The sequence below is a fragment of the Cynocephalus volans genome, chromosome 6, assembly GCF_027409185.1.
Source record: "Cynocephalus volans isolate mCynVol1 chromosome 6, mCynVol1.pri, whole genome shotgun sequence".
NCBI classification, from domain to species: domain Eukaryota; kingdom Metazoa; phylum Chordata; class Mammalia; order Dermoptera; family Cynocephalidae; genus Cynocephalus; species Cynocephalus volans.
The window spans coordinates 103,586,633-103,658,721 of NC_084465.1; the positions used below are offsets into that span (position 1 = coordinate 103,586,633).

General features: G+C 42.1%; 1 protein-coding gene across 3 annotated transcripts; it reads left to right on the forward strand.

Moving 5' to 3' along the window:
* Positions 1–19,200: 19,200 nt before the first annotated feature.
* On the forward strand, positions 19,201–44,683 carry HAPSTR1 (HUWE1 associated protein modifying stress responses). 3 transcript variants are annotated; one of them, XM_063101219.1, is made up of 5 exons: positions 19,201–19,881; positions 20,479–20,559; positions 29,674–29,949; positions 33,131–33,281; positions 42,296–42,375. In XM_063101219.1, the coding sequence occupies exons 1-5, from the start codon at positions 19,656–19,658 to the stop codon at positions 42,300–42,302; spliced, it is 741 nt and encodes a 246-aa protein (XP_062957289.1). In that variant the 5' UTR covers positions 19,201–19,655; the 3' UTR covers positions 42,303–42,375. The 3 variants fall into 3 exon arrangements, with proteins under 3 accessions (XP_062957289.1, XP_062957287.1, XP_062957288.1); XM_063101217.1 differs by lacking the exon at positions 33,131–33,281 and having other exon boundaries at positions 42,296–44,683; XM_063101218.1 differs by lacking the exon at positions 42,296–42,375 and having other exon boundaries at positions 33,131–38,025.
* Positions 44,684–72,089: the final 27,406 nt, after the last annotated feature.

Consider the following 72,089-nt stretch of genomic DNA (forward strand, 5'->3'; position numbering starts at 1 on the left):
CAAAAAAAAAAAAAAGGCAGATTAACTAGTTTATTTAATATAAGTTTTATGTGAAAAAGGAGACCTCAGAAATGAATACCCAAAGAAACAGGGAAACCTGGGGATTTTTCTGCTTGGGTTTCATGAAGAGTGGGCAGTCGTGGGGAGGTGTGACTGGACGAAGGGGCTATGATCTAATGGTAATAATCTGGGAGGAATTCAGCAAGGCCTGTTTGCTCAGATTTTTCTGTGTCCCTGTGTCTTCAGAGATAAGGACATTCCTTTCCTCCAGGTGCAGAGTGGGCACCTCTCACATGAGGGTCTTATGACCTGCTTTTGAGGAAGTTCAGAGAATTCTTTTTAGCTTTTATGACTTGCTTTAGGGGAGAAGGTGAGGGAAGGTGTGAGAGACCTTCCTGCTTTCTGCTGTTTTTTCAAATGCCAAGGTGCCATAGTTGGGGGATAATGTGTTGTGAGCCCATTAGGGAAAATTTGTGAACCCCTGTTCTGAACTGACTCCATGGTAACCCATTTCAGAAGATGGTAACAAGAGCAAGCTGTAGCTATTAGTGGCAGGTCTTGGATTGGCCTTGCTTTTTGTGGTTCTTCACTTCTGCAAGGGCCAAAATGCTCTTTATTTATTTGTTTGTTTGTTTGTTTTTTAAAAGATGACCGGTAAGGGGATCTTAACCCTTGGTTTGGTGTTGTCAGCACCATGCCCACCCAGTGAGCTAACCGGCCATCCCTATATGGGATCCGAACCCGTGGCCTTGGTGTTATCAGCACCGCACTCTCCCGAGTGAGCCAGGGGCTGGCCCCCAAATGCTCTTTATTTAAAGAACCAAGGCTTACAGGTGGTGGTGAGTGACAAGGTGGTGGTTAGAGTCAAGAGTCAGATGACCCATTTGCTTTCTATTCTTAACTTTCTCTCTGGCCCCGGAGCCTCCCAAAGCCTCTCTAGGGTAAAAATAAGTGCTGTTTGGTAATCCTGAACTGAAAGGTGGCACTTAAGTCAAGAGTACACCTGAACTCAGCTAATTTGCACTAATCATCCATGCCTGCCATGGATTAGCCAGCAGGAAAAACATCATGATGATGCAACCACAATCACAGTTGCGGGACCTAACCAATCTCAAACACTACTTTGATTTCTAGAACCTTCTTCCCCGCCCCCTGAATGCAGTGATTGTCACAGCGGAACATGCGTCAGAATCCCCTGGAGGGCTTGTTAAAACACTGATTGCCTGGGCTCATCCCTGGAGATTCTGATTCCGTACACCTGGAGAGGTGCCTGAGAATTTTCATTTCTAACAAGTTCTCAGATGGTGCTGCTGCTGGTCTGGGGGCCACACTCTGAGACCCATTTCTCTATAGGAACCTCATATTTGCCAATTTAAAGTCATGTATGTTTAAATGGAGCAGTGATCCTCAACTGGGGTGATTTTTTTTTTTTCTTTCAAAAGATGACTGGTAATGGGATCTTAACCCTTTACTTTGTGTTGTTAGCACCATGCTCTCCCACGTGAACCACGGGCTGGCCCTTCAGCTGGGGTGATTTTGCCCTCCCCAGAAGATAGTTTTGGCTGTCATAACTGGCAGGTTCAGGGCTGGGGAGTGCTAGTGACATGTAATGGGTAGAAGCCAGGGATCTGCTAAACATCCTATTATGCATAGGTCAGCCCCCCACAACAAATAATTATTTGGCCAAAAATGTCAATAGTGCTGAGGTTGAGAAACCCTAAACTATAGAGGCTTATTTAAATAAGTTAGAAGGCTGGCTGGTTAGCTTTCTTGGTTAGAGCATGGTGCTTATAATACTAAGGTCAAGGGTTCAGATCCCATACTGGCCAGCTGCCAAAAAAATAAATAGATTAGAAGAACACAAGGAATGAATATTATGCAGTCATTAAGAAGAATGCTCCTTAAGATCTTTTTAAAACTTGGGGAAATGTTTATGAGATGATCTGGGGGATAAAAAGGATAAAGGAGTATATTCAACATATCACCTGTCTCATTTAATATTTTCCATACTTTACGGCCCACCTGTGGCTCTCTCGGGAGAGTGTGGTGATGATAACACCAAGGCTATGGGTTCGGATCCTATATAGGGATGGCCGGTTTGCTCACTGGCTGAGCGTGGTGCTGACAACACCAAGCCAAGGGTAAAGTTCCCCTTACCAGTCATCTTTAAAGAAAAAATATATATATTTTCCATACTTTATCACTACCTATCAATGATCTTGTCTGTTTATATGTCTACTTACATATCATCTGTATCTATTTACTTGGATGGAGCTCTTGGTATACTGTAGGGGAGCATTAAATAGTTGGAAGACACATAAATGGGTAAACCTGATGTCTTGTAAGTAAAATCAGTTGTGTGCAAGTAAATGTTTAACAACTAACTCTCTGAAAAGAAAATCTCTGATTCATAGCATTTGCAGATTCCAATGGTGTAAATACTCCCACTGTGTCTGATTTTAAGCTATTTCATGATGTTACCGAAGGAAGAGTTGAGTAGAGATGTGGCCAACTGGCTGTCTAAGCCCATAGGAGCTGACTCCAGCACACTCCTGGAAATAATTATGTTGATATAAAAGACTGGAAGGAAAACTGCTAAAATGATAATGGTGGAGCAGCAGGATCATGCATATATTGGAAACTATTAAACTCTAGCTTAACAAGAAATAAATTTCAGAAGATGGCTCCTGGGCTAGTTTATGCTCTTCAAGGAAGAATAGGGTAGTCTGGCCATTAATATAACACAGCTCCCAATTTCTGATATCAATCCAAATTCCAAATTCATGGCTGAGAGAATCAGTTAAAATGATCATACGTTAGTTGGGGCTGGAGTGGGGGGAATGATGCATATAAATATTCTGAGAATGGGTGTATTATTAGTCCATTTCTGTTGTTGATAATGGAATACCTGAAATTGGGTAATTTATAAAGAAATAAAATTTATTTCTTACAGTTTTGGAGGCTGGGAAGTCCAAGGTCCAGGGAACATACCTGGTGAGGGCCTTCTTCTGGGTGGTGACTCTCTATAGCTAGGCAGGGTGTCACATGGCAAGAATGAGCTGAGCAAGAGAGAGCTAACCTTCTCACTCAATCTCCTCATAAAGCCATCAGAACCACGCCTATTACTCCATGAATGGACGAATCCATTCACAAGGGCACAGTCCTCACAATCTAATCATCTCTTAAAGGACCAACCTTTCAAATACCATAATCAGATTTCCCACTCTCTTACCATTGTTACAGTGGGGATCAAGCTTCAGTGAATTGTGGAGGGACATTTAATACACAGCACTGGGGGACCCAGGTTTCAGGCTGTGGGCTGCATGGAGGTGGCATATCTGGTGGTACCATTTACATCATAGACACATATGGATGGCCACATAGGTGGCTGGCCATCCCCTGAGCTCCCTGTTTCTCAGAAGCCCAATTCTGCACCCCACAGTCTGACCCCAACTCCGAACCTGACAAGGTAGCTTCACCTGGGGGAGTATGCCTATTGCTGATGGCATCTGAGTCCTGGGATACCTTCAAGTGGGTGAAAGTTTTTTTTTTTCTTTCTTTCTTTCTTTTTTTATTTTTTTAGAAAGATGACCGGTGAGGGGATCTCAACCCCTGGCTTGGTGTTGTGAGCACCACGCTCAGCCAGTGAGCCAACTGGCCATCCCTATGTAGGATCCGAACCCATGGCCTTGGTGTTATCAGCACCGCACTCTCCCAAGTGAGCCACGGGCTGGCCCAAGTGGGTGAAAGTTAATGGTACATTTGAACCCTCTGCCAAGGTTGCTACCCACATAGCCACAGGAATGTACTAACTTAAAACAGATTTAAAAAATCATTTGAGATACTCAAGAGATTGCAAACATGTTCACACACAAAAACGTGTATAAAAATATTCATAGCAGCCTATTTATAATAGACAAAAAGTGGAAACAACTCAAATGTTCATCAGTGGATGAATGGATCTATGAATGAAGGTGGTCTATCCATATGCTATGGGTTGAATGTGTCCCTGAAAAGTTCATGTGTTGGAAACTTGATTTCCATTGTACCAGTGTTAGGAGGATGGGAAATCTGATTATGGCATTTGAAAGGTGGGACCTACAAGAGGTGATTAGATCATGAGAAAAATGTGAATGGAAGTGAAGGGATTAATTCATTCATAGAGTAATGAGTTAATGGTTTAATGGGTTATCATGGGTGTAGACTGGTGGCTTCAAAAGGAGAGCACATGAAAGTCCTCTCGCCTCTTCCTTGACATGTGACAACCTGCATCACCACACGACTCTGGAGTCCCCACCAAGAAGAAGGCCCTCACCAGATGTGTTCCCAGAACCCTAGACATCCTGGCCTCCAAAACTGTAAGAAATAAATTTCATTTCTTTTTAAATTACCCAGTTTCAGGTATTATGTTATAAGCAACAGAAAACGGACTAATCCACCATTCAATGGAATATTACTCAGCCAGAGAATGGAATAAAGTACTGATGCATATTTCAACATGGATAAACCTAAAAACATTATGGTAAGGGAAAGCAGCCAGACCCAAAAGGCCACAAACTGTATGCGTCTCTTTATGTGAAATATCAATAATAGGCAAATCTATAGACAGAAAGTAGATTAGTGGTTGCCAGGACTGGGGGGTGGGGAAATGGGTAGTGGCTGCTACTAGGTATGGGGTTTCTTTTAAGGGTCATGAAAATGTTCTGAAATTAGGTAGTGGTGATGATCGTACAACATAGTGAATTTATTAAAACCACCACTGAAGTATATACTTCACTTGTTTGTTCGGCTGCCGACCGGCACTGGGATCTGAACCGTTGACCTCGAGGTTACAAAACCACTCTAACCAACTGAGCTAACCGGCCAGCCTGAATTATGCATTTTAAAATGGTGATTGTAGTGGATTGAATTATGCACCCCCGAAACTCACTGAAGCTTGAATTGTTTCTCCCAAGTTTTATGTATTAGAAACTTGGCCCCCACTGTGACTGTTAAGAGGGTGGGAAATCCTAGTGTAGTAATTGAAAGGTGGAGCCTTGAAGAGGTGATTGGATTGCAGGACTGTGCAGTAGTGAATGGATTAAAAATGGTAGTCAGGATGTGGTTCTGAGGGCTTTAAAAGAAGAGGAGAGTCTGCTCTCTCTGCTTCCACCATCTTACAACATAAGACCCCTGGGTCACTCTCACCACCACCAGATGGACTTTGGACTTCCCAGCCTCAGAAACTATAAACAATAAATTTTGTTTTCTTACGAAGTACCCAGTTCCAGGTATTTTGTTATAAGCGACAGAAGCAGACTAAAATAGTGATTTTATGGTATGTGAATTAGATCTCAATAAACAGTAATTTGAAGCAGGTGCACTTTGTGCTAGTATGCGCACAGCTAGATATGTATAGGCTAAAGTGGCCAGTTCACTCACTTAGGAGAGGGTGGTTCTGATAATACCAAGGTCTGGGGTTCTATCCCTGCACCGACCAGCAACCAAAAAAAAATAAGGGCCGGCCCGTGGCTCACTCGGGAGAGTGCGGTGCTGATAACACCAAGGCCTCGGGTTTGGATCCCATATAGGGATGGCCGGTTCGCTCAGTGACTGAGCATGGTGCTGACAACACCAAGCCAAGGGTTAAGATCCCCTTACCGGTCATCTTTAAGAAAAAAAAAAAGAAAAAAAAAGAAAAAAAGAAAAAAGAAAATAAAGGAAATGTATGGCCTACAGTTGCCCTAAACACATGGTTTCTAGGGGCTCATCCTGGTGACCCTAGGGATGGGATGGTGGGCAGGCAGTTTCCAGAAGAGAGGGTCAGATTCTACACTGGATAGGCACTTTGCATGGCAGACCCTGTAGGCACCTGACCATCTCTCATTGATGTTCACCATACCCACGACATTATCTGTCCATCAGCATCAGGAATTGTTTGGCTTAGGCCTTGCTCTGGCCACAGAAGTGGGTTCCACCTACTGATGGGGTGGCTGGAAATGCTGGGCAGTTACCGCCACCCCCTCACTGAGCACCAATAATGGAAGCATGCCAGCTTCCTCACTCCTTGGATGGGGTAATGTTCTGCATGAGGCACATTCTGCATGATCCCTAGAAGTCCCCAGCGGGGCTGAGTCCCAGTTGCCCACAGCAGTAACCTGCTCACTAACGTACCCTGAATCGATACCTTTCCTTTCTGCCTGACTTTCCATCACCTCCTGAATAAACTGCTTGTGCTCACACCCTTGTCTCGGTTTTGCTTCGGGGGAACCCGACCTAGGTTATTGCTCTCTTCTTGCTATTTTCTGAGTTTTTTTGGTGGGGGGTGGCTAGTGACTAGGGGGATCGAACCCTTGACCTTGATGTTATAACACTGTGCTCTGAGTGAGCTAACCGGCCAATACTGAAATTATTTTTTTCATAGTAGACAAACAGTGCTCTCCTTATAAGAAAATAAACATGTTTTCTAAAGTCTTGGGATATCTGAATACTACCAGATTGTTTCTGTAAGGACGTTCTGGCTGAGGGAGAGGTCGAAGATAATTATCAAGCTCCTGCTGTGTGCAGGGCACAGTTCTATGCACTGGAAATGCAACAATAAGCCACACAGTAGGCAGACACGGTCTCTGCCCTCATAGAACATTCTAGTAGGGGTGAGGAGAGATGAGCAAGAAGCAACCAAGAGAATGAAGATGACTCATTCATCCCAAGACCAAAAAGTGCCACGAAGAGAAATTGGGGTGAAGTCATAGGAAGTGACGAGCATCTGGTGAAGGGACATTTGAACTGAGACCTGAATGACAGGAGGGATCTGGACAGAGACTGAGACCTGTGTTAGAAGAACAGTCAGAAAGTGCTTTCCTATTCAAGACGCAGTCTGTGGACCAACGGTATGGGCATCCTCGACTCCTCGTTAACAATGCAGATTCAGGCTGGCTGGTTAGCTCAGTTGGTTAGAGCGTGGTGCTGATAACACCAACCGCAAGGGTTTGGATTCCTGTACCAGCCAGTCCATGTTACTGATATTTTAAGACATAGGTTGTGGTCTCTATTATGTAGACGTCTTGTCTGATCAGCTAGAGAAGGTGATCCTCTTGTGATACCCACATTGGCCAGTGGACCTGAGCCCTTGTTTTTGTTTTCAGAGCTGTGCCAATTTTAGAACATAGAGTTTTCAGGAAAATCAAGGAATTGTTTAGTCATTAGAAACAGGAGACCTGAGAAACAGTCTGTCAAGAGGTTCCACCATTGTGCTGAAGTGTACCTCCAATTCAGGCTCTGGGAACCACCCACGAAGGGCTGCAACTCGGGAAGGCCACAGGCAGTCTTTCTGAAAAGTCATTTAATTACCTGTGATTCATTGGATGAGTGATCACATTGTTATCCGGAGTACCATCTGATAACTGGCAGCAACTTGAAGCTGTATTTGTAATCTGAAGACCAGCCATGGAAGGAACACAGTGGAGAAATGCTGCATAAATACAGTGGGCAAAAACACAGCAAAAGTAAAAGCAAACAACAACCTCATATCTCTCCAAACTACGAAACTCACATTTATTTAACAATGTGCATTCACATTTATTTAACAATGTGCAAATTACCATAAGCGTTACTATAATGAGTAATGAATTGCATTTAGTTGGTACAGATACCTGACCACAGTTGCTTAGATAAAGCAGTTTATTTTTCTCTACTTAAAAAAAAAAAAAGCCTAGAGGTAGGCAGCCCAGGGATGTCCACAAACATATCAGGGACTTCCTCCTTTCTTCTCCACCACTCTTAGCACATGGTTTCCTTCCTTAAAGTTACCTCATGGTGAAAGATGGCTGCTGCAGCCCTTCATATTTTGTTTGTGCTCTAGGCAACAGGAAGGAGGAAGTGGCAAGTCAGGAGGTCAACCTAAGTCAGTTCCCTTTACATAGCTTTCCTGGAAGCCCTAGCCAGTGACTTCCTCTTATGATTGCATCATCCTCCTGTAGCTGCAAGGGAGGCTGGGAAATGTAGTCCTTAAGCTGGGCACATTGCTCACTTGAATAACATTTAGGCTCTGTTAGCAAAGAATGGTGGAATGAATACTGGGAAGGGAGCCAGCAGACTCCATTATGTATACACTATTCCATTATATGCTCAGCTTTGAGACACCCTTGGGAAAAAAATTAACCATTTCTCCCATAAGATCTGAGATGTTTTTTTTTTTTTTTTGGTGGCTGGTTGGTATGGGGATCTGAAGATCTGAGATTCTTTGACATGTCCAAGTCAAAGTTTTTCTGTTTCATAGATAAGAGACTAACAGTATTTTCCTTTTTCATAGCTGGCCATTAAGGGGAACCAAACCCTTGACCTTGGTGTTATCAACACCATGCTGTAACTGACTGAGCTAACTGGCCAGCCCTCCATTGTTTTTTAAGGCTGGTAGAATTTACTTGATCAAGGTAAGCTTCATTTCATTATAAGGAGAGGAGAACACAAAAGCCTGCCAACTTCTGTTAAAGATTTCTTTCTTTAAAATTTAACTTTGTTTGCTATCTGTGTTTCTGTGTAAAACAAGAACTTAGGGAGAAACATATCCCTTCAGTTGACCAAATGAGGTGAGCTGTGAATGTACTTAATTTTGAGCTTGCCATTTCTTCCCCAAGGAAGGTATTAGAAAAGGGGTCAGAACATATCAGTCCCCCTCCTCTTCCCCCTCCCTCACTTGCCTGGTCAGTCATCTAGTTGTCCCTATATGAGATGGCCAGATGGCTGTGGAATGTGAGCTGTGTGCCTTCTGGGTCCACCCTCACCTCCAGGCAAGCCACACCACCTTTGGAATCTGGGACTGTATGAACAATCAAACAATCCCACCTTCAGTAGGAAGCTGAGCATAGCATAGGTAAGATCTAGATGTGGTTGTTTTAAAATATGTCCCCCAATTCTATGACACTCCTCCCTTCAAAAGGTGGAGCCTGATTCCCCTCCCTTCAGTGTGGGCTGGACTTTGTGTCTTGCTTCTAAGGGATAGAATGTGGCAGATGTGATGCTATGTGACCTCTGAGGCAGGGTCATAAAAAGCATCACTTCTGTCTGGTGTTGTCTCTCAGCTCACTCATTCTGGGTGAATCCAGCTGCCATGTCTTAAGGATACCCAAGTAGCCTGTGGAGAGCCTGAGCCCTCTCACCAACAGCCAGCATCAACTTACCAGCCATGGGAGGGAGCCATCTTGGAAGCAGTTCCACCGGCCCCAGTCCAGCCTTCAGATGACTACAGACCAGGTTGCATGTCGACTGCAACTTCATGAGAGACTCCCATGCTAGAACCACCTAGCTAAGCTTCTCCTGAATGCCTGCTTATTGTTGTTTTGTACCACTTAGTTTGGGTTATTTGTTACACAGCAATAGATAACTAATACAATAGGATATTGCTAAATATTATCTGAGAGGAAATAAATGGAGAAAAATAGTCCTTAGTTGGTTTTTGTCTCTAGATTTCTGGAAGCTTCTCATTTGTGATTAAAATAATCAAGAGGATGGTCCAGGCTAGAGGAAAAAGTCATGCTTGATTCCAGTACATCTGGAAACAGTCTTAGCAACCCCATGATGTGTTTATTACATGATTACTGTACTTGACTAAACAGATTACTTTTGAAAATACAGATGCCAGGGCCCCATGCCTGGGAATTATATTCTACAGCTTTGATTAGGGCCCAGGAAACTGTATTTCTTAAAAGCCTCATATAATCCTGAGAGCAGTTTTTATCTCCTGGAGCCACTTCTAGATCATTTTGGAGCCCAACCCCCTGTCTTTGGGAGAGTTTTCTAGAGGAGAGTATCCTGCTCAGCTTCAGGTTGGCTAGGCCTGATTGTTCATGCCACTCTCCTGGCCTGCTGAAAGATCAGACTGTTGACTAGGAATAGGAGGCTTCTCAGTAATAATGTTTTAGATTTGTTCCTCTCCAAGAGACCCTCTCCCAAAGTCCTCCCCTTCCTTCTTTCCTTGCCTTCTGGAGACAGACAACCTGAGCTTCAATCCTGGTTCTCTTGCCTACAAGCTGTGTGATCTTACATGAATTATTTAACCTCCCTAAGCCTCAGTCTCATCATCTGTTAAAGGAGCCAATTGATGGTAACTGTGTCACTAGGTAGGTTGTGAAGAAAAATGAGATAATGCATGTAGATCAGGGTTTCTCAACTTTAGCACTACTGACATTTTTGGACCAGACAATTCTTTGTTGTGGGGAGCCTGTTCCGTACATTACTGAATGTTTAGCAATAGATGCCAGTAGCAACCCCACTGACTAGTTATGACAACCAAATGTCTCCAGACATTCATTACCAAAGTCTGAGGATGGGGCAAAATCACCCCTAGTTGAGAACCAGTGATATAGGCTAGTTAGTTCTGTGCATGGTGCCTAGTTAGCATTCAATAAATGATAATTGTGATCATTTTTCTCTCTTCAGATTGTAGCAATACAAGGATACTTCATTTTTTTTTTTTTTTTTTTTTTTTTTTTAAAGATGACCGGTAAGGGGATCTCAACCCTTGGCTTGGTGTTGTCAGCACCACGCTCAGCCAGTGAGCAAACCGGCCATCCCTATATAGGATCCGAACCCGTGGCCTTGGTGTTATCAGCACCACACTCTCCCAAGTGAGCCACGGGCCGGCCTAATACAAGGATACTTCAAAAAGTTCATGGAAAAATAGAATTTAAAGATAATATGAATCTTTTCATGAACTGTTTGAAGTATCCTTGTATTAGATTTCAACAATGTTTTTCTGGGTATTCTTTGCTTTTGATAAAATGCTATTTGCATTTTTAAGACAAAATTACTTTTTGAAATGTATGAGAAATTGTTAATTTCATGTTATGTGAATTTCATCTCACTTAAAAAAAGAGCATGTTTAGCTCACTTGGTAGAGTGGTACATACAACATGCTGCTGATAACACCAAGGCCTAGGGTTTGGATCCCTGTACCAGCTCTCAGCAAAAAAATAAAAGTAAATAAATAAAAAGAGCATGTGATGATAAGTAGCAAAATAAAAAAATAGATAAATTGCACTACATCAAAATTTAACACTGTTGTACTTCAAAGGATACCATCAATAAAGTGAAAAGGGCTGGCCAGTTAGCTCAGTTGGTTAGAGCACAACCTTGTAACACCAAGGTCAAGGGTTCAGATCCCCACACCGGCCAGCCGCCAAAAAGAAAAAAATAGATCAATAAAGTGAAAAGACAATATAGAGTAGGAGAAAATATTTGCAAATCATATATTTGATAAGAGACTAGTATCTAGAATATGTAAAGAATCCTGACAACTCAATAATGAAAAGACAAACAACCCAATTTAAGAACGGGCAAAGGACTTGAATAGCCATTTCATTTCTCCAAAGAAGGTAAACAAATGGCCAACAAGCACATGAAAAGATGCTCAACAATATTTGTCAATAGGGAAATGCAAATCAAAACCACAGTGAGATACCACATCACACCTACTAGGATGGCTATAATAAAAAGACAAGATGTTAATAACAAGTGTTGGTTAGGATGTGCCAAAATTGGAACCCTGTATACTGCTAGCGAATATGAAATAGTGCAGCCACTTTGGATAACAGTTTGGCTGTTCCTTAAAAAGGAACTGTATATTTGTTAAATACTGTGTAGAGTTACCATGTGACCCAGCAATTCCATTCCTAGGTATACAGCTGTGATGTGTTTCTTGGACTTTGGACTTCCCAGCCTCTGAAACCATAAGAAATAAATTTCATTATTTTATAAATTACCCAGTTTCAGGTATAAACAATAGAAATGGACTAATATAATAGCCAAGAGAAGTGGAAACATATGTCCACACAAAACTTGTATGTGAATGTACACAGCAGCATTATACATAATAGCCTCAAACTGGAAAGAACCTAAAGTCCATCAGCTGCTGATTGGATAAACAAATCATGGTATATCTATAGAATTCAATATTTTGAATATTATTTGGCCATAGAAAGGAATACAGTACTGATACATGGTACAACATAGATGAACCCTGGAAACATATACTAAGGGAAAGAAGCCAGACGCAAAAGGCCATATATTACATGCTTCCATGTATATGAAATGTTCACAGTAGGCATATCTATAGAGACAGAAAGTAGATTAGTGCTTGCCAGGGACTGGGGAAAAAAAAGGTGTACTCTGATTTTGTTTCAGACAGAAAAAACAAAAACAAAAACAGAAACAAAAGAAAGAAATATTAATGGGGAGTGACTGGTAATGGGTGAGGGGGTTCTTATAAGAGTGGTGAGAATGTTCTGGAACTGATAGTGGTGATGGCTGTACAACTCTGTGAATATACTAAAAACTATTGAATTGTGTACTTTAATGAGTGAATTATACATCAATAAAGGTATGTGAGGAGAATCTGATTCAGGGTGGGAGGATCAGAATTCCCACAGTTCCTTTACTGTTATATTCTTTATTTTTAATTTTGTTTACATATGTCATAGTACCTTCATAATTTGATGAATGATTAGGAAAATGGAAACATGTACAAGGGAGAATGAAACACATAAATATGATTATATAAACAAATATATATATGATTATACATATAATTGTTTTATGATTATATAAAAACTGCTCTTTGAAATATGGATCATTCTAAGAACAACATTAAGGGCAGGAGAGATCAGCTGATTTAGAATCTCATGAGGTTTAGGGCCGGCCCGTGGCTCACTCAGGAGAGTGTGGTGCTGATAACACCAAGGCCGCAGGTTCGGATCCTATATAGGGATGGCTGGTTTGCTCCCCGGCTGAGCATGGTGCTGACAACACCAAGCCAAGGGTTAAGATCCCCTTACCAGTCATCTTAAAAAAAAAAAAATAGAATTTCATGAGGTTTGATCTTAAAACCGAGGATCTTTAAACTGAGCATTCAACAGAAGCCTCCATATTGACAATGTCTTCTATTTGTTGACTGCTGGTCATAACATGTATCTTACATTGTCATTTAACATTCTTCCATTCCAAGTGCCATTAATCATAAGGTACACATGGATAGCAAGATAATAAGCTATTGAGCAATAGCTTAAGGACTGTATGACCATCAAAATTCAGAATTCATAAAGTCTGAGAGATGAAAATAAAGATGTGTAGTTTGAGGTCATGAAAATCAAGCAGACAGGCAATATTTTTAAGTGTTTATTGTAGATCCAGCATTTATGCAATTTAACTTCATTCTTTCTTGGATCTATGGCTGAAAATATGGACTTACAAGAAAAAGTCCAAGTCAACTGCCAGCACCATGGGGTCCATCCAGGGTCCTGAGGCTTGGAGTTGGGGACTGGATCCCCTTCCACAACCAGGCACACTGCCAACATCATGGGTCCTGCCCGGGTCCTGAGGCATAGAGGGGGACTGGACCCCCCACTCCCACAACCAGGCACACCACCAGCACCATGGGGCCTGCCTGGGGGCCTGAGGCTTGGAGCCAGGGATTGGACCCCCTCCCACAACCAGGCACACTGCCTTCACCACCAACAACTAGGTAAGGAGCATGCCAAAAATATCACCTCCATGTGGGTGGCCCACCACAGCCACCACATAATCACAGTTGCTGTGACAGTGGCTAGAAGCCACAACCACCACGCAGATGGTCCACCAGCCACTGGAGTGCATTGACGCAAGGAGAGTCACCAGGAGAGACCAAAGAAGAGGATGTCTTTCTCCACAAAGCTCATTCCAGAGTGACAGAAGAAGCATCTGCTCTACGATAATATTGGGGGATGTATTAGTCCATTTTGTGTTGCTATAACAGAATTACCTGAGACTGGGTAATTTATAAAGAAGAGACGTTTATTTGGCTTACAATTCTGGGACAGCTGCGTCTGGCACGGGCCTCAGGCTGCTTCTACTCATGGCGGAAAGTGGCAGGCAGCTGGCGGGTACAAGCAGATCACATAGCAACAGGAAGCAAGAGAGAGAAGCGAGAGAGGAGGTGCCAGGGTCTTTTAAACAACAAGCTCTTGCAGGAACTAATAGAGCGAGAACTCACTCATTTATCTCCCCTCCCCCAGGGAGAGCATTGATCCATTCATGAGAGATCTGCCCCCATGACTCAATCAGTTTCCAACACTGCCACATTGGGGATCAAAATTCCACATGAGCTTTGGAGGGGACAACACATCCAAACACCATTAGGGGACACGAACACACCTCTCAGTATCGGACAGATCATCTAGGCAGCAAATCAACAGAGTAACCATTACTTTTTCAGAGGGAGAGAAGAAATCTAGGGTAATTAGAGGGGGGAGGGGGGAGGGAGAAGGGGAGGGGGAGAGATTGGACAATGGGCATAAAGAATAATTATGATTTGTAACAATGTGTATGCTAGGAATATTGATTTGACCAACATATGTCAATGTTGAACCCCCAAAATATGTATAATCAATTATGATTCAATAAAAACTAAAAAAAAAGAAAGAAATAGTACGAGTCAGAGGCTTCTCAAACTGTGTTGAGAATGAGCAGCCTTCATTCCTTAAAAACTCCAAACCTGAGCTGGGCTGTCAAAGATGAAGTGACATGGGACGTTTGAAGCAGTGCCTGAAATTGGCAAAATAAGTGCTGCCTTATTCCCTTTGTAAAACCTACACGTGCAGAACTGGACTTCTCATCTTCCACTGCAACAGAAGGGAAATGCAGGACTGGACCAACAACATTGATCCTAAACTTGAGCAAGTAATGTATTAAAAGACACAAAAACACTCTTATTTAAACATGTTTGCTTCGGATCACCATACCAGCCAGCTGCAAAAACAAAACAAAACAAAACAAAACAAAACAAAACAAAACAAAACAAAACAAAACAAAACAAAACAAAACAAAAAACAAAACAAAACAAAACAAAACACGTTTGCTGACTTCCATGTTGTTAAATGTTAAGTAAAAGACATTTTGTATTATCTTGTTATTTGTATTTACTTTTTGTGCTTAGGCTATTATTTGACTTTTCTCATATCTTTTTACTTGTGCCCTTGAATCTAACTTTGCCCTTTTCTGGCAGAATTTAGTCTGCGAGACCACTTTTGCTGCCTACTGTGATTAAGGCACACGTTATATATTTCCTATTAACATTTCTGTTTGGTAGTCAAAAAGGAAAAAGGTAGAGCGTACCCTCATAACGCCAGGGTTGTGGGTTCAGATCCCCATACTGGTCAGCTGCCAAAAATAAAGCAAAGCAAAACAAAACAAAAAAGGAAAAAGGTATACTATCATTTCAATTTGAATTTGATCTCACTAAAAAAATAATTTGGAGTGTGGAAAGCCTTTCTAAGTCTGTTGCAAAACTCAGAAGGTATAAAGGAAAAGATTTGCTTGTTTAAAAAAACTTTGCAACTCAAGAAAAATGGAAAAACATAAACAAAAAGACCAATAACATATTAGAAAACTGGATTAAACAAAGTACAACCACAAGGGAACAACCTTTTTTCAGTTACTTGATCAACAGAGGGCGAAAGTTTTTATACTATTGACAAGACTGTGGGGAAACAGCACACTTATGTACTACTGGGAGTAGTGTCTATTACTCTACCTCATTTTCAAAGTCTCTTCTAAAATATTTAATTTATATCCCTTTTGTCCCCAAAATACTATTTCTGAAGATATATATTTGCACACATATATGTATAGATACATGCATGGATGTTTATTGCAGCATGTATATACAAGGACGTTCATTACAGCATTGTTAATAAGAGCCAAGGATTAGTCACAGCCTAAATTTGTATCAATAGGGGACCTGTTAAATTCTTTATAATCAAACCATACAATGAAACACTTGGCAATATTATAAAACAATGAGTGAGTCTTTATGTTCTAACATGGAAGATGTCCAAATTATGTTGAGAAAAAGGTTTGTAAAATAGTACACATAAAGTGATCACTTTTTTCCCTTAAAGGGGGGCATCCATGTATATAGGTACACACATGTACACAAACACACATGACATACACATGTGACTCAGTTTTCAATAGCTACAAGTCATTTCTTGGGAATAGGATTGGGGAGGATCTGGAATGAGGCAGGTAGAATGACTTTTACTTTTCACTGTATATTTTCCCATACAATTGGAATTCTTAAAATTGAAACAGAGGACTTCTGTAGTAACAATAACGGAAACAGTGATTACAGAAAAATACAGTGCTTTCACCAAGCAATTCCACTTTATGGAATTCATCCAAAGAAAGTAATTGAACAAGTGTGCAGAGATGAATGCACGAAGATGCTCAGTATTCGTTGTTGTATGAAAACACTGGAAACAACCTAAATGCTCATTAGTAGGAAACTGTTAAATACCTTATGATATGCCCATACAGCAGGATGCTATGTGACTGTAAATAAGAAGGTATGAGGCAGCTATGCTGTTGACATGGAAAAAATGCCCAAGATATATTATAAAATGGAAAAAAGGTAGGTTTCACAACAAGCTGCATAACATACCTTTTATGTTAAAAAGTGTATGTACATATTTAAAAGTCTTGAAGGATGTTAAAAATGAAAGTATATATTAACCCACATTTTCTTAAGCCATCAAGCTCTGGTTTCTTTAAATGGATGTGAAATTTCCAGATGTTAGCTGAGAGATGTCATATTCATCGTGGCTCATACAAGCCTCCCAATTCCAAGGCTGAAGACTTATCCAGTAGTTTGCAGGCCCCTGGAGTGCTCCTCTCTATTGAGTGATTTTGAGGCTAAGTAACTTGCCCAGGGTTACTTAGGAAGTGCCTGTGTGATTATTCAGAAAGCCATACTTGATGGCACTGTATTATCACCAGAAAGAAAATATGGTTCAAGTCAAGCCAGATCATTCCTGGTCTCTTTAGCTTTTCCCATGCCTGTGCCTTTAAATCTACCTGTTTCTCTGCTCTGAGGGGCCTGTCCTTTCTGGGAGTCTTGCTTGTGCTTTGTGGCCTAGCTGAGATGCTTCCTCTTCCAGGAAGCCCTCCCTAATTCTCACTACTGGGAAGTACCCTTTTATCCCCCTCACAAATCTGACTTTATGCCCTCCTGGCATTTGGTACATCCTTTACGCTGCTTTCACAGTTCTTGGCGGTATTGATGTGTAATAATGTCGCTTAGGTTTTATTATAGGCAGTTTAGGTTTAAAAAAAAACAATCTGGCAGTGGCCTGGTCTTGAGTTGTCTCGTGTGTGTGTGTGTGTGTGTGTGTGTGTGTGTGTGTGTGTGTGTGTGTGTGTGTGTGTGTGTGTGTGTGTGTGTGTGTGTGTGTGTGTGTGTGTGTGTGTGTGTGTGTGTGTGTGTGTGTGTGTGTGTGTGTGTGTGTAGCGGGGAGAGACAGAGATTCATCTAAGACCTTGGTAAGCCCCAGAAAAATTTGACATCACAGAAAACATAGTAAAATGCACTCACATTATTATTATTATTATTATTATTATTATTTGCTGTAAAATAACTGAAGATTTTCAGATTTTTTTCTATTGCAATCATTGAAAAAACATTGTTTTCATATTACAGAATTAATAAATTGCGTTTTTGTAGGGCCTGTACAAAATAGGCGCTGTGCTGCTAATGATGCATGAACAAAGTTCCTGCTGCTCACCTCCCCCTCTTCTCCCCCCAAGAACTAGGGCTTTCCCTAACAACCTCCACTCCCTACCTTCCCGTCCCTTCTTTTGCTTAGTATGTCCTTCGCACCATGGCCTCCACCCTCCTTTCTTCCGAAACCCTACTTATCTTTCAGGATTCAACCAGGAACAAGGCTGACAAGATTCCTGCCCTCCTAGAACTTACTTTTTGGTTAGAGAAGACACATAATAACTAAGCACATTGATAATAGATCATTTCAGATAGGGATAGAAGCTGTGAAAACATATGAACAGGCAATAGGAGAGTGTGGAGGGGGCTGCTTTAACTAGGCTGGTCTGACTAGGGCTCCCTGTGCAGGGGCCATTTGAGCCGAGCCTTGACGAACGACAAGGAGGAGCGTCCAGAGAGAGGCGACGAATATAGAAAAGAGCTTGGTGTCGTGGACAAACCAGAGGCAGGCCAGTGTGGGTGGGAAGCATTGTGTCAGATAAAAATACAGGGGGCACGGCCAGATCCCGCAGGGACTCGGAGGCCACGTGCGGAGGTCAGATTTTACTCCAGAGGCGATGGTTTTAAAGCTGGGGTTCAAAGCTGCATCGCTTTGTCCCAGCGCCGCGGGCGACGGTGCCCCTGGCAGACTTCCTCCAAGGCCCCAGGCCGGCTGATGCCCCGGCCGTCAGCGTGTAAGTCTGGAGGGTCACTTTTGCCTCTGTGCGGTCATCGCTCCTCTACGTGTCCGCCCCGTCCCCAGCCCCGGGTCCTGGAAACGCCCCCGGTCGGGTAACCAGCGCTGCCCCCCGGGCGCCGCCACGCTGCTTCCGGTTGGGGAAGGCAGAGGCCGGCGCGTGACGCAGGCGGCCGCACGTGGCCCCGGAGTGTGCTTCTAGGGACAGGTGCGGGGGCCGCCGCGACCTGGCCACCGGCACTCGCGCTCCCGCTCGAGTTTATTCTCGGCTTCCCGGGCCGGCTGGACGCCGTTGCGTTCTCCTCCACTGGCCTCACAACTCCCTAGTTTTTCTTGGGGCTCTGACGCTCCTTCATTTGCCCATCTAAGAAACAAGACTCTAATAAAAGACGGGACAGCGCTTTGCGAACTTGGACTCCTGTTGGGCGTTAAATTCACTTTCTCCACACCCCTTGTCTCTGGAAGCCCAAGCTGCTGGAGCGAGCATGCTGCCAACCAGCACACCGCTCCACGCCCGCCTGACTCGATTTTACGTCCCCTGTATCTGGAAGCGCTGGAAAAGCCCCTGCGGGGTGCGGTCTCTGGGCCGGTCACGTGACCCTCGCTCAGCGCCCCAAGGCTCGGGCAGCAACCAAGTGCGCACGCGCAGCCACTTTCTATCCTCCTAACCCCGCCTTGGTTGGTTCGGATGCAACCACTGTGAGTTCCTCCCCCTCCTCCTCCCTCTTCCTCCTTCCCGACATTCGCTCCCTTCCCCCCGCCCATTGGTTACGTCAGACAGACAGTCCGATTTACCAATCAGGACCCTGTGTTCAGAGGCCGGCACGCGGAACCGGCCAGGTCGGACCAATGAAAGCCTTTACAGCGAGCGCGCCCCAACCGGGCAGGGGAGCCCAGGCCGAGTGGGCGGTGCTTCTCCAGTCAGCATGTGGGCGGGGGAGGGCGGGGAACAGCAGCCGCAGAAGCGTCGACGGCGGCGGCGACGTTGCTCAGTCTTCGGGGTGGGCTCCGTGGCGCAGGCGGGGGTGCGCGGAGAGCTCAGCGGTCATCGGCTGTGGCCCTAAAGAGGCCGCGGCGCCATGGCGGGGCGGTAGACGGGCTCCGGCGGGCGACTTGAGGGGCGGCGGCGGTCATCCGGTCCGCGGCGACCATCCGGTCCGCGGCGACCATCCGGTCCGCGGCGACCTTCGGTGGGGCCTGGGGGTGGGGAGGCCCGGGGCGGGGGTCGTCCCGGGCTGCGCGGGGCCGCGGGGCGGGGCTCGCCGGTCGTCGGGGAACAGGAGGCCTGGGCCGCCGCGAGTAGCCGCCGCCGGTCGCCGGGCCCTGCCGCCGGGCCGCTCGACGACGACGCTCCCGCGGGGGCCCCGCCTGAGGAGGACGCGGCGGCGGCGAGGCCGCGGGAGGCCGCGGAGGATGGAGGAGCGGAAGGAGGAGGGCGAGGCCGAGATCCAGGAGCACGGGCCGGAACACTGGTTCTCCAAGTGGGAGCGGCAGTGCCTGGCCGAGGCCGAGCAGGACGAGCAGCTGTCCCCCGAGCTGCAGGAGGAGGCGGCGGCCGCCGCACAGCCCGAGCACAAGCAGCAAAAGCTGTGGCACCTCTTCCAGAACTCGGCCACCGCCGTGGCCCAGCTTTACAAAGGTGAGGCCGCCGCCGCCATCTTGACGCCGCCCGGCCGCCCCGGCCTGGCCTGCAACCTGGGCGGCCAGCCCGGGGGTGGCGGCCTCGGGGGACCCAGCCGGCTGTTAGGTCGCGCCGCCGCCCCCTCCCCACAAGATGGCGACGCGGGAGGTGGAAGCCCTTCGGGTGGTGGCTCGGGGGCATCCCCGATGTGGGGCCGCCTCGGGGAGCCTCCCCTCTCCGTGCTCGACCGCCCGCCGCCCCCCACTCCCCGGCCAGGGAGCGAGGGGAGGAGCCCCCAGTCACAAAATGGCGAAGGGAGCCGGCGGGGCGGCCCTATTGTGCCCCGAAGCCGGCCTCGGGGCGGGGACTGCGACGTGGGCGCCTCCCTGCGCCGCGGCCCGGCTCCGGGCTGCGCCTCTGAGCCCCGCCGCTCCCCCTTCCGCCAGGTCGCGACCCCCCTTTCTCCCGTCCTTTCACTCAGTTTGGGATCCCGAAACCCTTGAACAAAATGGCGAAAACTAATATGGCGTTCCGGAGTGATTGACACCCAAATAACATTCTCTTTTTCTTTCTTTCTCTTTCTCCCCCCCCACCCTCCCTTTTTTTCCTTTTCAGACCGAGTGTGTCAGCAGCCAGGACTTTCTCTCTGGGTGCCCTTCCAGAACGCAGCCACCGCCGTCACCAATCTCTACAAAGGTAAAGATAACCTTGCTGCATTGTCGATAAGGGGAAGGTTGGCCTGCGTCAGGGTGGACGTCCTGCGTTCCGAGTGTGTTTTCTGCTAAGTCCAGCCTCTAGCTTGCATACCTTGCAACTTGAGAATCTCTTGGTGTTCTAGTTAGATCCATCGGAGGCGGTTTTGACGCCCCCCCTCCGTCTCCCCGGGGATATATGGTAATGTCTGCGGACATTTTTGGTTGTTATCACTGAGAGGGCTGCTTGTTGGCGTCTAGTGGGTAGAGACTGCCGAATAATCTGTGGTGCTCAAGACAGCCTTCATCCCCACTCCTCAGCGAAGAATTGACTCCTCCCAGAAGTGCCGAGGTTGAGAAGCTCTGAGTTGGGAGACTAGTGAGACGTGCTTCTCATTGGAAAAGGCATCAAGGAAGAAAAGAGCTTATGTTTTTATGCCAGAGACAGGTGGGACGGACGTCAAGGAAAAGTTCGTTGAGTTAAGCAACCTAGAGTTTGGCAGTTCGAGAGCATTTAGTGCTTGGAAAACTTGTTAATTGAAATCATCTGTGCGCATATTAACACGCTGCTTTTCTCTAGCAATTTCAGCAAATATTTTCATTAGAAACGACCTTGTATCTGATTGTAAATGGTTGGCAGGAAATCTGTGATCAAGAGTTTTGAATCGATAGGTTTGTGTTTTATGATGTTGCCTTTCTGGATTTAATTTTTCCCCTCTGTGATGACATGAAGATATGTAAGTAAACGTTTTTGCCCATTGTGCTCTCTTGGTGACAATGGGTTTAGTTTTTGTGCCTTACTGATTTTGATGATTTGGAAATTTGGGTTTAATTTTTGGCAGGGTTTCTATGGAAAAAGGATTTGAATCTGACTGTAAATCTTACAAATCTAATTAAGTCAAATGCTTTTGAACTTTCAGGACTGCTGATAAACAGTAATGGAATTTTGTGTGTTTCAAAAAATGTCAAAATGGAAACAGACTGTGGAGGAGCATCTTCTTGATTCTCAAGTTTTTGTTTTTGTGTAAGAATGTGCAAATAATGGCAGGATTCTGTAATAGAAATATCTCATTGTGAGATTTTTTTTAGTAGACTTTGCAGATTTTTAGGACAGTAGTTTGAGAACTGTTAACCAAAACTGGTGGATACGGATGTTAATTTTAGGGAATGAGGAACTAATAGTCTAGCTTTACTGAGAAAAGGGAAACATGATTTAATGGTACCTAGTAGTTTAACTTTGATATTTAGCTGAGTTTCTTAAATTTGACTACTGAGTTTTAACCATCCATCAGTGCTTGAGGGTCTTGAATATTCTCTTTGGAATGGCTCTTGGTTTCTTTCAGGTAGGGAATTTTGAAATAATAACTTAAGAAACTCAATTTTTTAAAAACTCAGATTTCATGGAGTGTAACACAGTAAAACCACCTTTGTTAGCTGTGTAGTTTGATTTTGACAAACATGTACCATTAATACCTTTATCCCCCCACCGTAGCCCCTGGCAACTACTGGTCTGATTTTGCTGTATGTGTAGTCTTCCCTTCTCCATAATGTCATAAATAGAACCATAGAGTATGTAACCGTTGGTGTTTGTCTTCTTCCATTTAGCATTAGGTTTTTGAGGTTGATCCATTGAGTTCACATTGCAGGTATTAATAGGTCAGTGCCTTTTTCTTGCTGAGTAGTATTCTGTTGTGTGGAGGTACCACGGTTTATCCTTTTTGCTTTTGTTGTAGTTTTTGCTTGAAGGGGAAGGCAACACATTTTTGGTGTTTTTAATGTACTAGGCTCTTAGTTTAGGCCATATACAAATATGAATGTCTGTTGGCTTTGGTGTTGATGTGTACTCGAGAATGTATCCCTTTAGGACTAAAGCTAGCAGTTTTCTTTAGTGCTAGCTCTTCAAATAAGACGGGCCCAGAAGTTGAACTTTGAAATAATCCTTAATTTGATTACTTTATTTGAAGATGCTTCTCAATGTTTACTAGCTTTCTTTGTTCAGACAACTTAAGGAAGAACATTAATTGTATTTCAGATAAACATCACATGTGGTTCTTGGATTATTGTAAATGCTGGATTGTTAGTCTGAGCTGGTTTTGTTTAAAATGAAACATCCCTTTTTATCTGATAGGAATGGTAAATTGTGTTCTGTGCAATTCAGTAGCATAGCAGCATTTTCATATTTGATTTAAGGAGAGTGTAGATAGTATTCTGCAGATCCTCAAGCTCTTCTTCCTCTTCAGGGTGTGGTCTTCAGAGAACAGGCATACAGCTGTGGGAATAATTGGTTACCTTAAATAGAACCCATGAAATTAGCAGGGTAGTATCAAAACAAAAGTGCACGCAGCATTAAGGTAGTGGTAAATTTAAATCAGATTGTTCACAGTTCTGATTAAGTATTTAAATGTAATTTCTGGGGGGAAGATTTTTGGGGGATCCTTTTCAGTGGGCAGTACTCCTGTATTTTGTATAATTAAGCACTTATATGGCAAGCTAAAAATGCAGCCTGGGGAGAGTTTGGCACTCCTACCAGCTTCTTGCTAACTCCTAAAATGAACACATAGGAACGTCAAGATTGAGGTAAAAGCCTAGGAGAGAACCCTTTTTAACTGCTAGTGGGCTTTTGAAAAGTTGAACATTCACGTGGTGGGTTTGGTTAGAATGTGGTTGGAAGGATTTGGAAGTAAATGTGAGTTAGGATTATCTTTTCAGTGAGAACAAAATTTGGTAAAACAGAGTGTATGGTTCCTTTTCCAGAGAGTGTGGGATCAGACTTTGTTTTCCTTCTTTTTGGAAATGAGAAGAAAATTCCTGATTGCTGGTTCTTTATTTGATAATCCAAAGAGGATGGTGTTTCTTCAGTGTTCACTTGTGTCCCTGGCTTGGAATATTTTTTGGTTTCTGCAGTTAATGAAGGGAGTGAAAAGTTGCAGAGGTTGTTTCAAGTTAGCCAGGGTTGGTGCTTACCTGGGAAATACTTGGCCAAGCCTCTCTGTGTTTCCAAGTTGCCTACCATTTCCTTGAATGACTGGCTCCAATCTCAGTCTCCTGATTCTTCATTAGGAAAGTATTCTCCTTATTTAATTCTAAATTTCTTGTGCTGCTTGCTCAGTAGAGGTTGGGCTGGTTGTTGTCCTCTGGGCAAGGTGGTACTAGGTAGCCTGAGGTGGGTGCTGGTGCCCTAGCTCTTCAGCAGACTCTGTGAGCCAGTGCTTGGTCACACCCTGCAGAGCCCCTTCTTATTACTTCTCTAGTTCTTTCTCAGCTTTTAGTGATTCTTGTTTTCTTTGACTCCACACTTAAAAAAATTGCATTTTAAGCATTAGTTGTGTAGAGTTTCACCACATGTGTTGGGAGCTTTCTTGATACTGCTTATACTAACAATGTTTCTCAAAAAAGATGTTTCTGGTAATCTTTTTGAAAGCATTTGCTGCTAGGTGTCTGTACTCTAGCAGTGCTTGCAGCTAATGTCATGGAGTCTGTCAGATTTTGAGTTCACATCTTGGCTCTGTTTCTTCTTAACTGTATGGTCCTGGAGAAAGATATTGGAGCCAGGTATTTCACCATTGTGCTCCTTGATTTTTTTAACTGTAAGTGGGAATAAGTACCCACAAATTACAGTACAAGCTCTTAGTTTTCTGCCTGGTGTATAGCAAGTGCCCATGTGTTGACTGACTGGTGGTCAGGTTTTAAATATCTTTCAGGTGTTTCTCAACGTGGACAGCGCTTAAGATGAAGGGAAGTAATTCTAGTTTATCTTTTGTCTTCAATTTTTTTTCTTGTTTGGAATAAGCTTTGTGTTGTGTGTACTTTCCTTCTTCCTCATCTTTTTCTAGAGGGGGAAAATGTAAGTAAAATTGACAGGTAAGAAAAATGGTGTCATGTCCTTTACGTCCTTATTTTTGATACATCTTGATACCAAATCCTTTATAATAAGTCATCTCACTTTAGGGTGGCCTTTTGGACTTGTAAGCTGAAAGTGAACTGAACATACTGAGAATTTGTGGGCAAAGTGGCAGGTAACTGGTTTATAAACAAATGACCAGAGAAAGCATATTCTACCTGGAGACAGGTGGAGGTGGTTTGTGACTCTCTTAGCTGCAGAAAATTATTACTGATCTTTGAGACTTTGTTCAAAATACCTTAGTGTGGATTACAGTTAGAAATCCTAAGCCTTAAATCTTAGTGTTCAGCTTGAATTAAAAGGAACAGTAGCCTCCATCATTTGAAATAATGCAGTTTGTAGATTGTAAGTTTTTATAGAAGACAACCATTTTCTTATGTATAACTTTTCTGGAAAAGGATATTTTGACTGCAAGTATAAGAAAACACAAGTCAAGCTGGCTTCAGTGGTATGGACACATATTAGCTCCTCTCCAGCTTGGAGGTTGCGGGTAGGATTGACTTAATTCAGTGGGTCAGGCTTCCCTGCTCTATAGTTCTCTCCCCTCTGTGCACATGTGTGTGTGTATGCATGCATGTGTATGCACACACTTGTACCAAAGCTGTCTTTATTATGTTGGCAGAATGGCTTTTAGCTCACTTCTTAGGGCCTTCAACACAGTGAAGTTTAGAAGAGCTGGAAATGATTTCTGTAGTCCCTTGGCCAGAACTGGGTCACTTGTCCAGAACCACTACCGTAGCCAGAGTATGGGGTTATGCAGATTAGTTTAGGACTTAGCACACGTTCCCACTGCTTGAACAAATGTGCAGGGGAGCTTCTCTCCCAGAGCATGGTTGGCTGTCCAAACAAAAACTTTACATTTAGGAAGGGGAGGACAAGGATTGGATGCCAGGCAGGCAACAAACACTGGTTGCTATTATTCTCCCCTGGTTCCTGTCCTTTTTTCTGTGTCCTAGTAAGTGAAGATTAACTAAATGTGTAAGTAGCTAGAAGGTAGTGCTTATTTTTGGGTACTACCTTAGGGAATACATAGAAGTTATTTTCTCACAACAATTGAAAAACAGTTTTTTTTTTTTTTTTTGGCTGTGACTTGGATCTTTATGTTCCTAATGACATACTAAATTCTTTTTTCCTGGGGCTGGCTGGTTAGCTCAGTTGGTTGGAGCATAGTGCTGATAACACCAATGTCCAGGGTTTGATCTCTGTACCGGACAGCCGCCAAAAAAAAAAAAAAAAAAAAAAACAAAAATTTTTTTCCTGAAGTTCAAATATTTTGTAGTCAGTACTATTCATTAAAACTGTTGATTTGGGGCCGAGCCCGTGGTGCACTCGGTAGAGTGCTGCGCTTGGGAGCGTGGCGACGCTCCCGCCGCGGGTTCGGATCCTACATGGGAATGGCCGGTGCACTCACTGGCTGAGTGCCGGTCCCGAAAAAGACAAAAAAATAAAAATAAAAATAAACTATGTTGTTAAAAAAAAAAAAAAAAAAAAAAAAAAAAACTGTTGATTTGATCTACCAGTATGCTCTTGTGGCTTGTAGATCTTCTAAGGAGGATGATGAGAGATGGTTTCTCTCTTGTTGAGGAAAAAATAGGTTGTAGAAAGAACTCTGCCACTTACCCAGCTTTAGTTCTTAACTCTTGACTTGGTGTTGTCAGCACCATGCTCTACCAAGTTAGCTAACTGGCCATCCCTATATAGGGATCCAAACCCATGGCCTTGGTGTTAATCAGCAACACAGTCTCCCAAGTGAGCCATGGGCCGGCCCAGCTTTAGTTCTTTTATGAAACTAGAATACCTGCTGTGCTTAACTTTATATGTAAAGTTTTATGAGTATCAACTGGAAATAGTACAGTCTGATTAATTTTGTTTGTGTCTATCACGTAAGAAAGTTCTGTATTTTGGTCTTTAGCTCAGAATCCATATGATTCTGTGCCCTCCTCCTTCCCCATACCACCCCCTGCAGTGGTAGGAGGGTTAGACTTCTAAAACTCTTGATTTAAATTCAGTTGCTTATATGAAAACATTTTGTAAAAGAAATACGAAACATGGGAAGTCTCCTGTACCTGTAGGATCAGTTTGTTTTTCGAATAAGGAAACGAATGTGTTATGGTTCAAGGTTAGATTGACATTTTGATGCCCTTGGGGTTCACCTAACTTTCAGGTTTATGGCCCTTTTCCACGTGGCTTTGGTTTCAGTAAAATAATGTTGGACACAAGACTGTCCAACAGTTTCTGTGCTTTGCTTTTCTACACTTTTATAATTTGGGTGTCTAGTTGTCAGGGTTCAGAAGTGTTCAGATCATTGTTTGGGTGTAAGCCTTCAGGAGTCAATCTGTGTGTGTGTGTGTGTGTGTGTGAGAGAGAGAGAGAGAGAGAGAGAGAGAGAGAGAGAGAATATTACCCACTGGACACTAAATTGTCCTGGGATTATGTGAAAATGTAGTCTTCTCATGCCTAAGATTCTTCAGTAAGCATGCAGCTCTCTGCTGCTTAAAGTATGAGAAGGGTTTTATTTTCAACCAAGTAACTTTTAAACTCCTAAACATATCAACATGAGACTTTTCTGTTTAGGGAAATAACAGGTTGGATTAATTTAGATGGTAAAGTTATTGGACTTGGTTTTGAGAATACGCTGTTAATGGTACAAAACTAAGTTATGCCTAGGTACTGCAAAAGCACGTGCCTGAAGACCGTAAATGTTTTATCTGCTTTTCTTCTCCTGTTCCTTCTAGTCTGTAAATCGTTGTCTACAAAAAGCCTGAGTTTTAGTTTGCTCCTAGTTGATTCTCATGTTGAGAGGTAGTCAGAATTTTTGAGGTGAAATGATTGGTCAAGTTGCATAATTTTTTAAAAGAGGTTTACAATTTGTTACATAACTCTTATATCTAAACCAGGCCACTAGTGAATATTGAGTTTTCCAATGTTATTCAATCTGTGAGGAAAAGCTTCAGACTCTTGTATCTTCAATCAGAAGAAACCAGAACTTAGCCAAGCTCTTTCTTCCCAGGATTGTCAGTTTTAAAAAAACCACCTCACATGGCTCTCCCTGTCTTTAGCTCTTGAGTTTTGTATCAAATTTAGCTTATTTTGCTGTCTAGTTTGCCAGGTGTAAGTTTACATGCCTGCTTCATCTTTCTTTGCACTATCCAGGCCTGCTTCGGACTTGTATTCTTGTATCCCTTTCATGCCTCTAACTTTTTCCCCTCTATTTTTCCAGTTCTGGGCTTATCTCCATTTGGTTCTTGAAAAATAAGGTTTCCTCATTCTCTTTGGAAAGAGAAACTTCTCCAGTTATGAGCTTGATTAAAAACAGTTGTTTTAGGTAGGGCAGGTTTGTAAAAATTTGGTTGCTTCTAGATTCATATTTTACGTTTATCCTTTCTGCGATCCCATGGGAGATAGGCTTAGTTTGCTCAATGATTAGATTTTCCTTAAAATGTCTCCTGCTCTTTCAGAATCATGTGAGATCGATACAGCTTTACAAGGTCATTTTAGGTTTATCCACCTTTTTAAGGTTGGCTTCATGACCTAATGAATACTATTTACCTTTAAAATGGAGTTCATGTTTGCTTTGTTTATGATGAAATGAGAAATCAGCAAGATACTGGGTTTTACAGTGTGACTTGGCCATTACTCTAGTAGTGAGACAGTGGAGAAATCACTTCACTCCTGAGCAGCTTTTTATGAATTATTAGAAAAATTAGAATAATTACTTTATCAAGGTTATAATGGAGTTTAAATGACAAGATTCACATGAATGTACTCTTTGGCATATCACAAGTTCTCAAATGGATGTTGAATTCTAGTTCTGGTCCTTTTTATTTTCAAGTTATTTTTGATAGAAAAGACTTCCCGTGGGGATTCTCTCCATGACCAGTCTTTATTGCTATAAAAATCTTTAGCAATAAAGACTGGTCATCTGCTAAGGAATAGGCCTCATAAAGTTCTGCTTTGCTGCAGACCCTCTTGCCATCTTCCTTTTTTAATAATGCAAATTCATTCAGCTTGGGGTCCTCTGAGATGTCTGTATTATTGTTTTTCTTTCTGGGACAAAGTTCTTCATTCATTGTTGGACTATTGCTTGTTCTTTCTGAGTCTATTCCAGGTGTAGCAGACAAGGAATTACAATAATCAAAGCCAGGAAAAGTAATAGAGAAATATATCTCTGTGTTAAACAAGGATCGTTGCTTTTACAGAAGGTCCCAGGGATCGAGGAACCATCTTCATTAGTGTCATTAAGGACACACTGGTGATTTTCTGCTAGCATAGCAGCTCAACTAAAAATAAATTGCAGTGATTTAGATTTTCAAAAACTTTTTTGATTAGATAAAACCATTAAAGGGTAGGGATCCTTTTACTGAAAACACAGGTTCAGTATATACAGGGTGTCTAGTCCACCTCGTGTTTTGGTTTTGGTGTTGAATAGTCAATCAGGATTGATTTTCCTTATTTCTAAAACGTTTGCTGCTGCCTTCAGTGTGTTCCTAATTCTCGCTGCTGCATTTGTCAGTAGGAGTGCATCTCCAAAATGACATGGGTAAATGCAGGTGAGTGTGGCCTGAGTCATGTACAGTATTTAGACATCTATTGAATGATGTGATGTTCCTGCTTTGAATTAATAAGAATTCATTCTTCTGAAGGAGAGCAATATGTAGCTTAGTGGTTAAGGGCTACAGGCTGTGGAGCAAAATTCCAGCTGTTCCATATGTTCTGTGACCTTCATAGAGTTACTCAATACCTCAGTTTCCTCATTTGCAGTAAGGGGACAGTAGTATCGGTCTCGGGGTAGACATATTACCTCTTTTCTCCTGTGAAACATTGTATAGTACTAATAAATCCACATTTGATAATTTAGCTATTGTCAGTACTATTAAACTAAATTAGAGATTAAGTATAACGAGTTACTTTTGGTAGTTTGGCTAAAGAGTAGTCCCTCTATTTCTATCTGTTTAAATTTTTTTTTGGAAGAACCAAGACAGAAACTGACTAAAATGATTTGTAAAACTCTGAATTTAGACCATTAAGATGAAACGTGTAACATTTCTAACATGACTGAAATACATTTTAGTTTAATAGATTACTGATGGGCTTAGAGGCCTCATACTTCATCGTTTCATTTTAGTTAACTTGTAAAATGGTTTTCTTTAGAATGGAATGCAATATGGCTGTAATGATCATCACATATCTTCTTTTTGTTTTCTTTTTTTCAAACAGAAAGCGTGGATACTCATCAGCGAAGTTTTGATATTGGAATTCAGATTGGCTATCAGCGACGCAATAAGGATGTGTTGGCTTGGGTTAAAAAACGCAGAAGAACTATTCGTAGAGAAGATTTGATCAGCTTCCTGTGTGGAAAAGTTCCTCCACCACGAAACTCTAGAGCTCCCCCAAGACTGACTGTAGTGTCCCCTAACCGAGCTACTTCAACGGAAACTAGCTCATCTGTAGAGACTGATTTGCAACCCTTCCGGGAAGCCATAGCTCTGCATGGTAAAGCCGTTTAAACATATTTCTTTGGAAAAATGGTTAAGAGTGTGCCTGTGGACCCATTTTCACGTTTAGGGTTAGGTCCAGATGTATTGTCTGTTTTTTGTCTATTATAGTAAACACTCACTCTAGAAATGTTTAAATAGAATGTAAGCTAAGAACTTATATGAGCTAGTTTTGACTGTCAGCTAGCCCATCCTAAAAAATGTTTTTAGAAAGTTAGTTTGAGCTTATTGGTGTTACAATAACAGAGTTCTTTCTGCAACATTGATTAGAATTTATTGCTTTAATTTATATATTGTACATGTTTTCTTACTCTTCTGAATCAAAGAGGAAGTTTTTGTGTCTTAAGGATTCTGTTACATTTCTGGTCCTGATGGTTAGCTCAGTTGGTTAGAGCATGGTGTTGTAACACCAAGGTCAAGGGTTTGGATTCCCGTACCAGCCAGCTGCCAAAAAGAAAAAAAAAAACAAGAATTCTATTACATTTCTAATTGCTTGGAGAGCCCTGGTCCGTGACAGGCAAGTAAGGCAGATAATTGTTGGGTTGGTTCTCATGGGAGTTCCCTTTGAACACCCTTCATTATCTAGCGTGCTGTACAGGGTGAGAGTTGATGACCCAAGTGGGAGAGGACAGATGTAAGAATCGATTGCTTCTGCCTACTATTCCTCAGGTCCTTCTTGCTTTCATGGGACTGTCAAGAGGTGCAGTCAGTGGGCAGGTCCATCACCATCTCCCTAGGCCAGACCTGTCATCAAAAGGCACTCTGAGGGGTTTTAGTATTACTGGGGAATGTCAGTGATAAGTCTGTTGTGGCTTGTTGCTGTCTAATGCAGACTTCCAAATAGAACTGGGAGAGTTACTTTCTGTATAGCAATGTTTAATACTGCTGTAAAAAAAACAAACAAAAAAACCCCAACAATAAGACTTGGTTGAAACCAAGATGAAAACATGGATCGCACAGATGACTAAACAGAAGTGATTAGCGAGTTGGGTCATGAGTCCTGTTTAAAGTTAACATTTCTGGATTGTAGCGTAGGTCATCTAAAACAGAGTAACTTGGTAATAAAAATAGTGGGATGATATATACGAGATATTTATAAAGGGTTTCTGTGTCATTGAAACTAGAGATTCTGTAAAGTTGTAGAGGTTGGAACACTTTTTTTCCCTAAAACCCCAATGAGAACATGGAGTTGGAAAAAGTGTTTTTGTTTTTCCTGATTGTGAATTTGTTTATGACAAGTTAAAAACAACAAAAACATTTATTGCAAGAAGTTCCATGTTGTATAGATGCAGTACTGAAGACTACACGCTATTTCTAATATAGTGGAATAGTAATGCTATCAGAACTTTTGCAACTCAGGCAAAAAATGAACTCGATCTGTTACTATTGAATTAAGAGTTTCACATCTTTTCCTCTTAAGTTTGGAAAAACAATTACTAGACGTGTACATAGTTTGTCAGATTAATTTTAGTAGTGCATGATAGTGTTTGTAGTTTTCTCTCCTTACGCATTCTGATTTTCTTTATCAAGTAGATTTATGATTCATTCCATACTTTTCTCTTAAAGCATGTTTTTTTGTATTATACTATTATACTTCAGAAGATCGTTTTAAGAAATATAAAAGCCATGCTTGCTAAAAAATCTTAGTGTAGTAGTGTACATAGTAAAAAAAGCCAGCCCCTCTCCTTGAAAAACTACTCTTATCCTCCCAACTCCCATTACATTTTCACAAATTCAATTTGTTCGACCTATGATTTATTATCTTCCTGAACTTTGGGAGTTTTAGTGACAATAGAGTTGTAGGAAGGGACTATTTAAATTTTGATTTGTGTTTAAGTTGTGAGGTTTTAAAAAGCTTATATATAAAACTTTGTGTAGAGAGGTAATCTTTCCTTTCAATAAGTTTATAAATGTAGTACTAATCCAATATGTACTGGAGCCTCAGTGTACTATTAGGGTTCATACCTCTAATTCATGTAGTTAGAACAGTGTGTGGTGAAGTAATAGGGCCCCTCAAAAGAATCTTCAGAAACAATTTACACTGAATTTTGTGCTCTAGTGGTTTGTTAGAATATCAGTGTATTGAGAATGCTAGTCTGATTTGAGTATTTAAAGAAAGTACTTTGAATGATTTGAATGATCTAGTAATAGAGCATTATTAACTAAATAGTAATATAGATTAATGACTAACTTTAACTGAGTGTCTTTATAATTGGAATTGTTGAACAGTTAGTAAATTGAAGTGAACTGTTGAGGTGATCTTTTAAAAATGTATTTGGAAGCATCTTAATTAGAGTAAATTCTGTGTGAGAAATCGGTTTTACATATAATTTCTCTAGCCGAATCTATGAAGTGTAAGTGAAGTCAAATTGAAGTTTTTTGAGTTTTTCATTGGAGGGAGGAGTCTAAAATTCATGAAGGTTTGGGAGTGCAAGTGGACAATGGGAAAAGAATTGGTATATTGAGACAGACAAGTTTATAATCAAAGCAAACTTCACATTCCTCCTCATGTCCCGTCTCTTGTGAGAGAGGACAGTTTTCCCCCAATAGTTTTTTCTTTTTTTATCAGCTTCTAAATACCCACCCCACCACTGTGTCCACCAAATACACCCATAGATAGCTAAAATATGCCCTTTATTTGAAGAAAAATGGCAGACTTGAGACACTTGCAGAGACTTTAATGTAGACAGTGAGGGCGTGACAAAGAATAAAGTCTCTTGATTGATATCCTCATCAGCCTTGGAACCATGTTTAGTGGGAGAGACTTATGTGAACAGTTACAATCAAAAGTATATCAATTAATCATTATTAGTTTCAATCCAAACTACTTCAATTAATAGCAAAGCTTAGAGACTATAATCCAGTGCTTTTTTGATACTTGTCTGCAACATTTTGCTTATTTTCTGTGTACTGTGAGACCTAATCATCTGGATATTAGACCCACAGAGAAATGAGAGAAATACACAAGCACGTGCTAAACTGATTTTTGTCCTTGCCTTATTGATCCTTGACTTAAAATAAGGACATTATTGAAAATTTACTGAGAGCTGAATTAATACATGGCAACTTGTTTTTAGGCAAACAGAACATTTCACGTAGATCCAAAATTATCTGAACCACTTTGTGCTCTCTGTCTCCCTTTCTGATTACTCCTCTTTTACTCATCCTTTCTCTTCTAGAGCTGCTCCTTTTTTTGTCTTCTCTTCTGCTTTGGCCTTTCTGGCCTTTCCTCAGCTTCACTGATCTGGATTATGTTCCTCGGGATTCTAGCCATAGCTGCCACCTTCTGCAGGTTCTTCAAGAGCCATCTTCCTCTTCACTTCCAGATATGTATGTCTTACATAAACATTCTCTCTTGACTGCCAAACGTATATGTCCCTTTGTCCTCTGGTCACATTTCCCAGGGTGTCCCACCAGATGAAGTTTCAGACTGGACTCATTCTGCCCCAACAATAGCAAATAGATGTCGTTTCTTCATTTAGCCATTAGCAGATTCTTTATATGTCAGATTCTGTGCAGTCTCTGGGAATATATAAGTGAATAAAGATTGCTTCCTTTTTCTGCTGAGGCAAACACATATTTGGGTAATTTATTGTAACATCTTAAATGTGATATGTGTAAGATGCCTGGGGCAGAAAGGAACATTTCACAGTGCAGCCTGGCGGTGGGGTCAGGGAAGGCATTCTTCTGGAGGAGGTGTCAGGGCTGTTGGGATAATCTCCTTTCTCCCCTGCTTCCTGGTCCTGAGCTGACCTACTCACCCTTCCATCTTTCATGTGACTACTGGAGTGGTCTTTCTGATCTTGTCCCTTCACTGCTTAAAGATTTCCTGTGGTCTACATTGTGAAGTCCGAACTCAGCATGGCATTGCAAGGCCTTTATAATCTGGTCTTGACCTTGGGTCATTTATCCTAGGCATCTCTTGAATTCCTCCATACTCATTTACAGGTTTTCCCCTTCCCCTTCATCCTTTAGGAGTGAACAGACCTCACTTCTGTGATGTAGCTTTTCTTAGTTCTCCTTATTCTCTAAAGCTTTCCCTGCACTGTGCATCTCTCCCACTTGATTTGTTTCCATGGTTGTCTCTGCCAATCAGCCGGGTGTACAGTAGAGCAGAGGCCTTGACTTGTTCCTTTTGGCTTTAATAGAATCTAGCAAAGAACCTAGCATAGGTGTATCCTGAGTTTTCAACAGGGGTTAACACAGGTCTGTGATGTGAGTGAATACCACACAGTGGGGTCAGAGAACTTCTGGAAAGAGTTGAGGATTACAATCCCCAGATGACTTCAGTCAGTATAGAATGTAATCTGTGTACCTAGGGGTGCTACAAAGAAATATTGAATTAGAACAGCTGAGTTGGGGGGGGGGCGCTGAGGGTGATACACCATTAGAGCTACTTACTGTTTTAGTTTTTACTTTGTATCACCACCATGCTAAGGATGTTCTCATTTAACCCTCACACTTACCCATCCTGTGTTATACCATTTTATTGATGAAGAAAGGCTTATTTGGCTAAGATGGAGCAGGCTAGTAAGTGGTAGAATAGATATTCCAGATCTATCTGGCTGTAAAATGCTTCCTCTTAACCACTATGCTTCTGTATTTGTAGATTTAGGGCTTTCTCCAGCCACTCCCATCCCCTCTTTGTAGGGATTGGGGTGGATTGGGAAAGGTCTTAAGGCTTTTCTTTTCTAAAGACATCAGAAAATAGGTGAATTTTGTATCTCTGGAATTTTCCTCTACAAGTGAATCTGGTTAAGTTGGCTTGTAGATGAATAGTTTGTGACCTTCTGTATCCCTGATTCACTGTGGTAGGAAGAATACATAGGTTTTGTGTATAGTTTGTGTTCCTGTATAACTTCGGGCAACATGCTTAAGCTTTCCAAGCCAGTCTCCTTTGTGAAAAGTGGTATATTTCTTTATAAAGTGATATATTAAATGAGAACCTAAGCAAATTACCCACACTACCACTTAATTTTTTGCCTTGAGAAGAGGAGGATTGCTGGTTATTTCTAGTTCCTATGACTGCCCTCTTTGCCCCTGGACAGTGTTAACTACAAAAATAGACTTAGAGTCTAGTATCTCAAGCCCCAGTGGCCGTTGAGGATATTTTTTGCCTCTCTATTCAGTAAAGGTGATCTTTTAAATTACATATATCACTCTGCTGGGAGAGATAATTTAAAACTTTAATATTAACTTCTTGCCTAAATATTACTAAGATCCTGAGCTTGTTTCATACTATCAAGCTATGCAGTTGGTTACATTCTCATTCTACTGACTAGAGAGGGCTTCTGAGTTGATTTGCCCAAGCTAGTGCTGTGCCTGGACAGCCTTAGATTGAAATCTGGTCTCCTGATTCTGAGTTCTGTTTGTTATCAGGGGAATTAAGTGCAAAGGTTCTAGAGTAAGAATGGGACACGTTCTGGGAGGTGCTGTGCCTGGACAGCCTTAGATTGAAATCTGGTCTCCTGATTCTGAGTTCTGTTTGTTATCAGGGGAATTAAGTGCAAAGGTTCTAGAGTAAGAATGGGACACGTTCTGGGAGGGGATCTGGATGCCAGCCAAGTCAGACTTCAGAGCCTCACTGTCACTCAAATCATCTCATAGACAGTCTTTGTAGGTTGCTGACCTTGGTTCAGACTGACCCATAAAAATTAGAGATACTTAGTTTTAGTTCCAAAAATGACTTGATAGCATTCTTGATTGCAGTACTTTATTGAGCCTGGGTTATCCCTCTGTAAAATTACCCATCATTTCAGACTGAAAGACCTCTAGCATGCAGGGTATGCTGTCACAGTAGGTAGGCATTGGTGGGAACCATTGCTGTCATTGGCATTTGCTTTAAGATATCTTACCAATTTTAAGTTCCTGTCATGTTGAAAACAACTTTTAGAGGACAGTGGGGTACAGTATTTGCTAGCATAAATGCTAAGAGGGACTCAAGACAATATAGCCTTTGATATGACACTAGAGAATTTCAGAAAAACAAAGGAAAGATTTTTTTTTTTAAAGTAGTACTTTGTGAGTTAAAAAAAAAGACAGCTTTGTCTTAGTCATTTTTGGTTTGAAAACCCTGTTTTCTTTGTGAGTTTGGTGTTAAGAGTTCTGATTTCTGTAGTTAAAAACCTTCTGCAGAAGGCATGGTCGTTTAAAACTAAATTATGTACAATATAATTCTGTGGCCTTTCCTGTTGCTCTGCATTTACTGAACACAGTGAACACCAAGCACTCTGTTGGTTAGAGGCTAGTGGCAAGGACAGGTGATAAAATGATGAATAAACTAATTTCCTTAAGGAGCTCCTGGCCTGATAGGATTGTATTAGACAGTTTGAAGTATATTAGCCCAGGGAAACAGATTGAAGTACAGTGTCATTGCCTTGGGAGCTAATAGGCTCCATTTCTGGCTTCTCCTTTTTCTTTTCTTTCCTTTTTTTTTTTGGCCTAACAAAGTCTTTTCCATGGGCTTCATAGGGATCCTTACTCTCTTAAATCATTAAGTTGCTTGACAGTTTCTTGGATGTGGTGAAAGTGGGAGTAGGGTCCTATAAGAAAATGTAATCATTTGAAATTGGATTCAGGACTGTAGGGTCAGATAGGAATTTTTATCTAGGAAAAATGTAAGGCACATTCCTAATTTGTCACACCAAAAGCATAAAACTGTTAATCTTCTTTTCCCTAGAGTTTATGGAAAGCTTTGGTTTTAGGCAGCCTGAAGCAATAGGATTTTTTCCCCTCTGAGCACAGGTTTTTGTAGCTTTTGTTTTTTATTGTCAAAAAATTCTTGGTTTACGTGTGCCCAAGTGATAAAGAAGGGAAGTTACCAAGTTTTGTGAGGACATATCTTTCCTGATAAAATTGCCTAGATGATTGATATTTAGTACATTTAAGAAGAAATTTAATGATTGCTGCTTTCTCTCATGTTCCTATCACTTTTCCGTCCTTTTCATCGATATAGCTCAATGTTTAGAAATATATCTTCACAGCTAACACGGATGTTTAAGTATTTTTAAACTGATGGTATAGCATAAAAGAAACTCGTTGCAATTTTTTGTTGCAGAGGATTAATTAGAATTGACCTGAATCACCTTTCAGAATCCTCTTTTCCCTGAGGAAACCCACACTATTAGCAGTGGGTGGAACCATAGTAGATCTTAGTGAATGCTTGTTGAATGTTGCAGTCTTGCATCTTGAAATAACAGAACTGGTGATAGCTATTTAACAGTGAAATGTGTCTAAAAACTTATTTGGAAATTAACATGTAAGAGATTAATGCACCAAAGCAATCTCTTAATTGCTTACAATTGACTATTTCGAGAATCTTCTTTAAATTTCTTCTGAAGGTTAGAATTTCTAAATTACGCCCTTTGTTCAAACCAACCCCCGAGAATGAGAACAGTAAGGCAATTAAGATACCATTAATTAAGATACTATTAAGATTTTCAGAGAAAAGTTGGCATTTTCTGTATATTAAGATTTGGTATTAGCTGCTGAAGTTTCTGGAGATAGGACCTAAAGCTTCCAACATCAAAAGTACAAAATTGTCTTGAACCAGCAATAAGATTTTGTGGGACTTTTTTTTTTTCATTGTGAAAAAGGAGGCCATGCCTCAAAGCCAGTTTACTTACCTGTTACTTATTTAATAATTCATTGGTAGTTATGAAGCAGTTTAATATCTGAGTTTAATTTTCTTATTTTCTGATTTATAAATATTAATTTCTTGGAAAATTAGAAAATTTTCAAAAAGTAAAAAATTCAGTATCTTGTTATCCCACTATATAGAGATAACTGCAGTTAAATGTTTGGTGCATTTTCTTCCAGTCTTTTTTTCAATGTATAAATATTAAAATTATTTTATAGTTGAGATCAATACTGCATATATGGTACTGTATCTTGCTTTTTTGGTTTTAATGACGTGAGCATTTTTCCCATGGCATTAAAAACTGTCTTTGAAAAATGGAAAGCATTTTGGGCTGTCAGCATAACTGAAAATGTTTTCTTGGTGTGACACTTGTATCTTTGTAATTGGTTTGATTTAGTGTGCTTTACTTCAATAAAAATTCAGTATTATAATTTACAGATTGGGGTGGGGAGTGTTATCTACTTCAAATTACCAAAATCATCTTAATAGAGTTCCTTTTAAAATGATTGAACTCCCCTGATACATCTAAAACACTACATTGACATTACAAGTGCTTGTTTGGCATGGTACCTCAGAACACAACTTTGTGTGAAGGGAGTGCTATACATCTGAATAGTGCAATTCATTTCCATTGCAAGAATGCCAGTTTCTTAGGTCTCCCAGTCAGGATGATACCCACTATGTTTAAGTGGTAGGGATTTCAGATCCCCCCCTTTCTACAGGAGATGATAACACTGGTGGAGCAGATCTGCAGAGGGCCCTGAACCTGTGCTGGTGGATCAACTGTGTGCCTTCTCACCTCCAGGGCTAGCCCTCTTCTCACAGGGGCGTAAGGGCTGGGAAGCAAGTAGTGAGTGTAGAGGAAGCCTCAGGCCACTGGCTGCTGGACTGAGGCAGTGAGGTTGACTGGGTCCGCATTTGTTCTTTCTCTGCCTGAGTATGATCTAACTCTGTGTGGGAAACTGGATTTACATGTAATTAATTCTGCAAACAGGATTTTCTTAATCATCCTGAGCATGAACTCCGTACGACAATATAGCTATGTGTTACTCTGCGTAATTTGCCATGTAACTTGGATTCCTATGACCTGGACTGTAAATTTGTTTTAGCTCCAGTGGGAGTTTTCTTTACAAAGTATGAATAATCATCCTAATCTTTTTTTCTACTCCTGCACTAATCATTTAAAATGGATGCAGAAACTTTAAAACTGATGAGTTTATCTTGTACTAAGTAATTGAGACTTCTCTGTCTAATTATGCTACTTGTTCTACTGCTTTTGTCAATTGATATTCCCAAAGCCCTTTTGAAAAAGTGTTTTTGGTAGAAATTAAGTTGTATGCCCTCAGGACATACCACTTAGTTTTTTAGTTCTGAAGCATGCTTAGATTTTCTGTACTTGTATAGGCCTGATTGTTCACGTGGCTTAGCTAAGGTTTCCTAAAGCATCTTCTAGTAGCTGTCATTGGTTTAAAAATAAAATTTGGGCTGTTTAAAATGCATAATTTTTTGGTTGTTAATCTTAATTATTTTTTGACACTTGTCTATTTGAGTAAGATTAGATAGTCAGACTTTGAAATGATTTTCATTGCTGAGAGTAGATAATAGGTGATATTGCATATTGTGATTTTATTTGTCAAACTAAACCCCAAATTATACACCCAAAAGAAAAAAATTGATTTTCTAGAAGTTACTGGGGAATTTTCAAATTTGACCAAATTGATGTTTAATATATTTTCTTTTTCATGGAGAATAGCAGTTGAAACAATAAGAAACGTTTGCTTGAAGTGCCTACCTAGTCCACGTATGGAGTGTTTTATGAGCCCTGGGTAATTGTCAGGTATTAAACATACTGCCTCAGGACTCCTACTTCAACAAGAAGGGCATTGGGATGGGGTTTGTTGAATTCTTTTTGTGGTTTCAAATGATAAAGGAGGTCCTGAATTTAATTACCGAAATATCCCAGTTTATTTCTGAATGCCCAAATTTTGCGGAATAATTACCTTGGAACCCTTTGTATTATGAAACAAGTATGAAAAGGTTATTAAAGTATGTGGGCGCTTTTTAGTAGAATGTTACGGGCTGTGGGATTAGGAAGAAGGCACATCTCTCTCCCCTCAAGATCACGGTCTTGGTGTAGAACTTTAAAAAAATGCCAAAAATTTGGGGATAATTGAGTTTTAAACTTGGTAGCAATGGTTTAAGTGAAGAGAGTCACCTGGGTTTATTTCCTGGCATTGGAGAGAGAAATAAACAACAGAACGTTGGATTTTTTAATGAGTGGTAGGACTTTGAAGGCCCCCACCCCCAAATGCAGTGAATGCTATGTGCCAGGCACCATGTTAAGTTCATTAGAGATGAAAAGACACTTGTCTATAGGAAGAGAATGGGTGATTGTATCATTCTATATAAAAATAACCCAAGATGTTTCTTTCCTTTTTTTTTTTTTTTTTTCCCCTTAAGTCTCTGTGGGTTGGGGAGGAGAAGGTGCAGTTCCATTTTGAAGATAAGTTTGAGATGTCCAGTAGGCAGTTAGAAATATGGATGGGTCCTTGAACTCAGGAGAGAAGTCTTCTCCTGTGGTACAGATTTGGAAAACACTGATGACTGTGGGTAAGCTAAGTGGTGGAGGGTATCACCTGGGTGACAAAAGTCTTTTGGGGGCAGAAGAGAAGCCCACAGAGGCAACTGAGGAAAGAGCTGGCAGGCTGGAGAACAGGAAGGAATGGAGAGTTTCCAGTAGGAGGGGAGAGGAGAAGCCAGCAGGAGACTTAAGGAGAGGTAGGAGAACCAGGACAGAAACCTCAGAGGGGAGGTGCCAGAGAGCTAGTGGGCCTCACTTAGGAAGTAAGTTTTGGAAGGGAAGTGCAGGTCTGACTTTCAAAGAATTGCAAATCAGTTGATATTGGTAGTGCATGATTCAGTCTTGGGGGGTGGTGAAGAGAGCAAGAAGGGAGAGTAACTAACAATTCAAAGAGATGAGGCCTAGGAGACAGGCCAGCTATAGACCCTAAAGCCATTTCCTTGCCAAAATAATTCATACTTCAAGAGGGGGACAGTGTAACAGTGAATAGGAATATAGATTCTACTTGAGTGTGAGTCCTAGCTCTTGCCTACTACCTGTTGACCTTGGATGGATTACTTAACCTTTTAACCTTGGCTTTTCATCTGTAGAATGGAGGTAATACAGATGTCATGGGGTTATTTTGAAGATTAAAAAGTACCTTATATAGTGCCTGATGCAGGAAGTACTCTGACATCTGTGCTTTCGTTTTTTCTTTCTGGTAGGTACTAGCCTTTGAAAGGTTTTGAGCTAAAGAGGGACATGATCCAGTTTCCTCTGGCCACTAGTGGGAAGGGAGGAAGCATCTTCTACAGAGAGAGCAGCATGGGGACTGGTTGGGTTAGTGCAGAAAGAGTGGAGGTACCTAGAGTAAATGTAGAGCAGTCTAGAAGGAAGGTGTGCACTGGGAATATTGTCAGCATATGGAGGTGCTTGAGGCCAGGGGTTTGAGAACATTGTACACAAGAGCGTAGAGTGAGAACGTCAATAAGAATTTAATAGGATGTGGTTGTAGGAGGCAGAGAATCTTTTCTCATCTTTTAATTTTCAAATTTAAACCGCGTATTTACAGCATTCAAAACCCTTAACAAATCAAACTTTTAGCTTATTTAAAAATCTAAGATACAAGTCCTATTGTTTGGAAAAATTGTTTATACTAGATCATGTTATAAATTTAGTCAAGCAATAACAAAATCCCTAGGCAGGGCCGGCATATCACAAGGGGAACTTCACAAGGCAGAAAATCCACTATTAGTGGTGTTAGTTTTTAAAATTTAATGCCATGGTTTCTGTTTCCTGGTCTGACTCATGCCTTTCACATATTTATCTCAACATTTAGAAGTGGAACCTAAGTCAAGAGTCTTAAACAGTGAGTGTACAATGACGAGTGCTGGGTATATTCTGCATTTAATAACTCTTAACCTTGAAAGCAAAGCAGGAGGATTTTCTCCAACTCCTCTGCTCTCTCTTCTCCAGAGGATTAGAGATGATATTGATTTCGGCTGTCCCAAGGGGTATTTACCAAATACAGTCCAGACTTTGGGTAGTCATTTGTCCAGGGCAGACCCACTTTGTACCTATGTCCCAGCATAGTTTTTAAGTGACCCTTTTTCGGGCTTAATGGTTACTATTTTGAGTGATAAGTTTTGTGGTCACCTTATCTAGAGGTGATGTCGGAACAAGCCCACTCAGACCTGGAAATGATTTGCTCCCTTACGTACACTACACACATATACACACATCAGAGGGACCTTTTAGAATGGTGACTTTGGGTAACCAAAATGTCCTGTTTAAAGCCAGCACCTCCTGTCCTCATCTGTAAATTGTATACAGTACCTGCCTAATAGAATAGATGGGAGAATTTCATGATATATTTGTACACCTAGCATGGTGCTTGACACATAGTAAGCTTTCAGTAGTTCGTAGTACTACCAATATTGTAAATATTGGTAGTATTACCAATAAAACATGTCAAAACCAGGTGGATTTTTTTCCTGAATAAAACTCAACTGCTTCCTAGTGAACCCTTATAAAGAAAATAGGCAGACATCCTTTGACACTATGACAACATGAAAAGTAAAGTGGGTTGCTTTCAAAAGGGTTAAATAATCGAGCAACTCTAAAAACCTTTTTTCTTCTTCCTAGGTCTTAGTGGTGCAATGGCTAGTATAAGCGTGCGTTCGAGTACCCCAGGCTCTCCTACACATGTAAGCAGTGGATCGAATGCTAGTCGAAGGAGAAATGGACTCCATGATGTCGATTTGAACACTTTCATATCAGAAGAAATGGCACTCCACTTGGACAATGGTGGAACTAGAAAGCGTACCTCAGCCCAGTGTGGCGATGTCATTACAGACTCACCAACCCATAAACGCAACAGAATGATCTAAACTGCAAACATTTTCACACCCACCATGCTGCTTGAAAGCCACTTGATCCTCAACATATATACTATTGCAAAGGAAACATGAGGCCATCTTCCCTTGTTCACTGTTTTAAGACAAGTGAATTCTATAGTGGTTGCCATAAAAGGAAGTTGTAGGTATTTACAGTAGATGCCTCTTGTAACTATGGCTTTCATAAAACTATAATCCTAGCAGAGGACATCAGATATCGTGTAGTCTTTAGCAAGATCATCATAGGCAAACATATATCCGTTCCAAGGCTAAAAGTGACCTTAACTGTATTTATTCTCAAAGGGAAAGGAAATAATCAGATGTTTATTTGGTTATAGAATGCCTTTTTTAAAAAAAAATTCCTGCTGTGTTGAGTATTTTGCTTCAACAGTATTGCCAGGTTCCTAAAATTGTCTAAAAACACAATTTGGCTTCCATTTTTGCAGCAGCACTGTACCATGCACCTGGTTTCTATATTAACAGTGTGCAACTTTTAATTATTGGACTATGCCCTGTTTTTAGTTTTCAAAGCAGTTTCTAATTCTGGTGATTGTGTAATGTAAAGAGGTGCTATGATGGTCATGCAATTAATACTTAATATTGAATCAATACACAGAACTTTATTGAATTCACTTTGTGTGTGTTAGTGCTCTAAAAGTAGCAATATTATTAAACTGCCCCCAGATTAACCCTGTAGGCCTAAAATATTCAGTTTTAAGACAGGTACTACTTCCTATGTGGGGTACTTTTCTTAGGATAAATGTAAACATGTAGACTGCATTCAAGGTGACCTAAAGTAGAGAGGTCATGAACTTTGAGAATGGGCTTCCTTTTTGGTTCAGTATTAGTGAGAGGGAGATGGATGGTGGGGGGGTCGGTATTCCAGTCTTTCTTATCCTGTTTTACATTTTTCATGGATGCCCTACTTTTCGAAGTTTCCATTGGAATGGGTGGAATATGGTAAAACTGTTTTACCTACTAATAATGTGATCACAGCTCAAATAGCAAAACCCAACTCTCCCTGTCCCTCCTATATCCCTCTCCTAAAAAGTGCAGTTTGGAATCCCATTCTGGAAAAGATGGAATCGCATGGAGGTTCTGTAGATGTTAGGTAGACCTAAGTAAAAGTTCTCAGTAGATTCCTCTTTTGAGTAAATATAAGACCTCTTGTAGCTACAATGTTTTAGAGCATGTTTCATCTTCATTTTTAATATCTTGAACTGAATGATAGTCTTTTTTAGATGAAGAACTGATGTCAGCCTGCCAGGTACTGTAATTTATTCTATCATATTATATTATATATCAAGTAGGACAGTGAAAAATGTTTCCTTGCAGACTTGTAGTGCAGTATCAGTTACTTCCTATTTTTATCCTTAAAAGACCATTGCGAATCAGTGTAAGGGTTTTTCCAGTAATTACTCACAGCACTTTGTTAAAAGTTTGCAATTTCTTCAGCTATTTAATAATATCTTTCTGTGAAGAAACTTTGCTAAGTTAACCATAATATTCATTGACTGGGTGGGATATGAATGGAATGTTAGAAATGTGTGAATTGAAGTTCTGTATTCATTATAGATATAGCCCTTATTTAAAAAAGTGAATTCCATACTAAATCTAGGAATGAAAGTGAGATATTTCTAAATTTCTGCAAAGGTGGGTCAGTTTTTGTTTGAATATAATAGCAGGAAGAATTATAGCAATCTGTCATTTACCTTAAACGGACAAGCCTATGTATTATAAATACTCCCAAACTTCCCTTTGGAATATACCAAGAAATGCATCTGGAGTTATCTTTGTTTTTCTATCGTTGTAAATTTAGGTTCTGGAATAGGGGTTTTGTGGTGTGTCACGTTGCTCACTAGTGACCAGAACTCCTATTCCTAGAGGATTTTGAGATGGAGGAACATATTTAATCTCCTCTTTATGCCTTGGTTCTAGTTCCTCTTTCCAAGTTGAATGAGTTTTTTTGGTTGTTTAAGTTGGTGCTCTGAAGCTTAATCTCAGTACCCTTTACTCTGAATTGTCAAATTTTGATAAAACGTGCCATTTTCTTTGGTGAGAGAAAGCAGGTCTTAATGTCTGCCAGAACACAATTTATATGCCTTATTGGCTCCATTAAACTTTTTAAAAACTTTAACATTTGTAACTTTTTTTCCATTGCATTTAATCTCAAATGTCACCTAATCGTTACCCTCCCCCTTCTCTCTCCCATTGCTCTCTCATGTGCACAGAACCACCTTGAGGCCCATGAGTAGAAAGGGAAATAATTTCTCGTGGGAAAACAGTTCTTACAGCTAGATTTTTGAAGCATTTCTTTATGCCAGCTCAGATGCAAAACAAATCGTGGAAGATTGTGTACTATGTGGTACTTTTTAAAAATAATACTGACTTTTTCAGTCTCTTGAGAACAGTGTAGGCTGACTTTTAAAACTTAACGGTTTAGTTTGGGGAACAGAACCTCTCTTCATGTTAAGCTAGATTCTCTGTTTGTTTTAGATGTCATAGCTCATGAGTTCTTCTGTCGCCCAGACTTGGCATAAACAGGTTGAGTTCACCCTGACACCGCAGCATTCTGAGCATGGCTGAAGTATTACAGACTTAATTATAATGTTTAGTATTTTATAGATCAAAATTAATGGAAAGCATTTGGCTGAACCTAAAGACGCACAGTCAGATTCTTCAATGTGGTTTACCAAACTGGAGTAGTGATACATACCTTAAATCATAAAATGAATAAATCATTAAAAAAAACCCCAAAAGATGATGGGGCTCGTCTGCAGTTTTGTTTTGCTTATTACATCTGAATAGCTTTGTGATGTAATCAAATGAAGTTTAAGCTTTTCAAAAAGGAGTAGCTTTATAAATTTTTTTCTAAGGGCTATTGAAACTCATTAAACTTGAATACTTGTGGCTTTGGGCTGAAAGTTTCCATTCAGCAATGAAAACTGGGCTGGCTTCCTTTACAGTAAGAGGCGGATGGCTGTCTGTCCCGGAGCGTTGGTCAACCTGAGTGCAGGGAAGGTGTGAGATGCCCAGTGGTGATTTTGAAATGGGGCCTGTAGCCAGGGACATGGGCAGCACAGTTAATTTCAGAAAATTACTGTGAACACAATCATTAAATTTTGGCATGACTGCTACCTGGATTTCTTGAAGGGTGTAGTGGTGTCTGTGTTAGCAGATTAATCTCATTGCATTTTGTTTCATGTAGTTATAACCTGACTTCAGTTATTAGTTTGATTACTGAGGGGTCTAGTTATGGCGAGGCTGGGAATCTTCAGAGGGAATCTGGACCCTTGGAATGAAGTGATATGAAAGGTTTTGCCATAGGAAACCCCTGTTTATTTTAAAAATTATAGTTAAGATTCATCTATTAAAGTAAGTTGTGATCAGATGTTTATAATACCTGCCCTTCTTCCCCCACCCCACCACCCCCAAATCTCTCAGCTTTGATAGTTCAGATGACCTTACCCTATAAAGCTAGCTTACAGACTCCACTCTGGAATATTTGAGGCATGTGATGTTTTAGTGGGGACAATATTTGAGAGAGGAGCAGGCCTGACCACCCAGGCTGACTGTCGTACCACGTGTCCTGCTGGTGCATTTGATGTGGCAAGACCAGGGTTCTGCTTCCTGTGAGGGTGCCTGCATGCTCTCTAGACAGCAGCCTGTGCCCGGAGGGGGTTTTCAGGTTCCAACACAGGTTTTGTGGCCGTTGGCAAAACTGGGGAACATTTTACTGATGCTCTCCAGGTTTCTGATGTTTTATTTGTATTGATTTAGTTCTTTAAAAATATTTAAAATGCCAAGAATCCAGCCACACAGCAGCTTATAGTGTATGCAGATCTTTCTCCATCAGAATATATATGGTGAGGGCCGGCCTATGGCTCACTTGGGAGAGTGTGGTGCTGATAACACCAAGGCCACGGGTTTGGATCCCATATAGGGATGGCCGGTTAGCTCACTGGGTGAGCGTGGTGCTGACAACACCAAGTTAAGGGTTAAGATTCCCTTACTGGTCATCTTTTAAAAAAAAAAAAAAAAATATATATATATATATATATAGATAAATATATATATATAAATATATATATAGATATATATATATATATATATGGTGAAATTTTATGACTGAATGGTATTTCTTTGTGTGGACAGGCCTTTATGCATGTCCCAGTTTTCCATCAGTAGTATCACAGCAGTGAGTATTCTAGTTTAAGTTTGTATAATGTAAGTTTTTGCACGTGAAATTGCTGGTTCAAATGAATTTATATTAAAAATACTGATAGGTCCTGCCAAAGTACCTTCTGCAAGGTACCAGTTAATACTTCCATCAACATGGTCTTATGGGGCTGGCCAGTTAGCTCGGTTAGAGCGCAGTGTTTTAACACCAAGGTCAAGGGTTCAGATCCCTGAACTGGCTAGCTGAAAACTAAAACAAAACAAAACATGGTCATATGAGTGCCTGGCCCCTACATCTTAGCCCTTGTTGGGTATCTATGCTTCCTGCAGGCAGAAGTGGTCTTATGATTTTAATTTGCTTTTTCCTCTCATAAAGGAAGATTTTCTTCTTTGTTACCATGTGGGTTTGACTGCTGACTACATCACTAGCATGGGAACCTGGGTAAGTTTGCCTCTCGGCTCAGTCTCATCATCTGCGAAACAGGTGTAATAGAAGAAAAAGATGTGAACCCTAGTGACTCGAATTCCCTGGAAGTTGGTACATTTACGTCTACATTTATAAATCCTCCTCCCATCACGGAGCCCTTGAGAACTCTGGAAGGTGGCTGCTGGTTTATTTCAGTGTGCCATTGACAAATTAACACTTGCGTTTTTGTGAAGAAAATTAAAATGTCAGGCGTTAGCGTGAAGGCCTCTCTGACTTGTTCTCCTCCTTCACCCTCCCCAAAGGTAAAAACTGAGTCAGTTTAGAGAGTAACCCTCCAAACAGTTTTCTCATATTTCAATGTAGCCATTGGAATATGCTAGTTGGTTGGTGGTTAATTAGGAGTTAATATTGAATAAAGCATTTTAGTAACATGTCGTAGTGGGAGACTGGAACTTGGAAACTCTAGTCTTGAAATTGGACTGATTTCACCATGTCCTGGGGTAGGATGAAACCAGGAGATAGGTAACAAGCACCTAGTGAAGCTTGTGTGTGCTGAAGTGGTTAGTTTTCAGAGCAGGGGCCTGTCCAGGTGTGAATGAGATCTTATTTTTCAAACCGAAGTCAAATGCTTACGCAGGAGATGCCACAGGTCAGCCAGTACAAGCCACCTCACTTCTTAGAACTTAATTGTCAGCTGGGGGAGCCACGCCTCTTAAACCCAAGTTGAGGGGAGTGTTGGGTTCCTTTGCGCTTGCTCTGCACTGCAGAGGTATTTGGTGCCAGCCCCTCCCTGCCGCACAACTGCAGTTGTATGTGAGGGCTGTGGCATTCCTTTGTTTTAGGTCTGGCAGGTGTGTTCTCTAAGCTGTTAGAAGTGTTTAGGGGTCAGGTCATTGATGGAGCTGCCTTTGAGAGCTTCAGGAGCCCTAGGGTTTATCTAGCTTCAGTAACGAGGGCACAGTAGGCTGAGAACAGAGTTTTGCAGGTTGACTCAAGAAGAAGGGCTTGGGAGTCCTTGGGTCAGCCAACTACCACTGGTGTCCCTGGGCTTCTGTCAGCACCTGGGGGCCCAGTGGCCTCAGCAGTATTTGCTTGTGGACTTATAATCTGGTTGTCCTCCATAAACGCACTGAGGTATGTTGCCACTGTAACTTTGAGGTTTGAGGGAGGATTCTCAGACCATTGCTATCTGTTCATCAGGGGTTTGGTGCCAGGGCTGAAATTCCCTGGGGGGAGAGGATCACCTCTCAAAGTGTCCTTGAGGGAATGGAAGGAGGAGGATTGCTTTTTTCCAATCTCTCCTTTCTATGATGAATCTCAAGATCACGATGGCCATATGAATTTCACAGTGTGTCTAGAAATTTGTAACTACCAAGAGGTTCTGATTTGTTCTTTTGGGCCTCTTGGGTTAATATAAATGTTGCATAGAACTGAGTTTGTTTACACCATCACATTTGATGTATGAAGGCTTGCCTCTTGCCCACCTCAGTGTTTCTCCTTTTGGACTGTGATCTGCAGTAAGAAATACCTCTCCTGTCAAGACCTGTTAATATGTACGTGGGTGCGCACAGAACACACACGCGTGCGCGCACCCACACGCATACGCACACCTTAAACAGGAATCTCAAAAAACAGTGCTTATCTTTCTGTATATGATGCACTCTGCCTTATATTTCTTGCTATTGTGTGACCTACTTTGCTGATTTTGCAGCCAGTGTCAAAACCTGGACTCTCCGGACGTCAGCACCAGGCTCAAGGTAGGTATGGATGTTTCTTGAATGAGTGGATAAAAAGGTGGCTTAAAAGTTTTCTACATAAAAGGTTTTCACAAAATTTCTATTTTTCCTCCTGCTGGGCCTTCAGTCTGTCAAGAGCTGGGGTATGGTGGTTAAGAGCAGGACTTTGGGGTCAGTGAGGGTGCAGGTGAGAGTCCGAGCTTTACCACTTGGGTCGCCTCCCCGGGCCCTGCCTGGAGGCTGTGGTGAGATGAAGATGCAGGATGATGGCTGGCACATGGTAAGCACCCGGATGTTAGTCATCAGATGCGGCCATTGTGTCATCCGGCTGGATGAAGTTCCCTTCTCAGAGTCTGTGGGGCTCTCTCCTGGGTTCTGCACTAGCCTCCAGGCTCAGTTTCCCCCATCTCCTTTCTTCCCTCCGATTTTTCAACCTGCCTGCATATTAGAAGCAGCCATGGTGAGGCTGAGAACTAGATGGGATTCCTTGGAGTGGGGCCCAGGCATCAGGAGTTTTCAAGGTCTGCCAGTAGAGAACCACTGTCCAGGGACCTCTGGTACACTCTGCAGAGTGGGAATGTTGCTTTGGACCCTTTCCAGATTTAACTGAGCAGGTGGCCAATAGCGTTGGGCTTCTCAGAGCCAGCCCTGAGGCTGAGGGCAGCTGGTGCTGTCAGAGGACCCAGCCCCCGCTCCAGGGCTGCCTGCTCACCCAACTTCAGTCCCTTGGGCTTTGAGGAAGTCCGAGCATGATCAGCGTGTTCCTCTGGGGCAGGGTGTTTTTCTGGGCTTGGCAGGAGGAAGTTGGCACCCGCAAGACTCCAGGGCGTGGTGAATCATGGCTCACCAGGAATGACCCAGCAGCTATGTCCAGGACACGGCTGAACCTGGCAGGGCTATGTCACCCCGGATTTAAAATACAGATTTCTAAACTCCCCACCTACATACACACACACTGAGTCCAAAGGTCTGGGGTCGGGCAGGATATCTTAAAGGCAAATTAAAGAATAAAACCACAATGGGTCCTAAGTCCTACCACCCGTTTACCTGTTTACATTTTAAAGATTACACTGATAATACACATACTGGGGGGGGGGTGTGTGGATGTACAGGTTTTGGGGTTGTTAAGAGAGATACAGGTGAAGTCTTCGCAAGCAGTCCTCTGCTCCTAGGTGTCATGTGCAGGTGATCCTGGAGCCACTGCAGCCTCTTGAAACTACAAGGGAAGCTGGACCAAGGTCAAGGCTCATGGACACAGCAGAAAATGGAAAGACCCTTGGTCCTCAGGTGTGTTGGCCACTGCATTAACTAGAGTTCTGTTACGGGGAGCAGCTTCCCACACCATTTTCCTACAGACCCCAAATCTCCTTACCCAGTCAAGAGGTACTGGTTATACTTTTTAAAAAGTGCGTGTACCTGTATATATGTGTTCCTGAAAAAAAACAAAGTACAAAAGTGGTCACATATGCACTCTATGCTTCACTTTTTTTCCAGTTGAAATAGGTTGAACCCTTTCCATTACCAGCTAGTACAGATCTGCAACTTGTATTATGTAATGAATATTGTAATGAAAAAGCTAAAGGTTACTGTGTGTTTAACCCTCACTAGTCAGCCCCATGGGGCCGGTGCTATTATCTCCATTCACCAGATGAGGAGACTGGGGCTTAGGTGAGGACAGAGCCCGCACGTGGCCCCAGCCTGGGTTTTGGGCCACTGCCCTGTGCAGAGCTGGAAACACTGGGCTCTTGACCCTTCCAGGGCTGTGCTGGCTTCTGTCCCTGGAGCTTCCAGGTAGAGCCTCGTGGTGTAAAGGCAGTGTCCCTAACCCATCTTAGCAAGTTGTTTGGCCACTCTGCAGTGTCCCCCTCTGTGAAGAGGATATGATAGTGTTGGTGGGGGGGGGGGGGGGGATGAGGTATTGCCTAAAACACTTAGGAGGGAACTTGGCACTTGGTGAGCGCTGTGCAAGTTGTTAATGGCGTTCTCTCAGTCTCCTCCGTTCCTCCTCCATCTCATAGTTCCTCCTCCATCTCCTCGGGTGGATTGAAGTGGCTGGCCAATTGTGAATTGGCTAGTTGGAGGTGGAGGCTGTCCCCAGGTGAGAGGAGGGACTCTGAGAGAGGAGTGGTTTGTGCTGAGGTTGGCAGGAAGCTTGTTTACGTGATGCTTATTCCTTGGTTTGTCACAGACCCACCCCTAAGGAACTGTCTGTTCCCAGCGACTCACTGCCTTGACCTTAACCTACGTGCAACGTGTACAATAGGTGGGCTCTTACAAAGCCGCCTGTGACCTGACATCGGGACACCAGAGGAGCCCAGTGTGATTCCCTTTTAAATCAACCCCCTATGCAGCCCCCACTTTGGAATGGGCTTCCCTCTAGCTGCTGAAGCCAGAGCAGCCTTTGGTCCCCAGGGTGCAGTTGACATCCTGGCACAGGCTGCTGGCGGGGACAGGCAGGTCACTCCCAGTCGGGTGGTGGCATCTTGAAGGGTGGGGAGGGGTGGATTATTTCCAGGCCTCTGGGGGCTGAGCTCTTCTGAGGTTGGGGAGGGCCAGAGTTGGGGTTCCCAGTAGGGGCCAGTGATGGAGTTCTCCCTTTTGGGGTGTGACAGAGCAGGGTCTGGGGTCCACCCCACTGGAACCTTCTCCAGAGGCCTCCGTTAATATTTATTCCAGCCGTGAGTTTTTCAATCACTGTGCAGTTCTGCTGATTTCTGTCTGCTGCTAGGATGCCCTTCTGCCCACTCTTTGAAAAGATTGTTCCCTTTTTCTTTTTGGTACCTCTTAACACATCATCTCTTCCAAGGGTCCTTCTGACCCTCCCCTCCTTCATCATTCCTTTTGTCCACTGGTTCTCATCATGTCTTGTGATGATTATTTACTGGTTTACTTTTGTTTGGGGTCTGCCTTTCCTGGAGGGGGCAGGGTCTGCATGTGTGTGGTTCACTGTTTTCTCTGGCACCAAGTAGACACCCAGTAAGTGTTTGCTTAAGGGATGAAGGAATTCCCATTTTACAGGTGAGAAGATTGAGGCACTGAAAGGCTAAGGGGATGGCCAAACCAGGATCCAGACCCAGATCTGTCTGGCCTCTGACCTGTCTGGAAGATACCGGTGACCATTTTCTCTCGAGCTCAAGCTTGAGTTCAAATCCAGGAGGGAACTGGGGAGCATGAGGTGATCAGAACTTGGGCAGATACTTAACCTGAACCTCAGTTTCCTCATCTGTAAAGTGGGGATAACAAAGGTAACTACTTCATAGGACTGTGAGCATATAAGACATGTAGCTGGCTCTTAATGTGTGTTCAACAGCCTCCTGTTTTGGGGGCCTGTCCTGACCAGTGACCAAAAGATGCCCCTGAGACCTGCTTGACCCTGGTCCACTCAGATGAGCCTGGATTGAGTTTGAGACCTCCTCAGTCCCACACCACTCAGTGACACAAGCAATGCCGAAGTCGGCTTCCCCCCTCCACAGAGCCTTGCACCCACAAAGGTCAGACCTCCAGAGGGACATCTAAGGTCAGCCTGGAGCCCCCTCAGCCTGGGAACCCTACGTTTTCCTGTGTTGACTCACTTCCTGTTTGGAAGACCCAGAAACAACTCAGAGTTGCTCCCTGGAAACGGCTGGGCCCGCCCACCAGAGCCTTAAAGCGACAGTCCTCTGAAGGCAGGGCTTGTCCTGGGGGAAAGGGGGAGTCCCTGGTGGTGAGTGGGGTGCTGATGAATGGGCCCAGAGTACTTGAAGTCAGAGTGTGAACCCAGGGGGTCTGCTGCCAGTTCCCACAGTCCAGATGCCTCCTCTTTTTCAAACACCCTGGCTTTATGTTCCCCCACTTCCCCAGTGCCCAATTTGGTTCACCTCACTAACCTTGTTTTATTTGCTTCCTTTCGTCTCAAACTGGGCAACAGTCCCCGGGCTGATTGTGAAAGTCCACGGGATCCTGTTTGTAGGGCTGGCACACTCAGAAACTGGCCAGGTTGGCTAAGTGAGCAGAGCTGGCAGCCCCGAGACGACGGTGACTTGCAGAGTGCATGTCTTTTTAAGGACACTCAAATACATGTGCTTAAAAACAGACCGTGCGTGTCTGTGCCTGGGGCTGGCCTTGGGCGCCCTGGAGGCAGGACACCTGGCAAAAGGCGTGGCTGTACTTCCAGAAACAGCTGTTCCTCTTTCTGGGCCTTACCTTCCCCATCTCTGTTCAGTTCCAGTCCTGGATTTGGAGTTCTGTGTGGGGATGCTTGGGAATCAGTGAACTGTGCTCCTGATGCTTATTCTCTGAGTTTAGATCCCATGTCCAGTCCCCACGGTTCTGGTGGTGCCCTGGGTCTGCCCTTTAGGGCTTTGCCTCAGAAGTCCCTCCCTCGGTCCCAGTTGTGGCTGCAATTCTTCTGTTTGCCTTTGGCAGAAGACAAACACATGGCTGTGTGCATAGCAGGCTCCGGCCTCTTTGCGTGTGGGAAGGTGGGGATGAGATAGACAGGAAGTCTGTCAATCCTGCAGGAATTTATGAAATGCCCAGGGTGAGATGCGAGGGGCCAGTTGCAGCAGTCATTCTGCTAACCAACCCTATTTCTCAGCTCTCCCCTGTATGCTTTGCATGCACATCCCCCTTCAAGGTTTCAGCACCCCCTAAGGCACTATTTTGCTGATGCTCAGAAAGGTTGAGTCACTTGTCTGAGGATGACCAGCTGGGACTCAAACTTGGGATTTCATCTCTAAAATCCGAACTCTCTTCCACTATGCAACATTTCCTTACTTGATCAAAGCACAATCCTTGTTTCCGTGGAGCTTGTGATCCAGTAGAGGATGACATTTGGGGTCATTTTATGTGTGTAACTGCTCTTTATTTATTCCAGGTAAATATAGTGTTTCGTGTTCTAAGCATTGAGAGAAAGAATAGTTTCTTAGTCATGCTTTTTTCTCACTGAATTATGCTTTTTCCTTCTGATAAAAATGAAATTCTTTATTAAAGTGGCTAATTTAGAATATTGAAGAACACGGGCCGAGCCTGTGGCGCACTCGGTAGAGTGCTGCGCTGGGAGCGCAGCGATGCTCCCGCCGCGGTTCGGATCCTATATAGGAATGACCAGTGCACTCACTGGCTGAGTGCCGGTCACGAAAAAACGACAAAAAAAAAAGAATATTGAAGAACACTAAAAGAAAAAGAACAACACAGCAGGACTATACAAAATAGTGCTGATGTGCAGTTTGCAGATGGGCTGCCTAATTTGAATTTTGGCTCCAATACTTAATGAGTTGTATGACCTACAGCAAACCCAATTAACATCTCTGTGCCTCAGTTTCCTTATCTGTAAAATGTGGTTAATGAGTTTCTATTTCAGGTTGTTACGAGGCTTAAATAAACGTACTGATTTTAATATTTATAAAGTCCTTAGAATAGTGCTTGCCATACAGTATGAACTACAGAAGTGTTTATTAAATGTGATAGAATAGATAAATACAATATGGAATGGTTCTCACATATAACAGATAGAGCTAATAGCCCCCTTATTCCCCCAATCTCTTCAGAGGCAATTTCTTCTGTCAGTTTGGTATCTCTTTCTGGACCGTGGGACAGTAAACAACAAGCTATGGACCAAATTCAGCTCATTGCCTATTTTTCTAAATAAAGTTTTATTGGAACACAGACACTCATTTATGTATTGTCTGTGGCTACTTTCCTGTTAACAACAGCAGAATCGAGTAGCTGGGACAGAGACCTACAGTTCATAAAACCCAAAATATCTGGTCATTTAAAAAAACGTTTGCTGAGCTCTGCTCCAGACCATTTCCTATGTGTTCATATATGTTTATGATTTTTAAAAATATAAATGGAAACATTCTGTAGGCATTTCCTCAGCAGTTTGCTTTGTCCCCCACTTAATTTAATAATCAAGGAACTTCTTCCTTTTCTGTGCTAGTATTTCAGAGTTTGGCTGTATCATAGCTTATTAACCAATCTCTTGTGATGTCACTTAGCCTGTTTCTGTCTAGACCTTTGCAAATAATGCTGTAGTATACATCTTTTGTGCATATATATGAGATTTCTAGATACCAATAAGTGGAAATTCTCAATATATATATACATTTAAAAGTTTAATAGAGATGATCAAATTATCTTCGAAGAAGGCCAGTTTATACTACCTTACAACGTCTGCAAATCCCCATTTTCCCATACCTTCTCCACATACAAGCGTTGATTCTTTCAAATTAATTTATAGTTTAATTTATAATTCCAATGAGAATCAAAGAGATTTGGGAAACTGGCCAGAAGTATTGACTTTCAGCTGAGAATAGTATTCACAGCTGAGAACAGGTAAGGAAATTTTGAAATAAGAGATAGAAATTAAGGAACGGCCCGTGGCTCACTTGGGCGAGTGTGGTGCTAATAACACCAAGGCCATGGATTCGGATCCCTATGTAGGGATGGCCCGTTGGCTCACTTTGGGGAGTGTGGTTCTGATAACACCAAGTCAAGGGATAAGATCCCCTTACCAGTCATCTTTAAAAAAAAATAAGTGAAAAAGATAGAAATTAAAACAATTAAATAGCAATAATTTAAAGTTAGGTGTTAGCACAGTGGAACAGGATAGATAGTTTAGAAAAGACCATGGGCTATGTAAGAATTTGGTATTTCACCAAGAAATAACACAAAATGACAGGGAAGAAATGGATTAGTCACCAGTGCTAGGCAAATCAACTATTTGAGGAAAAAGATTGTTAGTGCATCACCTCATGTACCCAAATATATTAAAGAGTTAAATATAAAACATAAAGATATAAAAAGTGGATGAGAATATATGTGAATGTTTAATTTTATAATCATAAAGGTAATTAACAATATCTTTAAAATTAAAAATTGGTTGTAAGCCTGAACACACACTTTTGTTCACCATCAGTACAAACAAAATTGAAAGGAAAATGGAACTATGACAAGTATGATAAATTTAGCCTCCCTGACACCCACCTGCACAGAATTGTTATATGTGAATAAGAAAATAATATGCTAGAGAGGGAAAATAAAGGATATGAACGGAGTTTTCAGAAGCAGAAATATGATTGGCCAGTCAATATTACAACAAAAGGTTTAACCTGACCGTGTCAAATTCAACTCTTAAGAAGAGATCCTGTTGTTTTTTTATTTGGTAGCTGACTGGTATGGGGATCTGAACTCTTGACCTTGGTGTGATAACACCAAGCTCTAACCAACTGAGCTAACTGGCCAACCCCCAACATACCGTGTTTTGAACACAGTTTTGAAAAAGAAAGTGAATGATATTCAGGCTGGGATGTCTGAGATGACCTGACCTCTCACATACTGCTCCTGAGAGGTGTTCAAACAGTTTGGAAAATATCTATCAAGATCTTTAAAAAAAAGATCTAGCTTTTGATCCCATAATCCTATTTTGAAACATATTTCAAGGGATAGTCAGAGTTGTAGAAGCTGATTCTTTTGCAACAATATGAAGTGTAGTAGAAGACAAAAAGAAATTACCTAAAAACTTATTGATAGGGGACTGATTAAACATCAGTTTCATTAGATGGGAAATTACGAAGCCTTTATAAAGCATGCTCTTGAAAAGTATTTCAGGATGTGGGAAAATGCTCATAAGATGATAGATATATACGGTATGATCTTAAGTTGGCTAGAACAGTGATGGCAGCAAGTTTTCAATAAACGTTAGCTACTGTCATTATTATTGACAGTTCAAACCCTCAAATGATCTCTCTCCCTCCCTGCCGCCTTTTCTTTCTTCCTTCTGTTCATCTCTCAGTTGACTAGTGTCTGGGCTCCCTGCCTGGCTGCACCAGTCTGTGAGCCAGTTGGGGAAAGTTGTGGGGGCATTGGTCCCTGGGCATCTCCGCACTCTCCAATGAGCAGCCTTGGAGACTCAACAAAAGCTCTCCTGCTGGCATCCTCCTTTCTTGGGCGTGTTCCCTGGACCCTCAGCGGGTTCTATTTCTGGCTTGGCACTGCCACCTAGAGGCTCCTGGACCACAGTGCATCTATCCTTTGCAGCCCCCACCCAAGTGGAGAGAGGGTCTCCTCAGTTCTGCATACTTGAGTCCTGGGAGGACTGCCCATTTTCTGGAAGGCTCTGAGAACATCAATGCTAGAATGATCCTTCAGGATGCCTTATGTCAGGATCTTTATGTGCATCTAGGAAACCTTTGGGGCAGTGTTTCTTAAAGTGTCCTAGAACCTGCATCAGAGCCACCTGGTGGGAGACTTAAAAAATCTCAGGGCCCATCCCAAGGCTCAGACCTTGCTGGGGGGGGTGGGGAGAGGGAGAAAGTATACTGAATATCTAAATTTTAACACACTTCCCAGGTGATTCTGATGCATACTGAAGTTTGAGAACCACTGACCTAGGCCAGTGATACTTTACAATTTGGTGGTGATGGGCTTGGCACAGATCCTTTTAGAATCTGATGAAAGCCACAGACCCTCTCCATAGAAAAATACACATAGATACATTTCAGGAGGTTTCTTGACTTTCGGAAGCTCACTCCTGTATCCATGGACCCAGGTTAAGAGTCTCTTCTGTGGTTTAACCCAAGATTCAGATGAGGACACTGAGGAACAAGTATTTATAAAGGCTTGCATGCATTATAGAGGGTTCATAATTTTCCTTGTGCTGGGGCATGGTGATGGACAGGATGTGCTTTCTGCCTGTGGAGTTTACAGGTTAGTAATGGCAGACAGCCAAGTCCAGGCAGTGGGAACAGCCCTTGAAAAGGTCCTGGGTCAAGAGAGTGTAGCAGCAGGGAACTTAAGAAAGCAATGTTCCTGGAAACTCTGTGGCAAGCAGGAGGGGGTGGCTGAAAAAATGGAGGGATGAGCTGGGCTCAGACCATGCAAGACTGGATAGGTCAAGATAAAGAGCTTGGATTTCATTTCAAGAATGAAGGAAAGCTATTAGACAAGTTTGGAGGTAGGTATATACCCCAGAGAATGGAAAACATGTTCACATGAAAGTCTACACAAATGTTCACAGCAGGCATTATTCATAATAGCGTCAAAGTAGAGCAGTCCTCATGTCCATCAATGGATGAATGGGTAAACAAAATGTGGTTGTCTTAGACATTTTCTGCTGCTGTAACAGTATACCACAGACTGAGTAATTTATAAGCAATAGAAGTGTATTTTGCTCATTGTTCTGGAGGCTTGGAAGTCCAAAAGCATGGTACTGGCTGCTGGTGAGGGTCATCCAATGGTGGAAGGGCAAAGAGACAGAGGATGTCAGGTGAACTCACCCTTTTACCAGGAACCCACTCCCATGATAACTAACCCAGTCCCAAGATAATGGCATTAATCCATTCATGCGGGGACAGCCCCCATGACCTAATCGCCTCTTAACGGCCTCTCCTCTTAATACTGTTAAAATGGCAATTAAATTTCAATGCATGAACCTTTTTTTTCTTTTTTTGGTGGCTGGTCAGTAAGATTGAACTCTGGACCTTGGTATTATCAGCACCATGCTGTAACCCACAGCGAACTGGCTGACCCATCAACACATGAACTTTAAAGGGACACATTTGAACCACAGCAGTGGTATATCCATATAGTGGAGTATTATTTAGTCATAAAAAGGAATGAAATACTAATTCATTCTACAACATGGACGAACCTTGAAAACATTACACTAAGTGAAAGAAGGCAGACAAAAAGATCACATGTTGCATGGTCCCATTCATATGAAATGACCAGAATAGGCAAATCTGTAGAGATAGTGAGTAGGTTAGTTGTTGCTAGGGGGTGTAGGAAGGGGGAAATGAGGAGTGACTGCTAATGTGTTGTGGGGTTTCGTTTTGGGGTGATGAAAATGTTCTGGAATTAGGTAAATGGTGATGATTATTCAACATAGTGAATTTAACAAAACCACTGGATTGAACACTTTAAAATGATGAGTTTTATGTTATGTGAATTTTATCAATAAAAAGTTGCAAATTATGATGAACACATACTTAAAAAATTATACAGGTTTAAAGAAAAAAGACTGTGGGGGTTGTATTAATTTCTGTTGCTTATAACAGAAATACCTGAAACTGGGTAATTTGTAAAGAAACAATATTGCTTATAGTTTGGAAGCTGGGAAGTCCAAAGTCCAGGGAACACATCTGGAGAGGTGACTCTACAGCAATGCAGGGTGTCACATGGGAACAAATGGCAGAACAGAGAGAGACCAAGCTTCTCAGTTACTCTCCTTTTAAAGCCATCAGAACCACACCAGTGACCACCCATCAGTGAATTAATCCATTCATGAGGACACAGTCCTCACAATCTAATCACCTCTTCAAGGCTCCACCTTTCAATTACCATAATAGGATTTCCCACTCTTAACAGTCACAGTGGGTGTTAAGTTTCTAATACATGGATTTGGGGGTCACAATTCAACCCACAGCAGGGGGTATTCATATAGTTTTGAGAAGTTCCTTCTGACTGCTGAGGAGAATGGATGGAGGGGAGCTGGAGGGTGAGGGACACCAGTTACAAGACTCAGTGGTTCTCTTGGCAGGAGAGGATAGTGTTGTGGGCCAGGGTGGAGGAGGTGGGGGTCAGGGGGTTTCTTTACACAGTAACCTAGGACCTGGGCAGGTTGGAAGGTTTACAAAATAAGGATATTTAAAAATCACTGTCGTAGGTATGCTAGGGGTGAACCAAATCGAAACCTTAAATATGCTTTTTTCTTTTGCGTTTCCACTTTAAGAACTTCCTCTCTGGTCACCCTGAAGTGTCTGCCTGCCTCAGGAATGGGGGTGGTGATTAGACTGCTGTAGCAGGGATGCAAAGAGAGAAGAAGTCTAGCTTTTAATTACCAAAAGAAGGGCTGGCTGGTTAGCTCAGTTGGTTAGAGTGCAGTGTCATAACACCAAGGCCAAATGTTCAGATCCCTGTACTTGCCAGCCATCAAAAAAAAAAAAAAAAAAAAAAAAAAAAAAAAAAAACCAAAACAAAGAAACAAACATAATCACCAAAAGAGGTTTCCCTGAGTCTGAAACAAGATAGTAGCAATTACCACCCCCTCTCATTATTTTAGGAATGCATTCATTTATGAATTTCCACTTTTCTTTCCCCAGGAGCCTACTGGCTCCATGAAACAGGGACTTGCCTGTTGACTACTGAGTTTCCAGCTGTGAATTTGGAGCATGGGCAGTCTGACTCCTAAATTCATAACCTTTTCCTTTTACCCTTTCTTACAGAAAATTTTAAACCTATATAAAAAGAGAGAATGGTATAGTGAATCCTGGCACAATGCACCCATCACTCAGCTGCAGCAAGGCTTAACTCATGGCCAATCTTCTTTCAGCTGTATGCCACCTAGACTCCTCTTTATCAACTTGAGGCAAACCCCGGATATCATATCATTTTATCCATAAATGTTTCACTATGTAGCTCCAAAATATTTTTTATTTATTTATTTATTTTTATTTATTTTATTTTTTAAAGATGACCGGTAAGGGGATCTTAACCCTTGACTTGGTGTTGTGAGCACCACGCTCGGCCAGTGAGCGAACCGGCCATCCGTATATGGGATCCGAACCCGAGGCCTTGGTGTTCTCAGCACCGTACTCTCCCGAGTGAGCCACGGGCCGGCCCCTCCAAAATATTTTTTAAAACACATTTCTCTTTTTTAAACTGTGGAAAGAGACATGTTAGTTTTTTTTTTTTTTTTTTTTGGTGGGGGTGGGGCTGGCCTTTAAGGGGATCTGAACCCTTGACCTTGGTGTTATAACACCGCAATCTAACCAACTGAGCTAACTGGCCAGCCCTAAAAGCCCATTTTCAAAAAACCTAAAATCACATCTAAAAATGTAATTCCTTAATATCATCAGTAATTCCTTAATGTCAAGTATCTAGTTGGTGAATACATTTAAAATTGTTTTTATAAAGGTCACAATTTTTTTTTTTAAAAACAGTTGTTTGCTTGAATTAGGATTCAGCTAACATTGGTGTGTCTCTTAAGTCTTTTGAAGTCTAGGTTTTCTCCACCTTTTTCTTTCTTCTTTGTACTTGGAATTTGTTTGTTGATGGAACAGGTTGCTTGTCCTTCTACAGCCTGGATTTTGCTGGTTTTATTCTGTGGTGTCATTTAATATGCTCCCTTCTCTTTTGTGCTTTATGTAGATTCATTTTTGGATACAGAGGTTTGTTCAGAGTCAGATTTGATTATTCTGGCAAGACTGCTTCATAGAAAGTGTAATGTCCTTCCATCAGGAGGCACATAATGTCTGGCTGTCTCTCTCTTTGCGATGTTAGCTGCCTTGATGTGCAGTGCCTGGATCCACTAATTCACTTGGGGTTGCAGATTGATGATAATCTGATTCTATCATCCCTTCCTCATTTGATAGACGGAATAGTTCTGTGTAGAGAAACGTCCCCTCATCTCCCATTCATTACCCAGTGGTACAGTTTGCAAAGGAAACGATGGATAAATACTTGATTCTTTCTCTTTATTGTTTTAAAAAATGATGAAAAGCCACAGACTTTTCTGTGAAAAGAAAGAAGTTCACTGGAATCTTCCAATGGGGACCAATGAGCATTAAAAAAAACCCTTTTTTTGGTATTGTTATGAACTCATGGATCGAAACACATTTAAGAGGCAGATACTGTCCTTATTGATGCTCAGATTGTTCCATCTTTGCCCAGTAGGAGCCTCTTTAAGTTGGTCTTTCAGTCTTTTTAAAAAAAAATTGTGCCAAAACAACATAAAATTTACCATTTTAACCATTTTAAAGTGTACAACTCAGTGACATTTAGTACATTCACCGTGTTGTACAACCATCACTTCTATCTAGTTCCAGAACTTTTTCATCACTCCAAAAGGAATCCCTGTGTTCATTAGTAGTCACTCCCTATTTCCCCTTCTTCTAGACCCTGGCCACCACTAACCCACTTTCTGTCTTTATGGATTTGCCTATTCTGGACATTTTGTTTGAATGGAATCATACAACATGTGGTCCTTTGTATCTGACTTTTCACACTTAGCATGATGTCTTCAAGGTTCGTCTGTGCCATAGAATGTGTCAGTGCTTCACTGTTTTTGATGGCTGTATACTATTCCACTGTATGGCTAGACCACATCTTTTTTTTTTTAAAGATGACCGGTAAGGGGATCTCAACCCTTGGCTTGGTGTTGTCAGCACCACGCTCAGCCAGTGAGCCAACTAGCCATCCCTATATAGGATCCAAACCCGTGGCCTTGGTGTTATCAGCACCTCACTCTCCCGAGTGAGCCACAGGCCAGCCCTAGACCACATCTTCTTTATCCATTCATCAGTTGATGGGCATGTGTGTTGTTCCACCTTATGGCAACTGTGAATAGGGTTGCCATGAGTAACTTCTACGTTTTTTGACATGTAGTCTTTGGCAGCTCCTTGATTTCAGACATGATGAGGTGTTCTAGGCCAGGCTCATCTTGTGCATTTCCTGCTCCACACTGGGTGGGCTGTTTCTCCAAGGAGCCTATACTCTTAACCCCTCCACACACTGCCTCCCATCACGCCCACCCAGTCCTCTGGCTTTCAGTGCCATAACAGCCCTCAAGTCTATTCGCTCCTCTTCACCTTGCCACAGTCAACCTAGTCCAGTTGATGTCCCCTCTCACCTGGATATCTGTGATGGCCTTGTCACCTGTCTTTGTTCTTGTCCACTCTGATCTGAGTTCACCCAGAAGCTTGTAAATCTAAATCAAAATCTTCCTAAGCATAAGTCTGCTTGGGACACTCCCTGCCCAAGGCTCTTCCTCCATGCCTGCTGTACAACTGCCACCCTGTGTCCCTTTCCCCTCAGAACAGGCTCAGCCCTTTCCCATCTTGACACTTTGTACCTTCTGGTTCTGGGGCCTCAGGGACCCCCTTGCCCCTTCCTACCCCATCTTCCTTCAGCCTCTGTTCCAAGCCAGGTCTCTCCCGTATTAACTCCTGTGTCTTCTGCATCTTTCCTTGTTCTTTGCCTTCACCGTGCTTGTCCCAATTTATCTTTTTTGTTTTTTTTGGCAGCTGGCTGGTACAGGGATTGAACCTTGGACCTTGGTGTTATCAGCACCACACACTAACCATCTGAGTTAACGTTACATCCAGCCCCCCCCTTATCATTAATTTATTTCTAGGTGCTCTTGTTTCTTGTCTGTCTCCTTTTGGGGGGTGGGGTATAGGGGGGACCTCTCTGTCTTGTCACTACTGTATCCTCTGTACCTGGCACAGTGCTTGGCACATGAGAGGGGCTGGCTTGGAGTTGGTCAATGAATGGGGTCAGTTGGGATCTGGCTGGGCAGGAGGGACTGTGAGAGGTAAATGGATTCTGCCCTCTGGATTTTCCAGCATGTGAGAGAAGGTAGCCTGCCATGTTACTCTCCACAGCCCCACAGTCCGGCTTCCCACATTCCTCCTTGACCCCCTTCCCAATCTGCTCCCTCAGTCATGATTTTTTCTTGTCTGTCTTCCCACTTTCCTCCCCCATTTCACTTTTCCCAATGAAGTTTCACCTTGTTTGGGATGAGGGACTCCATCTCTCTGCCCTCTTTCCCTAGTGCAGACATGGCTGTGGTCGGGTTCCCATGTCTGAGCTCCAGTTGAGCTGTAGGGGGCAGCGACATCCCAACTATAGCCACAGCAAGCCCTGGATGGAGGGAGAAGGCTGCTTGGCAGCTCACCAACCCTCCAGGCATGAGCAGTGCTGATGCCTTTACCTCACTTCCCCCAGAGATGGAGGAAATCCCATCTTTTTGTTAGTCTGCACTGTATTCCCTGCCACAAGGGAGAGCTGTGCTTTAAAAATTTCCATTTGATAAAATAAGCAATGACTTGAATATAAAAGAGCAAAATTCTAAATGTGCTGTTTTTGTTTAATTTCTCTCCTGAGCAATGTAGAGGGATTAATATCTAATACCTTCTTAATGCAAGGTGCATGAGAGAAAGTGTCTCAAAGTATTTTGCAAAGTCTAGCTCATCACTTATTAATCCTGTGTCCTTAGTCTAGTTACTACTGTCTAAGTTTTCTCACCTGTAATAGTATCTACCTGGGGCAAAGACTGCTCATTGTCCCCCAAGATTCATTCTCCCCCAAGTTTTAGCTGAGCAAATGGCTACACCAAATAATGACCATACTTCTCAGCCTCCCTTGCAGCTAGGTATAGTCATGTGACTAAGTTCTGGCCAATGGGGTGTAGGTAAAAGTTGTGTGGGAAACTTATTGGGGATGTTGCCCTATTTCTCCTCTTTCCTCCTTGCACTGAGCTGGACTGTAGGCATAATGGCTGGAGCTGAAGCAGCCATCTGGAACATGAGATCATTTTAGGAATGGAGAATGGAGGGCATGCTTAGTGGATCAACAAGACAGAAGAAAGTCATCTCTCTGACACCATGGAGCTGCCACACCAGCCCTGGGCCAATTAATGCCAGATTTTTATGTCACAGAGAAGTAAACTTCTATTTTATTTAGGCCACTGGCATTTTGGTTCTGTGTTAATCATAATTAAACTTAATCCTAATAAATGAACTACCTCAGATTTCTTGGAAGGTTAAATGAGATATTGCACTCAACTTGCCTATTGCAGTAATGGCACATTGTAAACAATAAATGGGATTTTTTTTTTTTTTTAATTTAAAAGATGACTGGTAAGGGGATCTCAACCCTTGGTTTGGTGTTGTCAGCACCACGCTCAGGTAGTGAGCGAACTGGCCACCCCTATATAGGATCCGAACCCGTGGCCTTGGTGTTACCAGCACCATACTCTCCCGAGTGAGCAACGGGCCGGCCCAAATGAGTTTTTTTTTTCTTTTTTTTTATTAGCTTCTCTAGCATCTAATTGTAACTGTCCCTCATCCCCAGTGAAAATTCTAGAGATGAGTCCTTCTGGAAAGAAAAATAATCAAGATTGTGTTGTTGGCTTTTTTTTTTTTCTCAACAGTTATAAAAAAAAAAACCGGTCTGATCATAAGCAACTAATTCAACTAGGTATACCATCATTTGAGCTCTTCTGTTTTCCTGTCTACTAGTCTTTAGCTGACAAAGCTCAGCCTTACACATTTGCGTGGTATTTCAATTGGAAGAAAGTCATACATTCTTTTATATAGCTGTGTTTACAAACACATAGCTCAATTGTGCCACATTTGAAACTCAGCCTTTCAAAATGATTTAGTTGCATTTTTCTTCTTGGCATTCTTCATTTTCAAAAATATGTCTGATCATTTTTTCAGGATCCAGTGGCCCCAGTTCACCTTCGTGCTTTGTAGCCTATGGATGGCCCATTTATTAAATAGTCAGTGATATCTACAGAGTCCGATTGTTTGTTGACATGATGGTTTCTGAGATCCTGTCTAGCTCTCTCAAGTTCTCTGATTCTGCAAATATTGCCAGTCTTCAGAACACAAATCTTGATTCCTAAGGAATCCCAAGGGGGAAAAAAAACAAGGACAGCAAAATTGAAGAAAGAGAAAATTGTTGCAAGGTTCATTATCAACAGATGAAAGAATAGAGAAGATAAATCCAAGATGGTTACTGTTTTCTTTTTCTTTTTTTTTTTCTTTATTTGAATTGACGTAATTGTACATGCATATGAGGTACCATCAGATGTTTTAATGCATATATATGTTGTATAATGATCGGTTCAGGGTAGTTACCGTAGCCATCACCTCATGTATTTATCATTTCTTTGTGGTGAAAACATTCAAAAGCCTCTCCTCTAGCTATTACATAATATACAAAACTTAACTGTTAACAAGATGGTTACTCTTTAACGTTTAAAAAACAACCACAAAAATTTAACAATTTAAATATAACATTTGGGGAGACAATAATGCCTGTTACTACTCTACATTGATATATAATTTTTAAAAAACAGTAAGTACTAATATTTTGATTAGGAAATAAAGCAGATTTTTTATGAGTAAACTCAATTTTACATAAAGTGAATTTTTTGTACAACCGTAGAGAAACTGCCATACAGAGAGCTCCAACTTGAAAATGGGTTGTATTTTAAAAGTCTATTGAGTTGTTTGATATGTAAATTGAAAAATATTTTCTCTGTAGAAAATAGTAAAATGATAACATTTCCCAAGCTAACCCAACAATACTATTTAAGCCAAGTAGTAATGGAACCGCACACTTAAAATTTGGTTTAAGTTCTGAGGTCTAGGGAAACTTTAGCTTTATTTATTGAAATAGCCATGTTTTTCTTAAAATTAGGTTGTGTGAGGTGAAATTCCTATTAATTTTTCCTCTCATTCTTTTTTTTGCTGCTGGCCAGTACAGGAATGGAACCCTAGACCTTGGTGTTATCAGCAGCATGCTCTGACCCACTGAGCTAATGGGCCAGCTCCTCTTATTCTTGATTTATGTCTGATTATTTTTATTTAGGCTAATCCACATCAAGGTTTTAGCTGTCCCTTCCTCAAAGACAATTACTAATTTCTTTTAATCTTCTTAATAAGACATCCCTCTCTATGCATATTATGAAATATTTCTGGTGGTTATTAAAGCACTCCCACTATTTGGGTGAAAACAAAAATTATAATCCACAAGGCATCCGTGTGGACTGTGACCAACCATCTTGCCCTGTGTCTTGATGCAAGACCATGAAGAATAGTGGGGTAGACATGACAAAATTGACAAGTGGATCAAGGAATAAATTAGTCAAGAGAATTTCTGAGAACAGAGTGCAAGAAACATCCAGTCAGGATTCAAGGACAGACCTGAAGTTCAATTACAAAAGGAACGTGCCTCACGGATCTAGAGCTGAGTTGGCTGTTGGCATGGATATGACTCCAGCATGGATGCAGTGGTTGCTCTTGCCGACCATTCCTCTCCTTCTTTACTATCCACAGAACCCCAAATTGACTCAGTTGCCCAGTGTAGTCCTTAGCCCTGCCCTAACAAGGCACCACAGACTGGTGGTATAAGCAACAGGAGTGTATTCTCGCTCAGTTCTGGAGGCTAGAAGTACAAAATCACATTGTTGGCAGGGCTGGTTCCCTTTGAGGTTATGAGAGAGCATCTATTCTATGCCCCTCTCCTAGCCTCTGGTAGCCTCAGGCATTCGTTGGCTTATAGATGGTATCCTCCCTGTGTCTTTACATCATTTTCCATTTTTGTGTATATTTATGTCCAAATTTCTCCTTTTTTATAAGGACACTTCTTAGTGGATTAGGGCCCACCCTAATGGCCTCTTTTTACTTGATCACCTTTGTAAAGACCCTGTTTCCAAATAAGGTCACATTCTGAGGTCTTGGGTTTTTTTTGAGGTCTTAGTGTTTTATGACTGTGCTCTAACCAACCGAGCTAACCAGCCAGCCTATATTCTGAGGTCTTGGGAGTTAGGACTTCAACATCTATTTTTGCAGGGGGAACCAATTCAACCCCTAACATCCATCCTCCACAAGAGGGATTCCACAACAAGTGAGTGGCTGCTCAGGGATAGAAACCAGCTCTCTATGATGTTTGCATGTTCCATACCATGTTTCTTTAAAAGCTTGTGCTCAGGATTTATCAATGCAAAAGGGGAGCCACCAGTTGCATATGGATCTTACAAGAAGTGTAGGGAAGCATCTTTGGATGAGTCTAGATGGTGCCCTTTCTAGGTGAGCAGACTGAGGACAAAGAACCTGCCTAAGGTTCCCTGGACCTGGTGGCTGAGCAGGACTTTGGGAAAAAGCTTTGCCTGGGACACTGCACAGCTATGTGGTTGTTAGGAAGTTGTTAGGACCACCTGCCTGAGCTGGAATCTGGCTTTGGAACTCACTGGCTGTGTGATCTTCAGCAAGCGATGTGACTGCTCTGTGCCTCAGTTTCTTCATCTGTAAAATGGCTCTATGAATGGTACCTACCTCATGAGGATTAGAACACAAAATGTATTTAGGGTGCTTATCACTGTGCTTGGGACTTGATGAGTGTTCAGTAAGGTTGTTGCCCGTTTCAAGGTTGTTCCTCCAAACTGCACTCTAGTGACCCTTGTCCTGTAGTGCTGACTAGATCCTGGCGTGGGGGAGTCACATCAGAATCCTGGCCTCTCCACTTCTTGGATGTGTGATCTCAGACAACTCACTTCAGGTCTTTGAGCCTGTTTCTCTTTATTTGTTTGCTTATTTAATTATTTACTTATTGGCAGCTGGTCTGTATGGGGATCTGAACCCTTGACCTTGGTGTTACTGTTTCCCCTTCTTTAAATGGGGTGAATGATACTACTAAACATAGAGTCATTGTGAGGCTTAAAGACCATTCATTTATTCAGCAAGTATTTATTTCTGTTCTTCATGTACCAGGAGTCTATCTAGAGATAAACATTAAACAAATCAATGAGGGAATGATCTAGCAAGTTGGCAGGATATAAGTGCTGTAGAAAAAAAGCAAAGCAGAGAGTGGGAAAGAGCTGGCATCTTCTAGTTGACTCAGGCTTCTGTAACAAAATACCATAGACCAGGTGGCTTACACAACAGAGGTTTATTTTCTTACAGTTCTGGAGGCTGGGAAGCCCTAGATCAGGGTGCTAACATGGTCAGGTTCTGGTGAGGGCCCTCTTCCTGGCTCGCAGACACCTGCCTGCCTTCTTGCTGTGTTCTCATATGGTGGGGAGAGAGAGAGAGATCTGGTGAGAGAGAGAGAGTGGCAATTTTATGAAAAGACATTTGGACAAAGACTTGAAGGGGGTGAAGGAGTGAGCCATGAGATTTTGGGATCAGGGTACAGGAAGTGCAAAGGCCCTGGGGCAGGGGTGGGCCTGGTTGGTTTCAGGGAGTGCACGGAAGCCAGGGTGGGTGAAGCAGAGCAAGGGAGGGAAGACAGGAGGAGGCAAAGACAGAGGGGGATAGAGACTGCTGGAAGGAACTTGGCCTGACAACAAGGTCAGGTGTAACCATTAACAACATTCCACACAGGGTGTTGGGGACAATCCAGGCCTCAAAGAGCTCAGCCTTGTATTTGGGGACAGTTGAGAACTCGCAGATGGTCTGTCTGGAGAGTCCTTGGGGCTGTATCAGGGTCTACTTAATTTGTGATGAGAAACGGGTGCTCTGAAAGCCTTTGGAAGCAGAACAAATACAACATCTTGTGGCTTATTTATTAGAAATGACTTTTAACGCTTTTTTCCTTGGAGTGATTGAAGCCCGCTGCGCCTGGGTCTCTTTTTCTCCTGTCCCCACCGGCAGCTGCATTTGGTTCACTGGCCTTCTCCTGCAGTGCTCTGGGAAGAACCCTGCCAACCTTGGGGATGGATACAGATAATATATTCTTTTGAAGTGCAGGCATTTTGATTATTATTCAAATCTGAAAAATGTTAGTCTATTGAATTTTGAACTTGAATCAGATGTTTCCCTCCCCACCCCCCGCCCCCCATTTCTTCTCCTCCTCCCCGCACTTCTCCCTCTTCCTCTCGCCATCTTCAAGTTCCTCCGTGGTCTGTTAGCTCCAGTTATGCCAGTTCCCTTGTGTGTCTCTGTTTCACTCTGTTTCTGATCTCCGTTGTGTTGTGGGGGCTGTAATAGTCCATTTCTGTTGCTTATAACAGAATACCTCAAACTGGGTAATTTATAAGAAAATAAAATTTATTTCTTACAGTTTCAGAGGCTGGGAAGTCCAAAGTCCAGGGAACACATCTGGCAAGGACCTTGTTCTTGGTGGTGACTCTGCAGCAATGAGTCACCACATGGTGAGTGGCTGAGCAAGAGAGAGCTAACCTGCTCACTTGCTGTCCTTTTAAAGCCATCAAAACCATGCCCATTACCACCCATTAAACCATCAATTTATTATTCCATGAATGGATCAATCCATTCATGAGTGTATAGTCCTGATAATCTAATTACCTCTTTAAGACCCCACCTTTCAGTTACCATAATAGGATTTCCCATCCTCAGCATTTACAATGGAGATTAAGTTTCCAACCATGAACCTTTGGGGAACACATTTAACCCATAGCAAGGGCTGTCCTGTGCATTGAAGAATGTTTAGCAGCATATCTACCCTCTACTCAGTAGATGCCAGTAGCAAACCCCACCACCCCAAGATGTGACAACCACTAATGTCTCCAGACATTGCCAAATGTCCCTGGGATGCACAATTGCTCCTAGTCGAGAACTAGTGTATTCCTTTCTGCATCTCTCATTAATTCTGTCTCACTTTGTCTCTGGTGAGCACAAGCCATCCCCAGGGCTGGGAACACAAGGCTGCATTCCATCACCTTCTGTTTCTTTGGACTGTGAGCTGCCTCCTCAGCCCGTCCAGGTTTCCATGGAGCATGGAGCTATGAGCTGGCAAAAGAGTGGGAGTGAGGAGAAAAACCAGGAAGAATTCTGGGCTGTTCTGGCGTGGCCTTGAGCACATGTAGAGACACTGGGGGCTTGTTAAACTGGAGGTTCCTGGGCTTAGCTCCAGCTGCTGGTGATCATTGGAGACCCATTGCTTTAGGCTTTGGGTATTTCCAAGTGATAGTGACCTGTGTCCAGGATTCCAAAAGGTGCCTCAGCAGTCAACTGACTACCGTACACTGTGGGCCTGCCCATCACTCACTGGAACCTGAATTTGGGAACACTAATTATTCCATAACTGCTGAGAGTCCCCTGAATTCTTCATGGCTTGGTCTCTGGCCTGCACCCCAGGGGGCTGATGTAGCTGGGATAAGTCACATCTAAATTATAAGCTATCGGACTGAAGGGAAGAAATAAAAATCCCAGTGATTAACATCTGTTCTTCCTGGTAAGGAGGGGAGGGGGGACACTTTGACAAATTTATGTCCTGCTTTTAGGAAAACGGGGACGGCAGAGAGCTTTTCTTGTATCTGCTTCTTCCCAATTGCCTTGAGTTTAAAATAATCCTTATGCCAAAGTGGCATATCTTGGGGTGACAGACTCTGCTACCCTTCAACGTGAGTGGTACTGCCTGAGAGTCTTTTTCTGTCCCAAGTGTGGGCAGAATCTATGTGCTGGACATATACGTAATGTTCACTCAGTGCAGATGGCATTTCCACAGTGAGGTCACCTCCTGCTCCCTTAATTTCCACATTTGACCCTGACTCCCTTCCCCAGGTGAGCTGTGAAGTGGTGGCTGGTCTGACTAGCCTTCAGCCCTGATGGTCTCAGGTTCATCTTCCTCATTTCCTTGAACAATGGAGGGGCCACAGTAGGTGTTGGAGGTGACAGGATGGCAGAATAGAAAAGGGTCTCATGTTAGTGTGGACAGACCGACCTGACTTGGAATCCAGGTTCTGCCACTTAAAAGCTGTGTTACCCTGAGCTGGTTACTTCACCTCTCTGAGCCTGTTTCCTCTCCCGTAAAATAGGAATATGACACCCAGAGAAGATCATTTTTCAACACTCCCTCTTTTTAAAAAAGATATAATTCACATGATGTACAATTCACTCACTTAACATGTACAATTCAGTTCTTTGGCATATTACATTATTACTTTTAAAATTGGTGGTATAATACATATAACATAAAATTTATCACTTTCACCATTTTTAAATGTACAATTCAGTGGCATTAATTACACTAATATCTCCTCTTCTGTATGACAAAATTATCTTCCATAATAGTCACATAATAGGCAGTAGAAATTATTATTTTCTTGTTCTTCAGTTTTAAAACAAAGGATTAACAATGAAAAGAGAAGAATACATTTCAATTTTAATTACGTTATTTGAATCTAGTAAAATATTTCACGTGTGAATTGAAATCTACACTTATCAGACAAAAATAGCATACCTCCTGGGTCCTACTATGTCACTGTTCCAAACTATAGGCACAAAAATTCCCAGTTTTTTTTTTTTTTTTTTTGGCAGCTGGCTAGCAGCAGAATCCAAACCCTTGACTTTGGTGTTATAATACTGCACCAACTGAGCTAACCAGCCAGGCTTCCATGTCTTTATTTGTAGACTGAATAGTAGAATGGAAGCAACTCAAATTCTGTTTCTTCATCACTGTGTTCTTCTTGCTTTTGTTGAATTTACAGTTTGAATGCAGGGACACAAAGCAACACAAGGAGCTGGAGATTTGAACCACACCCAAGAGAACGGAAACCATTCCCAACTGTTAGGAACTTTCAAAACAAAGACACGTAGCTGAGTCTGGCTGCGTACCTGGGAATTCTCAGAATTAACTCCTGTGTAGAATACATGTTTATTAAAGGCAATACAATAACAATGTGCTGATTTGAAGTGTATGTATACATATTATTAAAGCTCAACAGTAAGTGTAGCAACTGTTTAGAA

What these genes read in the sequence shown, in the direction of transcription:
- HAPSTR1 (XM_063101217.1), top strand. Translation starts at nt 19,656, where the DNA reads ATGGAGGAGCGGAAGGAGGAGGGCGAGGCCGAGATCCAGGAGCACGGG. An exon ending in CGTGGCCCAGCTTTACAAAG is followed by an intron (nt 19,882 to 20,478) that starts GTGAGGCCGCCG and finishes TTTCCTTTTCAG; the next exon opens with ACCGAGTGTGTCAGCAGCCA. An exon ending in GGAAGCCATAGCTCTGCATG is followed by an intron (nt 29,950 to 42,295) that starts GTAAAGCCGTTT and finishes TCTTCTTCCTAG; the next exon opens with GTCTTAGTGGTGCAATGGCT.